The sequence below is a fragment of the Beta vulgaris genome, chromosome 5 (assembly GCF_026745355.1).
Source record: "Beta vulgaris subsp. vulgaris cultivar EL10 chromosome 5, EL10.2, whole genome shotgun sequence".
NCBI lineage: Eukaryota > Viridiplantae > Streptophyta > Magnoliopsida > Caryophyllales > Amaranthaceae > Beta > Beta vulgaris.
The window spans coordinates 53,060,322-53,131,858 of NC_079206.1; the positions used below are offsets into that span (position 1 = coordinate 53,060,322).

Genomic DNA, 71,537 nt, shown 5'->3' on the forward strand with positions numbered 1-71,537 from the left:
CGAAATTCTACTTAAGTTTAAAGTGAAAATTTCGGGAACTCAGTCCATAAGAGTGTCCACGGGAAATATGTTGAATGTGCGTGCCTTGAATAACTTAAATGTTTGTGTTGTGAATGGAGAAGTTATTAAGGGGCGTGCTAATCTTGATGATGATGAGGATGATGATGTGGATGATGAAGTGGAAGAAGAAGAAGAAGAAGAAAAAGAAGTTGAAGAGAAGAAAAATGAAAAGGCCGAAAAGAAAAGAAAAATCAAAAAGAAAAGAAAATTGAAAAAGAAAAAGAAGAAACTAAGAAGAAAGGGAAGAAGGTGGTTGATGAGGTGGTGAAACCGGTTATGAAAGCACTAGAGCTAGTCAAAGGGTTCAAAATATGAAAGTGCTTAATTTTCCTATCTTGATGCCGAAGAAAGTTGTGAGGAAGATGAAGTAAAGGTGATTGATAGGGAAGATTATGAATCTAACCTACCTCCTTCTAGGGAACCGACTCCTGTTCCCATGGAAACCAATCCTCCTTTTCCTCCATCTCCACAAAAATCTGCCTCACCTCTACCCTAGCACCACAAGATGATTCTATCCCTCCCTCTACCTCAAAACCCTCCTGTTCTGTTCCTAAAGCTAAGGAAACAGTTGGTGTTCCCATTCTAGAGGAACAACCTGCTGTTCCCAAACCTAAGGAACAAACCGCAAACCCAAGCCTTCTCAATCCTCTCTTCTCAAAATCCTACCATTGGTTCTACATATACTCTAGCTCATGCTAGAAGGTTGGATTCTTTGTTTTCCTTGGTTATGGGTCATTCGGAAGCAATGATGGAGTTTGCTACGGAAGCTAAGGATTTAAATGGGTTGGTAAAAGGGGTTATGAGCAAAGTTGACAAAGCCTTGGATGGACAACAAGATAATGGCTCGGCTTGGTGAACTTTCTTCCTCATTCAAGCTATGAACTCAGATTGTTGAAGTTGGAAGACATTGTGCTCAAGGGAAATGATACAATGGCCGAAAATCATCAAGAAGTGATGGCAAAGCTTCATGATGTGGTGGAAGAAGTAGAACAACCTCCCTCTCCTAAACATAAACTTTTCTCATTTAGCTTGTTTTATTTTGTGTGGGAACATGAACTTTGTTTAATATTTGTCTTTTCTATCCTTCTCCTTTAATCATGCTACAATGGAACTCTTGTTTGCTTAATTCTAAGTTTGATCTTTTTGCATGTGTGCGTCTAAATGAATGGCTAATATTCTTGGATTGCGGTTTTTGAGAGTTGAATGCTTTATTTGCTTATACTAACCAACTTATTTCTTACAAGTTTGGTGGTGTGATGTGTTTAGTGAATAATATTCATCTTTTTGAAATCGTGGACTATGTTTTTGAAGATGCCAAAGGGGGAAAGATAAGGCAAATCAGAGTAAGAGTAATTTTTTTTTAAATTTTTATTCATGAATTATGTTCTCATATTCCGACTTTACAAAATATTATTTTTAGTATATGCCTTTTGTTGCCATCTTCAAAAAGGGGGAAATTGTTGACCCTTGAGTTTTGAAGATGACCTAACCACAAAAGACATAGTATATTTTATTTATGTTGTTGCAAGGTAATTCATGCTCGAGCTAAGAGAATACTTGATTGAAGATTAAAGCGGAGAATTAATCAAGATCGAAGTAAAGATGTTCGAGAATGAAGAATCAAGCATGGAATGAAGATTAGAATACATTAGGGTATTTATTAATCTTCTTGTTAAGGTTGAGTAAAGCTTTATTAAGTTCGTGGTGAATTCTCAAAGGAACTTGGTTCTGTTCCATGAAAGGAACAGACCTGGCACTATAGGAACAAGGCTTAGGAACAAGACTTAATAATTAGGGAACAAGACTTAAAACTAATTTAGGAACTTCTAAGTGACTAATATTGTGCGCCTAAGTTAATTGTGTGCCCAATATAGTTGTTAGAGTTTTTAGGGATAATTTGACTAAGATCCATTATTTTAGGAAGTTAGTTTAAGTTTGTTAGGAAAAGATTTTGAAAAGATTTTCGATTTTAAAATAACTGATTTTCAAATTTATCTTTTTAAAATATATATTTATCTTTTATATTTTATTTAAAAGATTTAGTTTTCGAAAATATATTATTTCCGGTTTTAAAATGTTTCGGATTTTTAAATAAAAAATTTTTCCGGTTTTATAAAAGATTTTGAAAAAGATTTTTTCCTAAAAACTAGCTAAAGTTTTTATTTATTTAAAATTATAGTTACACGCCTAATATTTACTGCTTCAGTTTATGTAGTTAGTGGATTTAGTGGCTTAAGTTAATTATCCTCCAAGTATTTAATTAAATTAAATAAGATTATTTCTCCAAGTTTTGCAAAACCACGTATTGTTACTGCTTCTATGAATGAAGTATGGATTAGTGGATGATGTACATGACTTAGAATAAATATATTTAATTTAATTAATTAATTAGAAATCATGGAGAACATGTGATAATGGTCTAAGTTAGTGGAAATCATGTCTTGTCTTAAGTCTATAAATAGCGCCTAATTCACTTGAGAAAATTGTGTCTGACTTAGTTAATTTGTCTTAAGTTATCTAAAGTGTCAGTGCCTTTCCTTAAGAGAATTCATACTTACATTAATCGAGTTTTAATACTTTTCCATTGTTTTACAAAGTGTATTTTTGAGAAAAAGGGTTTGAGTGAACTCTTGTAAGTGTGAGAAAGCTTTGAGTGAAGCAAGAGAAAGAGAAAGAGAAAGAGAAAGGAACTTCGAGTGAAGTTTGAGAGAAAACGTCAGTTGTTGGGAAATGTCGTTGGGAACTTGAGTTGAGTGACTTAAGTTGAGAATCGAGAGAAAAGTAATAGGTTGTAATCAAAGTTGTTTTGGCCTATTATAGTGGAAAGTTGTTTAAAATCCCTTGTGGTCGAGGTTGTTTCTTCCTACTAGGCCTAGGAAGTTTTTCCTCGTAAAATCTCTCGTGTTCCCATTGTTTGTTCCAAGTTACTTTTAATTCCGCAAAAAGTAGTGCTTATTCTCTCACTATAATTCACCCCCCCTCTTATAGTGCTCATATTATACAACATACACAACTGAAACAGAAATACGAGTGAATGAACAAATAGAAATAAAACATAGTCATACATGAATTAGCTAAACATTGTAGTTTTCTCCTAGGATAAAATCATTTCCCGTCTTAGCCTCATCCATGAAAAAATCAGATATGTCAAGGATGGGCATGTAGGTATTTTATTAATTGACGAAATTTGTTTATGTATCCTTTCCTTTTATTTTGGAAGCTTAGTAGAGTTCTACCAAATGTTTGATTGTGCGGCAAGTGCGACCCCAATGCTCGATCATACCACATCTATACACATGCATCATTCCTTTTTTAGGGGGTAGCGAGGTTTGGTTGTTGTCTCCTTGTTGTCCCATTCCTGAATATTTGAAATCATTATTTAATTTATCGAAAAAAAATAAACATCTACCACGTCCACGCCCTCACCCTTGACCACGATAATTACACGTCCTCCACATCCACTCATATGTACAACATTTGCTTTTGGTGGATCAGAATTTTCTATTGCGTTTATTTCATGGGAGGCTGAAGACCCTATAGGTCAAAGATTATGATTTTTCAATAAAAGATCATTATTATGTTTAACCACAAGTAATACTGGGATTGACTGAGAGTAGTTTTGTAATCCTCTTAATTTTTATTGTTGTGCCAATACTATATCATTGGCGTGGAAAGCGGGGAGCATTTTTCTAACATCTGCTCTTCCATAATGGGATGATAACAATATTTCATAATGACACAGTTCTAAACAATGAACCTCATATTGGTCCAGTCAAATTGTGCCTTTGGGAGGAGCACACTTTTGTGATCCCCTAGCTCTTTGAGATCCTCCACACGTAGATATTCAGTTCTTAAACTATCATGTAAGTGATGCTTGAGAAGGACTAAGACTTTTGCCTTTATCCTGTTCAGTTGCTATTTTAACTGATGTGGTTGATGTGGTTGCATCATTTTGTTTGTTGTAATACTTTTATTTGTATGTTTCAATCCTTGGGCCTTCAAATTCATTTGGGTGTCCACCGTACATTCTAAAAATTTATGCCCTTTTAGATTTAGTATTTTAAATTATCATTTCACTAGATCCCCCATTTTTTACTACAAACATGTAAATATTAAAATTAGTAAATAATAATAAATCATATATATTGTATCTCCTTGATTTATATCCGTACAAATATTACAAACACATTTTATGTATAAGAAGTAGTATATAACAACTACTAATCTTTTTAAACAAAACTAAAACAAAATAAGTGATAACAACAAAAATTATATGATACATACTATTTTTCTTTTATAAAATGCATAATTAATAAAAAATTGTGTGCATCTTAGACTATTCCGGCGGGGGAATTTGTGTTTGGATTTTATTTTTGTTTTAAGAAGAAATAATTATCCCATTATCAGGCTATTAAAGCCATAATAATGGATAAAGAAAACCGAAACATCATAAAATCTTCTTCAAAAGAAGAAGATGAAGGTTGGTTGTTGTTGTTGGGATTCATCATGGTCGAAAAAAAATGGAGGTTGAAGGATGTAAGAAGAAAGTGGGATATGCATAAATTTTGGATAAAAAGTAAACATAAGATAAGAGGTGTACAGTGATAAGAGACGGGTGATCCAGTTTTAATAGAGGTAAGTGGCAAACCGTATTTTACAATATGTAAATGTATACATGTTGGTAATAGTCTAATAGATATATAATTTTTTAATAGTATTGAGAAACTAGGGCACGTGACTAGGATTAATTTTATCAACAATAATAATTATATCAGAATTATCAACGGGAACAAAATAACAATAACAACAAAACCCTAATTATTATTATTATTATAATAATAATAATAATAATAATAATAATAATAATAATAATAATAATAATTTTGTCAATAGAAACAAGCAAAAAATACTAACTTAGTGGTAAGACAATAAGTCGGCAGTAGTGTTTAATTAGTATATGAGAGAATCTTATGAGAACAAAACTTTCAAGTTTGGAAAATGACACTGACTTAGACTATATTAGGTGTTCTATTCACCCATTTTTTCCTAGAAAGTTAAATAGAAAAAAAAAAAAGTAGTCATGATGGATTTTCTTTTTAGTTTCAATGATAAATGTTGCAATTTTCTTTTTTTTATTTGCATGAGAGACGTCTATAGAACAAAACACGAGTCTTTGATTTTTTCACGACTACAAGAGTTAATCTATCTAAATGTTCTTTCACTCCGACTTATTTTTCACATTCAAAAGTAAATTATAAATATCCTGAGGTACCCTTGAGGTTTAGCTTAATTATCAAAATGACCTTATTGAATTTTGAAGTTTAAAGTTTAAGTTTCAAGGGTACATTAGGAAATTAATGCACTTGAATTTCGGTATATGATAAAGGTATTTTATGAACCCAAACACAAAGTTCGGGGGGATCTGAAGAATTTTTTCCAAATGTGAGGGGTAATTTGAGAATTATATCAAACCTCGAGGGTACCTGAGAAAATTTTCCTTTTTATAATTCTAAAACTCCCAAGTATTCTGATATCTAGTTTCCAACAATTGAGAAAAAAACATGATTCTATCACATCATATTATGTGGAGGTACCAAAATGAATGAAAGTGAAGATTTATGCAGTGGATATGATGAGTATATCTTCACTCTGTAAAAAAATATACAGGAAGTCTAGTGGAGTTAAATATGAAAAGTTTCCACAAGATTTTTGTTTTTGAGTTTATGATATAGAAGATCTGAGTTTTTGGCAACTATAGAGCATGCTTCTCACAAAAAAAAAAAAAAAAAAAAAAAAACTTAACTAGTTTGTAGTAACTTTTGTAAAGTAGACATATTTATACATTAGAGTTGTTCGTGATGATAACGTACTATAGGGTGAGGGAGAATAAGTAAGAGAATCGGATAAGTAGATGCAAATGCAAGTATATTTTGATTGCTCCTCTTGCTTATACAAGTACGGCGATTTATACACCAAGTTTGTGTACAAATATATGTGTTACTAAATGTACGATACAATCGCACAGTAAAGATTGGTTACTCACTTATCTATATTCTATTCTAAATGATTTAAATTATACTTCTATTCCTAAATTCGCAGAAGTTTTTTTAACTAGGATAATACAAATGTTTGGTCGTTCGCTCGCAACAATACAAACTTTAGATTATTATTTAATATAGTAAACTTTACATCAGAATTCCTAAGTAGGATAATATGGCTTGTAACATGTAAAACATGTAACTGTTTTTTAAAAAGAACCAAAATGTTTTTTTCTCTCCTCCCCCTCCTCCAACCAACTGAAACCCCCAACCGCACCCCCATCCCCTCCCTCACCACGAAATCACCCTCCCGACAACGAGATGTCTCCTACCCAGGCTAACTCCTCCTCCTCTGACGACGACGACCACATCCTTCCATCCGTACTCATCCTCTTTTTAATTTGCCACCAGAAAATTCCCCGCATACGCACTTGTAACCACCAAACAAGGAGGAGCGACCGACAAATTGACAAGGACAGAGAATAAACAAGGAGGAAGAGCGGATGAGCGATGTGGATGAAAGGACAAGAGTCGGCGGCGGGAGAAAATAATCGATTTTAGGAGAGAGAGAGGGAAATACATGATAGAGTGAGTGAGGGAACAGAGTGTGGGTGAAGGAAGAAATAAGAGTTTTTTTCTGATGGGGAAGTGGTTTAAGGGTTTCGTAGGTTAGGAAGGGGTTGGGCTGGGCAGGGGTATGGGTGGTTTCGGGATGGGGGAGGAGGAAGAGAGAGAAACACTTGAAGGAAATTGTAACAGCCGGTAAATAATGAGGGTTTAGTATGTGATTAAGTAACCTAAGTCACGGAATTTAAATGCGATCGTACGTAGATAATACGTATGATAAGTATATGTGAAAATAAATTGTGCTTATATGTAATTGTTGCTTAGAAGAAAATATAATAATAATAGTATCATTAGTTAAATGAGAGTATGAATAATGTTATCTGGATTCTAGGGTCGGCATATTATTTTAAGAAGTTGAAATTGTGAGAGTTGAGAGTTATTGAAAGATAGGAATTATGTTTCAATTATTAAGCAAATTATCAGGTTTGCTTAATAGAATAGACTTTGGAGTTCCTTTTAATAAATGGGGTTTAGGTAAATCAAGGAAATCTATGTTAAGGGTATTTGGGGTGGAATAATTATTTGTGGGAAGTTAGGCCACTAGCATGTAATATAATATAAAATTAAGGATTAGGTTAGGACAAAAAAAGAGCAGAAAATTTCTGTGTAGGATCAAGTGTGAATGAAAACCCCATTTAACTTACTGAAGGGAAAATCACGTGAAATAAAAACCTCCAAACGTAGTTCCCATGTACCCAAAGACATCACAAAATTCCAAGGAAACGTTGCTGCCCAGATTCGAGTCTCTCACTCCTCCTTCCTCACCAGACCTGTGGTAATTGCAGGGGCTGGATTCCTCTTCATCTTCTTCAATTTTTCTCTCTAAAATATTGCATGCAAAGCCCAATTCTTATTCTATATATATAGGTGCATACTGGGAAGGGAAAAATTCAAGCTTTAAGTGCCAAAAGTTCAAGAAGCAAGGTCATTCTCTTCAATCAAGGAAACAGTAAGTGTATTGAATGTTTTGGGTGAATTAAAGTACTTCCTTTAGGTAATTTCTTATGAAACTTTGTGTGAATGTTACCTTGTGTTTTAGGAACAGAAAGAAGTCAGAATCACACCTTGAGAAGAAGGAGAAATCGAGTTACTACCTTTAGAGGTGAAGGTATACAAAAATCACTCTCTTTTGGAACACTAGTTATGTGTAAATTTTGGAAAATTATTAAGAACGATTTTAAGGATGAATTTCTTTGTTTTAGGTTATCATAAGCTACTGTATAATAATATCAAATAGTAATATTCATTGCATGTTTATAAACTAAGTAGAATTTGTGTTCTTTTTCTATGCTAGAAACTAGTCACATGTTTACCGATTTTATTTATGAGATTTTTGTGTGTGTTGGTATTTGAAGTATTTTCGAATGATGTTTGGTTGATGGAGAAGTAGCTTAAGTGATGATTGAGAGGTTGCATGTATAGGTATTCATGGTTAAAAAGACATTCTGATTTTCGTAATTGATTTTTACATTAAAAGGTGAGTAAACCACCTTATTTTTCATGTTTCTGATAAGAATATGTTTAGCAAATGATAAGTGAAAGTTTTTGAGAATTTATTTCAAAAACTCAAATCATTAAGTTACTGTATTTGAGTGGTCAACCTTGTTTGAAGTGCTTCCTTATTCAATAACACACCAAATGAGGAAATACACTAAGAAATCGCATTTTCAGAGATAAACTATGTTTAAGTTTTTTTTTTGAAAGTTTTGAAGAATGGATTTCCTTACATTAGTTGGAAATTTCAGTAAGTTAAAGGTTTAAGAACTCATATTATCAAGGTTAGTTTCAAAGTTATGATTTATGCTAACTAAATCTTCGTTTAGGAAATATAAAAATCTCCTTTTTACTTGTGATAATTTAAGTTCTTTACTAGTTGAACTATATGGTGAAATATTGATTTTGATAAGTCATTATACACCTCAATTGTCATTGAACTATTGTCATAAACTCCTTCAATCATTCCTATCAAAGTAAGAAAGAGTTTTCTTTTAATAACGGAACATTTGTGGATTGTTTTAGAAATTGTGATAGACGATTTTTATTTCTTTTTGCGTATAGAAGAGGAATGTGTGTATAAAGTGTGAAGACATGTCCTATAAAAGATTGCAAGCGAGTAAATAGTAGGAGTTTAAAGTCCGAATTATGTGGAGGTTTGCAACTTGATGCACCTCAATGTGTGATCTCTTCTCCCTACCCATCAATATAAAACCGTTTTAACCTTGTGTTTGTATTGAGATGTTTACAATGAACTTGTGAACCTTCGAAGTGTGTAATCTTATGATAGTGTTGTTTTCCCCCAAAATATTGATTTGCATAAGAAACCTTGGAGTGTGATACTCCTTATTTTCAGCCACCATAATTAGTTTTAGACTAGTTTGTGTACCAGCATAAGCTGATTTTTGTTCTATGAACCTGTCCTAATGGGGGCAGACTCTTGTGCAGAAAGTAGCAAGTTAAGGTAGGCAGACGGAAAGCTCTAGAGAAGTTATGTCTCAACAATCATAGCGGACCAAAGCTTGAACATGATCATCTTTTGCAACTTAAACTTTGTCTTATGAAGAATGTTTGGATGTATATTATGATATTATTATGGGCCTGTAATAGCTGACCTACATTTTGTGTGATGTACGATCCCTATAACGTACGCTAGGCTAGTATGAAAGAACAAGTGGAGAGGTTAAGGAAGAAGCTGATCAATGTTATTTTTTTTTTAAGAATTATTGTGCTAAGTTTATGAATCCAAGTTGTATGGTTAGATGGTTTTATATGATATGTTTAAGGTTGCAAGTATTCAAAATAAAAGCAAGAGTTGTATGAAGAATGTGTAGGAGGAAATTTTTCCTTCCAAGTAGTTAATGATTAATGAAATATGTGGGTTAAATTGCTTATGAACCATTTATTTTCAATTAAGTCAGTATTATTTGATAGGAACTACTAAGAATCTACAAATATTATTTTATAGGTTATGGCGAACATCAAAGTGAACAATGAAATCCGGCAAAATGTGGAAACTATTGAACAACCGGGACAGTCGGATAATTCGCAAAATGAGTAGATACGCCAGTTAAGGGAGATGAACACCCGACTACTGGCAATTCTGAAAAAACAAGAGCTGATTAAGGACAATGAGGAGGGAAAATTTTATAAGAGACTCGCGGCTCATAAGCCACGAGGATATGATGGTGAAGCAGACCCACTGAAGCTCGAAGACTGGGCAGCCTATATAGAAAAACTACTAGAAGTAGCGAGTTGTCCTGAAAATCTGATAGTAAAGTTGGCATCTTTCTACTTAGAGGGACCCGCTGATATGTGGTGGGGTACAATCAAGAAAACCTCTCCTCAAGCTATTTCCACTTGGGAAATGTTTGTAGAAAAACTAAGAAATAAGTTTTTCCCTCCAGCTTTGAGAAGGAAGAAAGAGAATGAGTTCCTATTCTTGAGACAAGGACAAATGTCAGTGGTAGAGTACGCTGCCAAGTTCCTAGAGCTCTCGTGATTTGCTACAGATTTCACCAGTAATGAAAGGGTGAAGTCCATGCGTTTCTTTATTTGAAGGATTAAACCTGAAGTATCAAAAGAGAATCGGGGTTTATAGTAATTTTGAGGACTTGTATGACCGAGCTTTGGAGCACGAACGCATTGAACAGAAGGATGAAAGTTCGAAAAGGAAGAAGAAGGGAAACGAAAGGTGTAGAGAAAAGGTAACAAGAAATTCAAGTCAGATACAACTGGGACGTTTATGGCTTTAGTCCTTACAAAAGCTGGAGAAGGAGGGAAAAAGGAATGGAAGTGTCGTCACTATGGAAACAAACATTATGGGAAAAATTGTGAAGGCCATAGCATTTGCTTTAAATGTATGAAGACGGGGCACAGGATCAGGGAATGTCCCATTTTGAACCAATCTGGGAATGCTCGAGGTAACCAAAGACCTGGTGAAGTGTTAATTCTGAAAGCAGCAGGTGAGTCAAGCTCGGGTCGTAACATTAAGGAGATCGAGACACCGGAGGCATTGCCTAAAATCTGAACCATTCGAAGTACCGGAGATTATGGAGCAGAGAGGTAATATTGGGACTTTTGATGTGTGTGATTTACCTGCATTTGTATTATTTGATTCAGGAGCATCCCACCCTTTTATCTCAAACATATTTGCATTCCGCATAGAGCATGAACCCAAAGTACTTTATGTAATTTAAATGTAACTCTACCTATAAAACACTTTCGATGTAAGTATATGCTGAAGAATGTGACATTAAAATTGCAGAGGTGGATTTGAAGGCAGATTTGATAATGTTTGACTTGGGTGTGTATGATGTTATTCTGGGTATGGATTGACTAAGTAAAAATCGAGCTATAATAGAGTGTTATACACGAGTGGTGAAACTTCGGCCGTTCCTGGAGGAGGCTGTTAACCATCAAGTTAGATGCGGAGAAAGTGCCATAAAAGGACATATTTGTCAGGTAACGGAGCTAAGTGAGGTTGGATCTAAATTGATGAATATAACAGTAATTCGGGAATTTCTGAGGTGTTCCAGAGACTTACCGGGGTTCCTCAATCGAATAGTGGATTTTATATAGATAATCCCGGGTGCTACCCCGATCTTGAGAGATCCGTATAGGATGGCGCCAGTCGAAATGGTGGAATTAAAGAAGCAACTAGATGAATTATTGCAGAAGGAGTATATTAGACTCAGTGTATCTCCATGGGGAGCACCAGCGCTGTTTATCAAGAAAAATGATGGTTCTATGAGATTATGTATAGACTATCGAGAAATTAATAAAATCACTATACGGAATAGGTATCCTTTGCCAACGATTGATGATTCATTTGATCAGCTAAAGGGCGCGAATGTATTCTCAAAAATTAATCTGAGGTCAGGATATTACCAAATGCGGATTGTAGAGGAAGATATTCCAAAAACAGCTTTCCGCACTCGATATGGGCACTATGAGTTTCTGGTCATGCCGTTCGGGTTGACTAATGCGCCTGCGGCTTTCATGGATTTGATGCAACGTTATTTTAAACCGTTCTTGGATCAATTCGTGGTTATTTTTTATATTTGATATCTTGATATACTCAAGGAATCGTGAGGAGCATGAAGGTCATCTAAGAACAGTGTTGGCGACACTGCAGAGAGAGAAATTGTAAGCTTAGTAAATGTGATTTCTCGTTAGAGGAGGTAAAATTTCTAGGTCATGTGGTGTCAAAAGAGGGTGTTTCAATGGATCTAGACAAGATAAAGGCAGTAGAAGAGTGGCCAGCACCGAAGAATATGTCGGAGGTTAGAAGTTTCCTAGGCTTAGTAGGTTATTATTGACGATTTGTGAAGAATTTCTCCAAAATAGCATTACCCATCACAAATCTAATCAGGAAAAGCACTTGTTTCCAATGAAATGAAAAATGTGAAGCCGCCTTCCTAGAGTTAAAGCGGAGTTTGACTAGTGCTCCTATCCTGACTCTTCCTTCAGGTACGGAGGGGCTCGAAATCTATAGTGATGCTTCTCAGGATGGTCTGCGATGTGTATTGATGCAGTACGGGAAGGTGATCACTTACGCATCTCGACAGTTGCGTCCGCATGAGAAAAAATATCAAGTGCATGATCTAGAGTTAGCTACAGTTGTCTTTGCTCTGAAACTGTGGCGACATTACTTGTGTAGGGTTTCTTGTAAGGTGTTCACGGATCATAAAAGTTTGAAATATATTTTCACTCAAAAAGATATGAATATGAGGCAAAGAAGGTGATTAGAACTGCTCAAAGATTACGACATCGACATTCAGTATCATCCCGAAAAAGCGAACAAGGTGGCAGATGCACTCAGTAGAAGCCCAAGGAATGAATTAAGCCTCGCTCCTATCAGTAATGCCAGACGAGCTGGGCAAAGAGATAGAGCTATTTGAACTCGTTTTAATCCATTCAGGGGAAGTTAAGGAAACAGTCAATGCCATAACTGTTCAGCCTGATTTATACTCGGAAATTCGAGAAAAGCAAGGTAAGGATGTATTCCTGCAGGGTATTAAAGGAAAGATGAAGAATGGTAAGACCCAGGACTTTTCTCAACACGAAGATGGAACTATTAGGATTAAAGGACGATGGTGTATTTCCGAGCACCAGGACTTAAGACAGAAGATTTTGGGGGAAGCTCATAGTAGTCCGTACTCAGTGCATCCTGGTAGGGACAAAATGGTTCGAGACCTTAAGAAATAATTCTGGTGGAGAGGTTTTAAGAATGATGTAGCCAGATATGTGGCGAAATGTTTAACATGTCAGAAGGTGAAGTTTGATCGCCAGAAGACACCAGGGCTACTACAACCATTACCTGTTCCGGAATGGAAATGGGATTTCGTCTCAATGGATTTCGTGTCTGGTTTACCAATGTCTAGGAAGGGAAATGACTCGATTTGGGTGATAGTGGATCGTCTCACCAAAACGGCACGATTTCTTGCAATAAAAGGAACCTGGAGTCAGTCGCACATGGCTGACGCCTACATTCGAAATGTCGTTCGTCTGCATGGGGTACCGGTAACCATCATCTCTAATAGGGACCCCCGGTTTCTGGCTCACTTCAGGGAAAAACTTCAGGAAGCTTTTGGAACAACATTGAAATTTAGCACCGCATTCCACCCTGCCACTGATGGTCAAACCGAACGCACAATTCAAGTATTGGAGGATATGTTGCGGGCTTGCATTTTGGAATTCCAAGGATCTTGGGAGGATTATCTAGCTTTGATAGAATTCTCTTACAATAACAATCATCAAGCCATAATTGGGATGGCTCCATATGAGGCCTTATATGGTCGGAAATGCCGAACACCGATTTGTTGGGAAGATTTGAGAGATAGGGTACCCGTAGGGCCAGAGTTGGTTCAAGAGACTATGGATCAAATCCGAATAATTCGAGAAAAGATGAAAATCGCCCAAGATCGTCAAAAGAAATACGCAGACACAGGGAGGAGTAAACTGGAATTTGAAGTAGGTGATAAAGTTTTTCTTAAAGTTTCCCCTACTAAGGGAGTAAAAAGATTCGGTATTTGAGGCAAACTTAGTCCGAAGTTCATTGGACCTTATTAAATCTTGAAAAGAGTCGGAGAGGTGGCTTACGAAATTGCACTGCCAACCAAACTGTCCCGCATCCACAATCTTTTCCATGTATCACAACTTCAGAATTATGTACATGACCCCTCTCATGTGTTATCTCATGAATCGCTGCAACTTGACGAGACTCTTAGTTATGAGGAGAGATCGATTAAGATACTGGACCGACGAGAAAAGGTTCTACGAAATCAGATCATCCCATTGCTCAAAGTATTATGGTCAAGTCACGATTCGGACGAGGCTACATGGGAAAAACAGGATGATATGAAGCACCGCTATCTGCAACTTTTCTAAGGTACGACTTAAGTTTCAGGACGCAACTTCTTGAGGGGGGGAACATGTAACAGCCGGTAAATAATGAGGGTTTAGTATGTGATTAAGTAACCTAAGTCACAGAATTTAAATGTGATTGTACGTAGATAATACGTATGATAAGTGTATATGAAAATAAATTGTGCTTATATGTAATTGTTGCTTAGAAGAAAATATAATAATACTAGTATCATTAGTTAAATGAGAGTATGAATAATTTTATCTGGATTCTAGGGTTGGCATATTATTTTAAGAAGTTGAAATTGTGAGAGTTGAGAATTATTGAAAGATAGGAATTATGTTTCAACTATTAAGCAAATTATCAGGTTTTTATTTCACATAATTTTCCCTTCAGTAAGTTAAATGGGGTCTTTTGGAACACTAGTTATACAAAAATCAATCTCTTTTGGAACACTAGTTATGTGTAAATTTTGGAAAATTATTAAGAACGATTTTAAGGATGAATTTCTTTGTTTTAGGTTATCATTAGCTACTGTATATTAGTATCAAATAGGAATATTCATCGCAGGTTCATAAACCAGGTAGAATTTGTGTTCTTTTTCTATGCTAGAAACTAGTCACATGTTTACCGGTTTTATTTATGAGATTTTTGCGTGTGTTGGTATTTGAAATATTTTGGAATGATGTTTGGTTGATGAAGAAGTAGCTTAAGTTATTATTAAGAGGTTGCATGTATAGGTATTCATGGTTAAAAAGACATTCTGATTTTGGTAATTGATTTTTACATTAAAAGGGTGACTAAACCACCTTGTTTTTCATGTTTCTTATAAGAATATGTTTAGCTAATGATAAGTAAAAGTTTTCGAGAATTTATTTCAAAAAATCATATCATTAAGTTACTATATTTGAGTGGTCAACCTTGTTTGAAGTGCTTCCTTATTCAATAACACACCAAAGAAGGAGGAAATACACTTAGAAATTGCATTTTTAGAGACAAACTATGTTTAAGTTTTTTTTTGAAAGTTTTGAAGAATGAATTTCTTTATAATAGTTGGAAATTTCAGTAGGTTAAAGGCTTAAGAACTCATATTATGAAGGTTAGTTTCAAAGTTATGATTTATGCTAACTAAATCATCGTTTAAGAAATCTAAAAATCTCCTTTTTACTCACTAGTAGAAAAAACCTCAAATGCTCCGGTTGTTTAGGCCCCAAATGCTCCGTATTTAACGCGTAGCAAACGTCATACGAGCATTTGTGCATTTTACAAATGCTCCGGTTCTTAAGGAAAAACCGGAGCATTTGTTATAACAAATGCTCCGGTTTTTCCTTAACAACCGGAGCATTTGAGCTTTTCTTATTAAAAAAAAATTCAGACCTGCTACCCCTGCTGGCCAACAGCATGAGTAACAGGTTTGCAAAACACGAGAAAACAAAACAAAAATTCCATCTTGTAATAGGAGCAAAAAAATCACAACTGAATACATGAGCAGCCAAGAAATGTATCAACTGTAACAAAATCTATGATTTATTGGTTTACATCAACAAAACAATAAAGCATAGCTCCAATTTTTACGCATGTCTCAAATTCTTCCCCTCTTCTTCCCTATGCTCCATTCAGCACATGGGATAAAGAAACATGAGAAGCATTCCAGAACTTAATAAATACAATAAAATATATGTGTCATTGGTTTACAATGTTTACATTAACAAAACAATTAAGTATAGCTAGCTTAGGTCTGTCATCGTTCCAATCATTTTCTGTCATTCACTTGCGTAACAGGTTCACCAGAGTTCAAGTACCCTGTAGCATATTTATAATTATAAATCCAAGAGAAGCACATGTGAGAATCAGCTCATAAGATATGGAAGAAGTCTGCTGCTAACCAGACAGATAGCTACACAGAAAGGTCCAACACGAAAGCAAAGACATGAAGGAAGGAAGCAGAATTTACACGAAGGCAAAACCAAAAGCCAACAGACTGAAAGTACAAGCAAATAGATGTAGAAACAGAGAATATTTACAACAATATGAAGAAAAAAATGAGTGATTTCTTTTCTGATACACTAACCCAGACTTCAAAAAGAATCAGATGACAAATAAATCACCAGCTTGTGCGGAATCCCTGTGTTCACAAACATTTTCATAATCAGTTGACAGTAAGGAAGTATGCAGACCGTAGACTTGCAGAATAACAACTAGACCAGATGAGGTTAGATATTTGAAGCATAATTTACGCATTACTGCAACTACCTTTTCTTTTCTTCTTCCTTTTTCTGTTTCTTTTTGGCTTCCTTGCGCTCAGCTGATGCAACACTTGGACTGCGGGACTTACTTGGAGGAGAGCGAGACGAACTTCTACTTTTCTTTGTCCTGTAATGCCGTGTTGTTGGAGAAAGCTCTTACGACGCCTTATAGGTGAATGACTTTTACGACGATGGGGGAGCTTGACCGACTTCTGCGTCTGCGAAAGATTATAGCCATCTCAATCCTGTAACAATCCAACAAACATATTACTCAAAAAGAGGTCCTGCACACCTCAAACTCTTAGAAATAATCAAAAGGTTGGAACCATCATGTTGAACATCTAGTTCGAGTTGATTTTCCAGTTTTGCTTTATTTAGAAATAGAACTACATCTTAATACTGATCATGAAGCATGAACACTGAATAACTTTGAGATAGGGGATATAGTACTTAATAGGGTAGAAACTAGATACATCGACATATACGGAATACAATATCTCTCACAAACTTTTTAGTTTTCAAAAAAAGCACTCCCACTTTCAGAGAACATACATGTGCAAGATGTTATGCAATACAGGTTCCAGACAATTAGCACTCATGGGACTAGAAACCATTAGTTTGAACACATGCAGCTATACTCAATAGTCCAAGAAAAAACAAATCACCATATGATACTTGATAAGAATGCTAACAAGAAAAAACTGATGAACCTGCAATATACAAGAAATAACAAATCACCATATGGTACTTGATAAGAATGCTAACAAGCTTATATAATACTTTGTCTGAATTGATAGTATTGACAAGCCACTGACTGATAAATCGACCATACACAAACAACATTGCAGTAAAGAAGAAGTGCCTGAAAAAAAGAATATATCGAATGATAATGTGCTTTCAACTGCTACAAAAGCAGTTATAAAAAATTTGCTATAAATTTTCTTAATTTCAAACTCTCACCAATTTAATAGCCGAAAACCAGGAAGATCTCAATCTTCTCGAACCTTCCGTAATAGATCGATTGAACAGTTCCTTTGCCATCAGAATTTGAATCACAACCACCATGGCACAAATATAAAGATGACCCATGTAGATGATGAAGACAAAACCCCAATCATCCAAAGCTAGAATGCGTGCGGATCCACACAGATTTGTACTTGTTATGATCATTAACAAGTAAACTGCCCCCATTTTGTTTAGTGATCTCAGCAGGTATCTAATTAAAGACATTTTCGATTTGGGAATAAAAGACGAGTTAGAGACTTAGAGTGTTTTTTAGATGCCCATACAAGCTAATAAACACAGATTTAGAGGCAAACCAATAGAAATTTTCATTAATTACGAGTTTAACTATCAAAAAGGGAGGAAAATAACAAAAAATACAAAGAAATAACCCATAAAAGAGCAGATGAGAAAGGAAGGCAAGTTCCTCTAAAAGAAGTACAGGGAAACACATTTCAATAAATAAACCAACCTCATTAGACTGCTTACGGGGTCTGAGCCTAGGAGTTCCAGAACCACCACCACTGCCAGAATCCTTAGTCATTAATCCAAACTTAATATCTTCTCACGCCACTGCCTGAAATTAGTACCAAGTAACTATTTCATATTGTGTGCATATGGCAACTGACAATTTTGCCCCCCATTTCTTTGATGACAAGCCAAAGGCCCAAAAATCAAAGATCCTGAGCAGACTAAGACATGACAAAAGAAATAGAGAAGGCGAATAAAACAAACTAATGTCCAGTTGGCATTTAATCAACCACATGACCCGTAAGTTTAATTTTGGTGCTCAAAGCCTCAAATGGTTGACCTATCAGGTTAGCAGACTAGAAGGTGCTAACACAATCAAAAATTAAAGCAAGGTTCCAGATTTTGTAAGTTGTGATAAACAAGACATTCATCCTCACTTAGAGGATTATTGCATTTCTCTCACTCTACAACTCTAATCGAACATCAACTGGAAAAGTTACACCAATCTATATTTAGTCATATTCATCACTCCACAATATACAGTGTACACATGTTCAGGTGTCCATGAATACATCAATAACACTAGGATGCTCCAAATAACACCTTAAACACAACAACAATCCTGCACATGCCGGACGTGGAATTCCCTTATTCCAAATGCAAGTTACCATTGCTATGAAAATATTCTAGCAAGCACATAAAGTAAATGACAAAAATTTATATTCCTTTTGTGTATGGGTCATCACAGAAACACCAAAAAGTAAAATTCATATATATTCATAAAATAATAAATAAATCCCAGTGTGTTTGACATCAAAAGCTCCAATACACTGCATCAAGACTATTTGACTCAACAATTACCATATGCGCAAAAATACAAGAAATACACTCCTATAGAGAGCATTGTCAGTTGCTGATTCGTTAATTCATCTTTTTAGTTTTGTTGTTCATTCATTCGATTATTCGAGTGTTGTGATCTGGCTTACTTTTTTTCCTTTAATTTGCTTAGAGTGTGTGGCTTTCGTTTTCATTTTCGCCTATCGTTTCGAGTATGACTCTCATCCTGTCATGACACAGATCACAGGACACAGATGCTACATAGATAGTGAAAGCTCTTGTCAAATTGACTTTGATCATTCTGGCAACTAATGACGTGAACTGATTTTTGTTTGCTTTACTTTATATAGAAAATTGGACCAAGAATCACTAGTTTGGACCATTTTTGCTAGCTCAGACAACGAATGCTAACACATTAAGGCCAAATCCATGCAGCCGCGACTTCAGCAAAGAAGCTCATCCGATAACATGTTAACCTTATCACAAACGCGTAAAAGCAAAGTTGAACAAAGTGATATAGGGATCTGATACTTCATAGCATGTGCAAGTTCTTAAATTGTGACAGTAGTTCACGTACAGACAATGCACAACACCTCTCAGTTCATAAGTGTGATGAGTATTGCCCTTCTCTAACAGTTTTATCAGAGTGGTAATTGTAACTATAACACTAGCATACTTTTCAATAAATACTTCATGTTAAGCTAATATAATTTGCAGCAGATGGTATATAACTTCGGTAATATTCACTTAGTCAAACCATGCCTCACTAGCTTCTAGTTCTATTTCCCTACAACATAATTCAAAAGGCTAAACCGGTAAACCTATCACTATTATTGCTAGTTTCCCTTGTTAGGCAATTGTCCTCTTGTTTCATTGTGACCCTCTTTCTATCACATTCTTTCAATTGACTAAAAGACATCAATGAAACTTGCAAAAAATTAGTTTGAAATCTTTTTACCTAAATTAACCAACAATCAAACAAGTAACAACCCATTAAACAACATAGCAAACATTAACACTCACCATAAAACTCTTAAAATCAGACTTGACTTCCCTCTCCATAGCCAAACTAACAGTATTCTGCCAAGAGTCACTCCTCACCATTTCTATCCTTATTTTTCCTTTACATTACATAGTTTTACCTCTGTGAGCTAACTAGATGTAAGCTTGTTTTTGTTTCAGAAATTTATGCTTCCGGGACATTTCAGCTCTTTTTTACTTGTGGAATCCTTTGACAATTCTTACATGTGTGGGATCATCGACAGTACATAAATTAGGGCGAAACTCAATAAAACTCTCTCATTAACTATTAACTATCCAAAACCTAATAAAAAAAACACACATCCACAACAAATTTAATCAGAACATATATTAATAACACAAACAATGAGAATTAACGAAACAATTAACGAGAATTAACGAAACACTCTAATTCAAATCCGCCATAATCAACAAAATTGGCAACAGTTATAAAGACTAAAAATTGACTCTTGCCATGAATACTTGCATTTATAGAAAAAAAAAATTCAGAGGAACATGTAGCAAATAAATTGAATGAGTTCTGCAAACTAGGCGCAATTTGAATAATTAGAAGCACATTGAAAATTGCTAAATTAGGGTGTTTCACATAAATTTTTGGAGAGAGAAAAAAAAGAAACCTAAGGGATCAACTGTACGATTGACTTCGGTTAACTGTGGTGGAAGCAGCAACGGCGGTGAAATGTGGTGGAAGCAGCAACGGCGGAAGACTTCGAACTCGATTGAACCTGAGCAAACAATTTTTCACCGGAATTGTCTAAAATCGATTGAACTGCGGCCAGGGATTTCGAACTGTGGCAGACTTCGAACAGCGGCCAGTGACTTGTGCGAAGGGAGTTCCAATTGAAATCCGGCAGAGGGAGGGAGGAGGGAGGGAGGGAGGGAGGGACGACACTTGGGACTTTGGGAGGGGGAGGCGACTTGGTAATTAGGAATTTAGGATTGATAACTGATAGAAGACTTGGGACTTTAATTTGGGACGGCTGATATGAGTAATACTTGGTAATATAAGAAAATAACTCGCGCCTAATTATCCAAATGCTCCGTTGAAGAACCCGAGCATTTGTATCACAAATGCTCGTGTTGATTAGTCAACTGGAGCATTTGGTATAAAATCTTATGATAATTCATTATGCACCTAGTGACTTATGATAATTTAAGTTGTTTACTAGTTGAACTATATGGGCAAATCTTGATTTTGATAAGTCATTATGCACCTCAATTGTCATTGAACTACTGTCATAAGCTCCTTCAATCATTCCTATCAAAGTAAGAAAGAGTTTTCTTTTTAATAACGGAACATTTGTGGATTGTTTTAGAAATTATGATAGACGATTTTGAGTTCTTTTTGCGTATAGAAGAGGAATGTGTATATAAAGTGTGAGGATTGTCCTATAAAAGCTAGAAAGCGAGTAAATAGTAGGAGTTTAAACTTTAAATTGTGTGGAGGTCTGCATCTTGATGCACCTCAATGTGTGATCTCTTCTCCCTGTGCATCAATATAAAACCATTTTAACCTTGTGTTTGTATTGAGATGTTTACAATGAACTTGTGAACCTTTGAAGTGTGTAATCTTATGATAGTGTTGTTTTTCCCCAAAATATTGATTTGCATAAGAAACCTCGGAGTGTGATTACTCCTTATTTTCAGCCACCATAATTAGTTTTGGATTGATTTGCGTACCAGCATAAGCTGATTTTTGTTCTATGAACCTGTCCTGATGGGGCAGACTCTTGTGCAGGAAGTAGCAAGCTAAAGTAGGCAGACAAAAAGCTCTAGAGAAGTTATGTCTCAACAATCATAGCGGACCAAAGCTTGAACATGATTATCTTTTGCAACTTAAACTTTGTCATATGAAGAATGTTTGGGTGTATATTATGATATTACTATGGGCCTGTAATAACTAAACTATATTTGTGTGATGTATGTTTTTTTAAAATCAGCTCGTAGAGTCAACTCAGCCATATTAATGGGTTGACTCAAGCAGGTGACAACCTCCATACCATTTTACTATGATTTTCTTCCGCTATTCTATTAAGTATAATTTTTAATTGATTTAAAGAAAGCTATAACGGGGGCTGTTACAGAAATTATGAGGGTTTTAAGCAATACTGAGGAGTACCTAGATGATGAAAATTCGGATCCTAAAATGGATCGTTGTTGGTTTCGCCCGTGCTACAGAGCTCCTTCAGTGATGCATAGATGCATGAAAATTATGGCGGCAACACCTATGAAGATGAAGAAGAGAGAGATTACAAAGGCTATGAAAAAGACATGTAAGAGGAGAAAGAGAAATTTTGGGTTTGATTTTGAGGGTGTTTCCAACATAGGGAGTTGTCGAAATTCGCCAGAATATGGACGGCTATGATTGTTTTCGGGTAGAGGTGATCATGGGCGGGGCCGGACTTTAGTAAAAAAAGTAGCCCGTTTTGAGCCAAAAAAATGCACCAAATCCCATTGTTTTGGGCTTTTTCGGGTTAGGCTGAAATTTAGCATATTTTTCCAAATCTAGGTTTTGTCCAAAAAATTGGGTCGGGCCACGCTGAGTCCGACCGCGGGGCAAAAAAGCATGCCCGCCCATTTTCGGATCGGATCGGGCTCACCTTGATCACCTCTATTGTTGGGTGGGGGAGGAGCGAGGAAAAGAGAAAAACGATTGAGGACGGATTGGTAGGCCGACATGGGCTAGGGGAGGGGAAGGTGGGGTGGGGGAGGAAGAAAGAGAGTGGAGAGGGAGCAAGCGAAGAAGGATTTTTTTTTCAAAATTTAAATAAAATTTAATAAATCAACCAATAAAATAACTACACGTGTTCTAGTGAGTGTCACGTCAGCTTATTTACCTGCTACAACAAGTTAACAGCTAGGATCGACTTACTTGGAATTTTTTTTAAAAAAGTTTGATATATTAGTTAATAATCAATAATCTCTATTATATAAAGGAAGGGGGGAGCAATGGTGTCCTTTTTTGAAATGCCTATTTTGCCCCCCTTTCCATTCTAAATTACAAATTCACTTACAAATCAAAGGGGGCTTCAAACAAAAATACCAAAAATATAACGGTTTTTTCACCAAGTACCCCCGAGTTTTCAAAAAATTCACCTGGTACCCTCCAAGTTTTCAAAATTCACAGGGTACCCCTAAGTTTCAAACTAATACACGGGGTACCCTTAAATGCCCTTAATGACTAACGGCGTTAACCGCCGTTAGTCATTAACCCCATTAAACCCTAATTAGGCCTAATTAACCTAACTAAACCCTAATTAGGCCTAATTAACCTAACCCTAACCCCTAATTTCAAACCCTAATCCCACTACCACCCAACCACCACCCCCTCCCCTCCACCCACCCCACCCCCTGCAGCCACAACCACCACCGCAACCCCCCGCCCCCACCGCAGCCCCTCACCCTGCCTCCCCCACTCCCCGCAACCACCGCAACCCCCCACCCCAGCAGGCCCCTTCCAAGAATTCTGCAGCCCTCCTTCCCCTTTCCCGTCGCCACCCCTCCCCCAAACCCCGAAGAATTCCGCACCCCTCCCCCCACCGCGACGCACCCTTCCCCACCCTCGCTTCATCTCATATTTTGCGTGGCGCCTCGCAGCCTCATTCCCCACCCACTCGATTTTAGGGTTGAAACACAAGTGACGCTGACGCCGAGCAGTTTGAGGGGGCGCTGAAGAGGTGGTCGACGACTTGTTGGTGGGCGACTTGTGCCGAGAAGAGAGCAAAGGAAAGGGAGTGCATTTTTCGACGGGGAAGGGGGAGGGGTGGGTAATTTGACGGGGTGGGGACGGGGCGGGGGTGGGTAATTCGAGGGAGTGGCGACGGCTGTAGGGGAGGGGGCTGCCACGGGGTGGTGGGGGGCTGTAAGGGGTGGGGGCTGTCGGGGTGGGGGGCTGCCAGGGTGGTGGGGTGGGGTTAGGGTTAGGGTTAGGGTTTGAAATTAGGGGTTAGGGTTAGGTTAATTAGGCCTAATTAGGGTTTAGTTAGGTTAATTAGGCCTAATTAGGGTTTAATGGGGTTAATGACTAACGGCGGTTAACACCGTTAGTCATTAAGGGCATTTAAGGGTACCCCGTGTATTAGTTTGAAACTTAGGGGTACCCTGTGAATTTTGAAAACTTGGAGGGTACCAGGTGAATTTTTTGAAAACTCGGGGGTACTTGGTGAAAAAACCGAAAATATAATTATAACAATCACTCACAAGTCAACTAAAATCATAAAATTGCAAAATTTACGTTATGCAAATCACTAAAATGAGAAAACTTTATAAAAACTTAAAAATCCACTTACAAACTACAACCTATGAAAAAATTGACTTGAAATCAAAGTGTCCACTTTCTTTACAATTTATGAAGTACTGTACTTAATTCAAAAATCAACTAAAAAAATTATAATATTAGAAATCATAAATAAATTCAATAAAATTTCTATTTTGTTCATAAAATTTAACTTTGAAAGTAAAAAAAAAAAAAAAGAATGGTGAGAGACTTAAGTGACAGAAACTAAACCAATCAAATTTTACAACTAATAACAATTATACTTTGTATGTCTAATGTTCAAATTTTGACTCTTATGCCGAAGAAAATCGAGTTTCTGCTTCAAAAAAAATTCTAGCACGCATCACGTGCAAAAAATTCTAGTTTGTATTATTGTAAGAGAATGATCAAAAATTTATAATATTATAATTAAAAAAATCCAAAAAGAAATAAATAGTCACACTTTTAAATTCAAAGAGAGGGAGATTAGAAACACAAAACACAAGTAGAAGAGGGGTATTTCAGTAAAGTTTGCAACTCTCTCTCTCCTCCTCCTTCCTCCATCGTCGGGCAAGAAGATTCTTCTCCATCAATTCTCCTTCCTTCCCACACACTCCCAAAAAACACAATCCCACCATCTCAGTGACTCACTCAAACTCACTCTCACTCTCACTCTCACACTGCTCCAACATTTCTGGATAACAATTTCGAAGAGAGAGAAAATTGAGCAATGTACTCACAAGGAAGAACATCAAAAAAAGACTACGTGGAAATACAAGATAGATCTTCGGACAATTTCAATGCCGATAACCCAAATAATAAATCCTTATCCAACGATTTGGATCGGGTTCTCTACAATGACCTCGTCGAAATTGTCCCTCTCGTTCAGTCACTCATTGTATGTAATTCTCTCTCCTCTTTTTTTTTCTTCTTCTTCTTTGATTTTTTGCATCCGCGAAATGTGGACGAACAACATCATTTCAATTTCATGGGGAAATATTCCAGATTTTGTCTCGCTTTTTGTGGAACTTCTTCTTTGGTCTCTTTACATTCTATAATTATTATATATCATGAATTTTACCTAAATTATATCATGAATTTGTGATATTTAGGTTTGATTTGAATTTTGAATTATTCAATTGTAGGACCGAAATGCTAGCAGCTCGTTTACTAGAAGAGCTTCCATGGTTTATACGAAAACTCCTTCTAGAGATTCCAGGAAGGTAAGTTTTTTCTTGTTTTTTTTTTTAATCTATTTTTGCGATATGTTAAGATTATTATGAGGAAATTACAGTGTAGTTTTACCTAGCATTGTGTATTGGATCAAATGAAACTGTCGAACGTGTATCATTGATGGAAATTTTCGTCGAAAATTAAATGACATGGTTGAATTTGAAAATTCTGCAATGTATGAAGAATTTTTGTATTAGCTTGTTCAATTTTATAAGAGGAAATAAGATTTATTAAGAAGTAGCAGTGATTACACCTTAAGTAATCTTATCTACTTGGTTTCGGTAGTATAAGTGGTTGCACGTTGGAGAGATGGAGGTGTGTAATCTTTAGTAAGGAATATGAAGTATGAAGATTATATAATCCAATTTAGCCAAAGAAGGTTGTTGTTGAAAATGATTGTGAAAGCTGTGTGATTGAGTTGTTAGAGGGTTTCTATTTTGCTTTTAGCAGAATACTAGGAATGGAGTTAAGTCTAAGCATGCAGACAAAGTACAAGGCAAGCATACTAAGAATGATACAGAGGGGTCTCCAGATGAACACTCGATATCCCCAGCAAGTATGGCTGCAGAGAAAGAAGAGTTGAATTCTCTGAGGGAACAGATGGAGGTTTTACGACAGCAATTGTCGGAAAAAGATGAACTCTTAAAAGCAGCAGAGATGTCTAAGAAACAGATTGATTCAATACAGATACAAGTTAATGAGCTAAAGCAATTTGCCGCTGAGAAGGATTCTCTGGTTAAGTCAAGTCAATCACAACTGAACGAAGCAAAGGTATTCTTCTTCTAGGTTTTATATACAATGTAATCATTCTCTTGCTGTTGCATTATACTTGGATGTTCTCGTATTTCTGCATGCTGCACATATATTATCTAGTTCTTGCAGGACATTCTCGTTTTTCTGCATGCTGCTAATAAATTATCTAGTTCTTGCAAATTGTTTTGTAATAATTGTGGACATTTAGGTTTTAACACTGCTGCTCTCTTGTTCTATGTCTTGCTTTTTCATAAACAACTGAATTGCATGAACTTTAATGAATCGTGGAGTCAACTGATCCTGCTTGAGTTGATGAGTTGTTATGGATTAAGATGCCTTAGAGCCAAATGGGGGAATTTTGGGCAGGAGAGCCGCGAAAGCCCGGAACCTCTTGCAGGTAGACGTGGGTTAGCGGGCTAGACACTTTGGGAATGGGGGGAAAGGTAAGGGGAATCCCATCCCCCAAAGTGCCCCCTAGTGGGGATGGAACCCCCAACCCTAAGGTTGGAAGGTACAATCCTTACTAGTAGGCTAAGCGTAGTTTGGTATGTCCATCAAACTCTTGCATACTCCATGTTTAAATATTCTTTGTATTAAGTCTTGCTATTGTACTTTTGTGTGTATTAGGATTGTTAATTTCCACCTACTACTCCTATCAAAACCATGGTAAATCTACTTGTACAATAACAACAACAAAGCTTTAGTCCCAAAATCATGGTAAATCTACTTTTATCTTAAATTTATAATCCAGATACCATCACGCAAGCAAGAGCTTTGTGGTAGTACTTCCTTCCGTTGCCTTTTCTATTAATTTATTTTTTGAGGTATGCTTCCTTTCATTACCTTACCTAGATACCTAATATACTGAAGATCATCTGAAGGAATATGTTTGCCACCAGTTTGCTGGAGTAGGAAGTTTGAGGAATGGGGGTTGCTCTGGGAGAAGACGTAAAAGTAACTAAACAAATTTTATGCAGAAAACCCATTATAGAAAATTGCAAACATCAGAACAAGAGATAGCAAACTGGTGAGGGTTTGACAACTACACAAGTGAAAGACTAATGCAGGTTGGAAGCTTAAATAATATGTATCTGAAACCCTAAATAAAAAATTGCAAATATTGTGTTACAGGGGGAGGCTAGTGATTGTTACAAGTGAAAAGGGAATGCAGGTCGGAATGTTTGTATCTGGATCTTCAGCATTTTCAATTTGGAAAGTGTCATTTGCGCTGAAAGCCTGATATACAATTTTCTAGTGAGAGTGTTGGGGGAGAATCTAGTAAGAAATTTTAATTGTGTAAGGGGAGTGATGTTAATGAACAAATTTATTATAGGCTTATTGGGATATGCACTTATGTTGGATGTAGAAATATCACCTGTTTAATCTCCTTGCTCTTTCTTTTTTGAGAGTGTTGGAGAGAATCTGGTAAGAAGTTCTACTTGTGTAGGGGGAGCTATGTTAATGGGAACAAATTCATTATAGGATTATTGAGTTATGTACTTATATTGAATGTAGAAACATCCCTTGTTTAATCTCCTTGCTCTTTTTTTTTTGAAGGAGTGGTGATCAATTTCAAGGGTTTTAGTCTGCGAGTTCACTTGAACAAGGAACCCATAGCTAAATCTGTTTGATCGAGTGTTGCCCTGAATTTATATAGTTAATTTTTGGGGTTACTTTCATAAAGTAGTCATTTAGCTATGCTAGTTCTGATAGTTTGTTATTGAAGCCCTTGATAGATTAGTGTTTGATATATCTGTCGCTTCAGTTATGTTTTGCTTTCTGTTAGCAGTTGATTTAATAGGTAGGCTCATTATTGGTTAGGTATTCACTTAAGTGAGCAGATTACTCTATTGTGTTGCAGAAGATGATTAAATATGAGTTGGTAAAACTTATATGGACCTGGTCCATTAGTGTGGACCTAATGCTAGTTCATGTGATTTATGTAAAAAAAAAAAGGTCACTACATAAAAAATATAAATATAAAAGATGAGTAGATATAGATTGTAAAGTTTGACTATGTGGAAAAAAAAAAGTTACTATGTCATAAAGTGAAAATTTTATTATGATAAACTAATTTAAGAAAGAGTGACTATATTAAAAAAATCAGTCATTATGGTAGATAGTAACTGTATAGTGTAACTTAAGATTTTAAAAGGTTACTATATGGAAAAAAAGGGTCACTATGTTATATAAATGGCTTTGGTCTACAATAATAATATTATTGTGGACCAGGTCCACGCAAGACTAACTCGTCTTCAATAGCATAATATGTCATCTACAAACACAACTATATGTTTCTGGAAAATGCATCTTTTGCATGGTTTACTATCAATTTTTTTCACGAATATCATGCTATTATATTTTCTCTCAGATAAAGCTCGCAGACAAACAAGCGGCTGTAGAGAAGTTACAGTGGGAAGCAAAGACATCCAATCAAAAGGCAGAAAGGCTCCAAGAAGAATTAGATTCCATGCAATTCCAGATTTCATCATTAACGCATATATTTGAGGGCTTGTCAAAGGATGATGCTGTCACATCTACTGAGGATTATGACGTTACACCATACTATGTGGATCATCTTTCTGACATTGTAAGTCAGCAATCTATCTATGTATTTGCTGGATTCTGGTGGTTATCTTGTTTTACATATGTCAAGGGCCATATCAATCATCTATAACTAGATTTAGCAAAACTAACTCGTAACCAATAGCTCGGTTTGAATTACACAATCCAATCCTGGGGTGTATCTGGTTTTGACCCAAACATAATTGATTGCACATCAAACAGTCCTAGATTAATAGGCAATTTAGAGAAAGCAGATGTATTAATTTGGAAAAGGTAACATCTCATTCATGTATATACATCTCTTAATTTCAGCCCATCTTTTGATTTAAATAGGATGATATGAATGACAACGAGGTGGAAAGTATGGAAGAGGCAAGAGAAGCTTATGTTGCAGCAGTTGCTATGGCAAAAGAGAAGCAAGATGAAGAATCACTTTTTGCTGCTGCTAGAGCAAGACTACTTCTCCAGTCGTTTGTTTTTAGGACCAAGGCTGAGTCTTAAAGTCCAAAGCTATCAGAGATGGTGGTTGCCACTACTGTCTTAGTATAAAATTATGCAGGCAAGCTTGTGGTGATCACATCTTTCATCATGCAAGTCAGTTCACACGTGGGCCAAAGTCATGGAATAGTAATTTTTCCATTGTCTTCAGGATTGTCACCATCAGCTTGCACACCATTAGATCAGGGGGGCTTTTGAATTACATTGTTTATAATTAGTTGTATGCTACAAAGAAGAATGAAAAAAAAGAGCGCGCTTCTTAGGAATGAGCAAATCTCATGTTCTTAGTGAACGAAATTTCTTTTTAGTGTGTGATCGGTGTGCATTGTAATGGTAAATTGATCCAAAGTAAATGCTTAAGTTCCAATTTCAGGATGTTATTTCTACAAAATGTTCAAAAAAATGTACTTTGGACTACTTGCATAGAAGTATCAACACTATGAGTCTACGAGTGAAGCACACCAGCATAATTTTTGCAGCCAAATTCTTTTCATAAATTTTCAGGGGAGGGGCTGAGGGTATTTCAATTCGGGGGAAAAACAAATATGGGGATTCTTTCAGAATTTACAACATCGAAGACATGCAGGACGAGATTTATGCTTTCTGAACTGAAAGCTGCCTGATCTTGGCCATGTAATTGGACTCCCAGTCCATTCCCAATCTAACCTGCAAAATAAGCACCACAATCATTTTGTCAACATCTCATCAGTAACCACACCTATAATTTTTTCTTTGGAGAGCCATGTAAAGGTTCTTACACGGGGAATTTAAATGAGGTTGAGCTGCTAATTGATTGATTTGAGACGCTTGATTTAGCCGATTCTGGAGCCACTTCTTCGTTCCCCTCGATTTGATCGTCTTGATCATCTCTACTGTCTGATCCACTGAAACCACTTGATTGATCAGATTCTATGCTTGATATGTCATTATCGCTCTTCAAGAGCTCTTCGATCCTAATCATCATTCCCAGCTGAGATTTCGGACTCAAAAACACATCTTCCTCCCCAACCTAAAAACCAACCCAAAATGAAAGTTGAACATTTATAATAAAAGCTGAATTTTCTCAAAAGAAAAATAATAGTTCTTACCTCTATGTTGGGTAACAACCAATGTCTCTTAAAAGCAGGAAGATCATTGTCATTGTTTTCATCTTCGCCTATCGAGTTCCAGCGTGATAATGAAAGTTCAACTTCAGGGTTATGTTCATTATGGAACTGCTCTTCATCATCCAATCGACCACAGTCAGTTGATTCAATTGATCCATTTCTGCATTCCAATGATTCAGTCGATTCATTTTCAAGCATGAATTTGTTGTTCGAAAACAAATGATCACCAACATTAGTTCCATCTTGTTGCATCTTTGGACTCAATTCACTGTTACTCAAATTTTCATCAGCCTGCAACTAAACCATTGTCATCATCAGCAATTAACCTCAATGGTCACTCATTTCAAAAGGGCTTCTTTATCTGACCTCTTGATGTGGTAACAAACAGTCTCTTCTGTTTATAAGCGTTAGATGGTTAACATCCCTGTTCTCCTCATTACATGCGCAGGTGATATTCCCATGTTTTTCACACTGAAGCTGCTTTTACATAAAAATTTCCATCAGACAATCAGACATGAGAATATTAAAGATCATTTATCCTATTGTAATAATGTTATTGTACTACTTAGCTTACTACTATGTTCTTCCAGGTACAAAAGTTCTGCGAAAAAAGTTTCGCGTAATCTAACCTTTCGAGTGATAATCTTGGGGCTCTCTTCCATAACAACATGAAATGCACCATCTTCTTCAAAGCAGAACACAATGTAGTCTTCATCAGCAAAGGGTGGCCAATCAGCTTCCTCTATATCACCTGAACCACTACTAGTAGATAGTGTTGATCCAATAGTAACGCGCCTTTTGAGCTTCCCTTGCTTAAGTCGAGGTAGCAATATCCTAGGAGTGCTCCCACCATTCCTAGCCTCATTTTTTGCTACCCAAGCTGCTGATCGGCCTTCCAGTGCTTCTGTTCGTCGTGGTGATAACAAAGTTTTTGGTGTGTTAGCTCCTGACCCTGGTGAACTTGGGGAAGAGACTAATGTAGTACAAATCTCCCTTTGGGACGTCGATGATGAAGGGGATGAAGTTTTCTTTGGTGTTGTTACTTGAGAAGACGAAGTTGAGGAAGGAAAAACAGCTCGGTTTTTCCTGTTATTTAGTTCTTCCTCATTGAGATATGAACATTTGCACATCACTGAGAAAAGAAAAGAATGGTAATGCATTCAGAGAAATGGATCCCTTTTGGTTCTTTTATTGTCTTTTGATGGGTTTTTTGTGATTGACTTAACCCAGAATCTACAGAATTTATCATCAATATTTTCTCTAGCTTTTTTCTTTCTTCTTTTTTGGTCTTGGATCTTCATAGATGAAGAATGTTCTTTCTGCTGTCTACAACTCTATATTGCCTAAGTTTTGAGTTGTGGGTGGCATGTTTTAGATAATGATAGTTCATATTATATGTTGTTTTAAAATGAAAAATTGTTTAAAAGAATAATAACACAGTCATCAGAGTAAAAGTATAAGTCCTATTAATTTAGTAGTGCAGTACCAAATAGTTGAGGACCACAATAGATTATTATAACAATGGAGCTTCTATTAAAAAATCCTAAACTAAGACTATCAATATCATAGAATGTTCTGACTAGAAAACTACCTTATCATGTGAACAGCAAAATTTTTGATTGTCAATCTCTTTTTCATCATCCGAAAGAATGTTTTAGGTTGATTACTTTTTCGGGTCGAAATACAAACAAGATATGGAAAATAAAGTTGAAAGTGCCTACCTTGAAATGGCAACAGTGCTAACTTCTTGACAACCCAAGGTGTGCACATTAGTTTTCTGCACTAATTCTGGAAAAGAATAGAGAAAAGCTCTTTTTTTTTTGTTGGTGCAAAAGAATAGAGAAAAGTAATTGGCAAAGTAGGAGATTTTAATTTTCAAACGGAAAGATAAAACTATGCAATAAATAGGGAATGAAATTTTTTTAAATTTGAAAAGATGCAGAAGTTATGAAGTTTTAACAGGTAATAATAAAGTCTGCTATAGATTGCCTCCATTATGGGTCAGTTCAGAATTTCAGAGATATAAATGGTAAGAAAAGATATGTGCACAACAGTTTGAGATTCTATTTTTGTTATTTTGTTCTTCTGTTAAAAAATCTGGACAGTGAAAATGGCAAGACTAGAACATTTAAAGGAGCAAGTTTAAAGAATGGTGATGGCTGTTCTTAAGAACTAAGAAGATGAAGAAATTTCTGATTCTTACAACAACAAAAAGTTTTCAAATTTATATCTCAATTCTAGCTCTTCAAAATTTGTATCCACGTATAATAAATATACAAACTCAACTGTCAGATATGGAGTGTGGTTGGCGAAGAGGCTGGGTTTTGAAAGGGTGATTTTGGAGAGTGATGCGATAAATGTGGTTCGCGCTATTCATTCTCGTGACTTTGGTGCTGACTGCTGCCCCTATTTTCCTTTTGTTCGACGATAATGCGGAAATTAGTTCCTCTTTTGTTTTATTTCGTTGTGTTCATGTGAAACGAGCAGGAAATATTGTGGCTCATGTTGTAGCTAGATGGGATATAAATATTAATGTGGAGTATGTATGTACGAATGTGTTCGCGCAAAGTCTTCAGACTTTGGCGGACATTGATCTGATATAATACAGTTTGCTCGTTTTTCCTCAAAAAATATACAAACTCAATTTTATAAACTTTTTTTTAATATGAAATACATTAATACTTTACTTTGACGACAAACTATTTATAACTTAATTCATCTCACTTCTATTGTCATTAACTCTTGTCAAAATTCAACTTTATCAAGTTTTTATATAAAACAAGAAGAACAAAAAAAAAAAAAAAAAACACAACCAACTCTCTAAATTTAGTTACGTAATTACATTGTTGCAGTATTTAGATATATGCTAAATCACTATTATATAAGGGAAGGGGGAGCAATGGTGTCCTCTTTTGAAATGCCTATTTTGCCCTCCTTCCCTTTCTAAATTACAAAAGAATGTCAAAATCAAAATCGGCACTAAAAAAACTACCAAAAATTAATTTACAACACTCACTCACAAGAAGAAACTTTACAAATCACTCATACAATTGAGAAAAGTACGTTATAAAAATCACGCAAATCACTAGTCAGGAAACTTTATTAAAACTTAAAATTAACATACAAACTAAAACTAATAACCTAGAACGTCAATACATACAAAAACATTTACAAAAATTTACTTACAAATCACTATTCTCAAGAACCATTCACAATTAATGGTGGGTCATGATAAAAAAAATAGAGGTGTATTTGTAGTGAAATCAGAATTTAGAAGTTAGACAAGGAAAAAAATTATTTACTTTTTTATAGTGTTTCCTATATATAATGAAATTTTACATATATTTGGACCTATTTTTTCTATTATATAATAGCGATTAATTATCAAGGTAAAAAGGTTTATGTAAAATATCATTCAAGAATTAAAGTACAACATATTCTCTATTATATAAGGGAAGGGGGGAGCTATTGTCCCCGAATGAAGAGACTATGTTACCCCTTCCCATTCTAAATTACAAATTCACTTACAAATCAAAGGGGCTTCAAACAAAAATACAAAAATATAATTATAACAATCACTCACAAGTCAACTAAAATCATAAAATTGCATAATTTACGTTATGCAAATCACTAAAATGAGAAAACTTTACAAAAACTTAAAAATTCACTTACAAACTTACAACCTATGAAAAAATTGACTTGAAATCAAAGTGTCCACTTTCTTTACAATTTATAAGTATTGTACTTAATTCAAAAATCAACTAAAAAATTATAATCATAAATAAATTCAATAAAATTTCTATTTTGTTCATAGAATTTAACTTTGAAAAGTAAAAAAAAAAAATGGTGAGAACTTAAGTGACACTAAACCAATCAAATTTTGCAACTAAAAACAATTATACTTCGTATGTCTAATGTTCGAATTTCGACTCTTATGCCAAAGAAAATCGAGTTTCTGTTTTGAAAAAAATTCAAGCACACATCGCGTGCAAAAAATTCTAGTATAGATATATGTCAAGATTTTGTTTTAGGGAACTTTTTGAACAGTTTTCCTTAAATGTTATTTGAGGTTATTAAATGCATTACAATTTAGCTTTATTTTTTTTGCTTTCGAAGGCATTCTGTGCATACAAGACTAGTAAAGCTAAATAACATCTATATTCAACATTTCTAGAACAAGAAGAGACTTTAAATATCAAAATAAACTTTATTTTCAAAAACTAAATATATGTATACACGATTATGCTCCTTGATCATGGAATATATATTACTACGAATATATTATCAAGTCATATAATCATTCAATTATAAGAAGATTTACACGTCTTGTGATATAATTGTCCAATAAATCACTAATTTCTCATTTATTCCGTGCTAAACCTATTCTTGGAGGTTATGCACCTACATACAATTTAGGCAACTTCTACTAAGGTAAATAATCAATATTTATTATTTACTTTTAACTTGTGCATAGCACGATTTTGAAAGCTAGTAATCAACTATTTATATAAAAGGGAACCTTCAAAAAATATAGAAATTACCACATAAGCATGATATTGTTTCATGGAATAATTTTGAATTTTTAAATGTATAGAATTTTGAAATGTATAGAATTTTGAAATGATTGAAGCAAGGACTCTTTTTTTACAGTGCTTCGTGTATTATCACATATACTATTTTCTTTGAATTTTACCACCTTATGTAAACTGAGTTACTATAATCACCATGTTAACTTGTCCTCAAATGAGATTTTCAGCCAATCAAGCGTATCCAATGTGATTCTTTCTTTTTGTTTTCCTCCTATAACTTCTCTCTCCCCGATTTAATCCTATAAATATTTCTTATATCATTTTATAAAAATTTCTTATATTAGTTTATATATATTTTTCATCTATTTATACATACTTTTAATTAGTTTATACATTTTTTAATCAATTTATAAAAAAGGATCCATGATTCACTTTTATTTTAAATTTTTTTCCTTTATATACATATTTTACAGTTAAAAACCTAAAATTTCCATAAGAGTAACAATTTTTTTTTTATTTTCACTAGATTCCATAAGAAATTAGTAATAACAAAAATGAAATAGTATACCTTTTACAATAACATTAAAAAGATTACTTCCTCCTTTTTTAACTATATTTTTTCTATGTATAAATAATACAAGATGTCGGAAGTGAAATATGTTTTTTTTTTTCCTTTGGGCGGTAGAGTTCCCTAAAACAAAATCTTGACATATATCTATACTAGAATTTAGTTCAATTCAGTTCAGTTTAGTACAACTCCCAAACTTATTTTCAGTTCAGTACAGTTCAAACTTATTTCATTTTTTAGGTACCAACTAAAAAAATCTGTTCCCCTAAACTTATTAAAATAACTTCAGCACAAATAAGTTAAGCAAAATTAAATCAAGAGTAACAAAATTAAATTCATTTCAACAAAAACGAGTTCAAAAGATTAAGTGTAGTAGAAGTTTAGTTAAGCAAAATTAAGAAAAATAAAGTTAAGGGACTGTTCTCCCAAACTTATTTTCAGTTCAGTACAGTTCAAATTCAATTAGTTGCAATCAGTTCAATTCAGTTCAGTTCAGTTGCAATCAGTTCAATTTAATTTAGCTCAATTCAGTTCAGTTTAGTACAACTCCCATTATCATTTTTATTTGTTATAATTTAATTCATTTCATTTCAATTGCAATCAGTTCAATTCAGTTAAATTCAGTTTAGATGCAATCAGTTTAATTCAATTTAGTTGCAATCAGTTCAATTCAGGTTAATTGCAATCAATTCAGTTCAATTCAGTTGTTTTATGTCAAAAAAAAAACATGCCTAAATTGGCAATTATAAGTTAGATTCAACAAAAAATAAATTAATAGGAGTAATCAAGTTAAATGACATCTACATTGTACATTTGAGTAAAAATTGTAAATTGTCGAAACGTCAAATTGGTTGGGAGGAAAGCGTCTTCCAGACTCCCACCACTTCCCCGCCAAAAACCTAAACTCCCAACGAAGCAGAAGACAACAGTGAAAATGGAGGAGGAGCAAGAATTGGAGGTGCGAAGCTTAAGCGGAGAATCAATCACCATTTCTGTTTCCACAACCGAAACAATTGCAGCCCTCAAACTCGTCTTGAAGCACCGCTTTTCTCCCGCCTCTTCTTCTTCCGACTTTCACCTTTTCCTCCGAGTTAGTTGTTTTTTTTTTTTTGTTTTTAATTCTACTAGGTTTCTTACGTTCATATCTAACTGATTTTAAGTTTGTTTTACTTGAATTTTGGATGATCCAGGCAAATACATTATCAAAAACTCTGTCAAAATTACTCTTACTTATTGCGGATAGTTGTTCTCTAAAGAATTTTAATTTGATTACCTTTTGAGGTTCTGAATATGTTAGGTTTCGAACCCCCGAAAAGCGGAAAGGGTGATTGTCTTGGAGTTGCACGTTGTTCATGTTTAACTGTTTAAGGATTGGGGTGCCCACATTGATGTCATGAAATTGATATGGCTAATAACTTCTTTTGTAATTGCATATTTTGTGATTAATATTCATGAATGGGTTTGTTAAGAAAGCAGATTTTGCGATTAAAGAATAGGAAATTAATTATAGAGTATTGGACTAAACCTTGTACTACGTGGTATTTGTTTTTTTTTATCCATATGAGCCACACGAAAGCGGTACAGAGTACAAAGAAGGGTAGGGGGGGATTCGAACTTATGACTTATCGTTCACAGCACCTCAATCTTAACCACTAGGCCAAGACATCCTTGGTTACTATGTGGTATTTGTTATAACTTAGAATTAGCTTTTTTGGAGCGATATTGATTTAGTCATTTAGTGTTAACATTGTTGATGGCTTGATGCTCATTTTTGTTGGGTTACTTTGTGCATGCCAGGGTATGAAACTAGGTGTTCAGAGTCAAATAGGAAGTCACTCCATTAATCCCGGGGAGTTTATTGCTCTTATGCCGTTTACAAAGAAAGAAAAATCCCGAAATGTACAATGTGAGGGATCTGGAGTAGCCTTGCAGACTACTCAACAAGGTGCACCATCAAGTCTAGCAGAATCAGCATGGCGTGATATGATGGAAGATTTGTCATATCTAAGCAACACAGTGAGTTCTGAAGAACAATCTGGTTGTTTGCCAAATTCTTCTTCTGATAAGAGTAAAGATGAGGCGAGCGATAAGAAGCACACAAAGAACTATTCAAGGAAGCGTAGAAGGAAAGTTGAAAGTAAAGCAGGGCTTGCTGAAGATCTTATATCTAGTTTACTGCTTTCCTCTAAAAATAGTGTCCTTGATGAAGATGTTTGTGGAAAATTTCTACAGGTTCTAGAATCTGTGCATTGTTTATCGGATGCAGAAACTGGGAATTGTATGTTGTTGAGCAAGGTTGACATGCAGGAGAATGGTCAGCCGTACCAGCCTTCTTGTTCATGCCTTTGCCCACCATGGCTAACGATAATGATGAAGACATTTACGTTCTTGAACATTTTTGCTGGATTTTTGCAAGTGCATCATGAATCAGTGATGATGACTTTTGACCTCGTCAACGATTCACTTGATAAACTTCGCGAACTTGGTTTTTGTGCTAGTGTGGAGGATTTAAAGCGTCTGCCAGATCTCTGCCCTAAGGTTTGTACCAAATTATTTGCATACGATGCCAATTTATCTGATGGAATATTTGATACATCACGAACGAATTTATTGTGCAAGTTCACCAATGTGTTGTCTCGGTTGATTTTTCTTGTGTTTGCATATATCTCACGGCCCTTTAAAGGATTCATGTTCTTTCATATTATTGACAAAGGGTGGACAGCTAAAGTATGATTTCCCAACTATGGAAATGTTTGCACATATTTTATGGCCCTTTAATGGATTATTGTTTTTTTTTTTATTATTGACAAAGAAAGGAGAAGCTAAAGTATGATAAGGAAAATTTCTAAGTCCTTTATTTATGTGCTATATTGAAAGTGTTCTTATCTGATTCATTGCAGTAAAACTAGAATTTCTGCTGTGATGTATGCAGACAAATCGTAGTTGTGGATTGTCGGAATTATCTGCATCCTTTTGTAAGACATTTGACCTGAGGTCTTGGTTTTTGTCACTTCCATATTTTGTGGCAGATTCATTGGTTTTCTGACATAAGTGACATAAGGCCAGACTTCTGAGATGTTCTGTTAAGGCCTAACAAATGCAGTTTATTATCCCTTTTATTCCCCAAAGATCAAGAACACGCAAACTTTTTCTTCAGAAAAATATATCTGAGATTTGTAATGTCAGTGTGGTTGTTACCATGGTCTTTACAATAGCATATCAGTGAATAAAGGAAGATTTCCTAGCACAGCTTTTCCCATTGGTGCCTTCTTTGTGGCACTTTGAGTTTTTCATTATTTTGAGTTCTTTGGATCCTGTCTGATAAGTGAAAGATCTCCTTGTACCTTGGAAAGGACTAAGGAGGTTGACGGACAAGAGGATTGCAGATTTGTGGAAGCTTGTTCCCTTGACTATTCTGTGGCATACTTGAAGGATAGAAAATGATGGACTATTAAGGGAGAAGTCCTACCCTTTCAAGTCTGCATTATATATTTCCACCAATCTAAAATTAGTGCAACATTTTTTTGGGGGGGGGGGGGAGACAATTCCCTTGTGATGAGGAGAGAGATAGAGAGGGATAAAAGAGGGAGTGAGGGATTATGTCATGAGGAGAGAGAGTGAACCTATTAATCAAATAAGGAAATCTTACAACTATTTTGAAACTTCGTGGAATGGGAAGTGTTGCACTTATCTTATAACAGATGAAGTGTATATATTTGAGGAACTTGTGGAGTTGGAGTGCAGCACTTTACATGAGCATCAGCTGATGCCTAACCCGAGGTTTATCTTGCTATGATAATATCTATAGTGTTTCAAATTCGTTAATGTATAAGGCACATTGGTTCTAGATGCTGCAGATGGGTTGCAAACCACACCTTACTAACCCTTGCGGAATTTATCCTTCATGCTGGCTAACATCTACCAATTTGTTTGTTTTTCATGGTCCGTTAATGTGATGATTGTTTAATTCCAGGTTGTTTATTTTATCGATCAAGAAGCGGAGAGTAAGCTGTCACTTGATGCTATTGTGATCAATTTCTCACGAGAAAAGACGGACCAAGTTAAAAGCAATGTGAAAGGTGAGGTTTTAGAACATTGATGGTCCTTGTCATTTTTTTTTCTCAATGAAGTATGCTTCTACACGTCCCTAAGCTCTTCTTTCTTCATTGGCCTTTGGAATGTTCGTCACTATATGATTGAATAAGATCCGGATTGCCTTATTTCTTCATGCTTACAGCTCAGAAACGGGCTCCTGCATCAAAGATAATCAGTTCAATAAAGAGAAGGCAAATACTTTTCCAAACAACTTTAGAGGGAGGTCTAAGATTACTTTTGGTATGTAAGTATAAGATCCAGTCTGTTGTCTGTTTTCAGATTTGGATAGTTTATCTCAGTGTTACCTAATTCACTATCTAATTCGCCTTTTGAATTCGCCAATTTGCCCAAAATGAGCCAAAAATGAACCAAAACGACCGTAATTCGCTTTTCTTAATTCGCGATTCGCGGGGGAATTAGGGAATTAGGTAACACTGGTTTATCTGGTGAAGCTGTGGAATCATTGTGTGTGGTATTTCTGACCAGAGAAATACGATCAGTTTAACTACTGATCTGCCTTTTATGATATTTTTTCTTTTATGCAAATATAACTATTATATGGTACATTGAATGTGTTATTGTTTATTCTTTCCACCTTCAGCACTATATATGATTGTTGTAGCAGCTTCTGGCTCCTGCTATTGCTTTATTGTCCCTTTATTGCTACCTTTGTTCTTATCCTTGTTCTGCACCCTTTTGTACTATTGGGTAGATATAGTGGTAAGGAACAAAGACCAACATAAGACCCACAATAAGTTTCTATTCTACAAACCATTGGCAATAGGAGGAGTTTCCCCACTAAAGTTGATTTCAAAGAGATTGAACATAATATGGACATCAACAAATATGTAAATAGTTTTGAATGTGTTTAAATCGATTGAAATTGGATAGAGAGAAGAAGTAGGGGAAGGTGGTTTGATAGAAGAGATAAATTATTAATGCAACGCGGAGAGAAAAGGAGAATTATATATAATTAAATAAAGCAATGTGGAACATCATGGTTTTCCTTGGAAATGAGGTGAGAAAATAATCTTTAGAAGATTCTTCTCTGAGGGTTTAAAAAAGATATTCATAAAGACGAAGGGTAGGAATTTTCAGGATTATTATTGAAATAATGGTCCAAACTAGTAGTTGTCGTTGTATTCGGTATGTGTAATATAATTATTCTTCCACTCAACGTCAAACATAAGTCAGTTAATTCCTTGTATAAGAATTAAGATACTAATACATGCAGGAAGCAGTGCAAGCCTTAGGCAAAATGAGACTAAGTTGCCTTAGGGAATGATTGTGAGTTATTAACTAAATTAGTTATAATAGACTACCCTGACCTTCTCTGCCTTTGCTTGCATCTTTATAAATTCTTTACACCATGATTCTAATAGATTACTCTATGTTTATGGTTAAGATTAGTTAGTCTTTTGTTGTTAGTTCTTTGTTTTTTTACCTCCTCTTCGTAAAGAAAGTCCAGAGCTGAGAGTTGGGATACAAAGATGGATTTCCACTTCTGGTTCTCTGTACTGGATACAAGGATCTTTAGTGGTAAAAATGTTTTATTACAAATAATCTTTCATGGCTAGAATAGTCAACGGCAGAGTCTTGATTGCAAGAAGAATTCGGCATTCATTTTAAGATCATTTTTCTAACAAGGTTGTATGATAGGTATTATGTGGTGCTCTATCAATGATAAAATTTTAATTTCTCATTCAAAAATGCTTTGATGGTTACTTCAATTGAGTTAGGTATGGAGATATATATCTCTTTAATTCACTTTTATGAAGCTTTTTATTGGTGAGTTGGTTAGTCTTATTGTCCTAGTCCGCTAAAGAGAGTTTTGGCCAATTAGTTCTCATTTGGTCACAGGAATTGTATGTGTCACATAGTGGAGGAAGTTACCCAGTCCTCCAAGGTAAGAGGAGCTTCTCATGAGAAGTATCACTTCATAGTCAACCTTACACTTGTATGCACTTTTTATGAAGTGAGCCTTCATGGGAAATGGGATTATAGGTTTCACAATTCCCTTGTCGTAAATTGAGTAGAATGACAATTTAGATCATGTGGGTTGTTTTGAACTTGTGTTTGGTGATTAAATTGTTGGAGGGGAGGTTTGGAATCAATCCTCAAATCTTTAGGTTGAGAATAGGAGGTTTTGATTTAAAGTGGAGGATTGTTATTTTGGAATTTGGGAGACAATTTATAGCTTGGGAAAAATTACATTGACCATAACATTAATATACGGATTTGCCAATTCACTGTTGTATAAAGTCTTTAACAAAATGTATTAAAGCAATGGGTCAAGGTGGGAGATTTTTCGTTGCTTTTTCGATGTTTAATGGGAGAGGGAGAAGAGGACGGGCCTCGTGGACAATTGGACTTGCATTAGAACGTTAGACATAATGAGGATCTTTTTGTTGTGGATTAAGTAGTAATTTTATGCTGGATCTTCTAAGCATCAGAATGAAGTCGTCCTAAAAATGAGGACAGTGAAGAGAGGCTGGACATGCTATATTGATGTAAGGATACATAAAGGAGTTCCTAGTGCAACATTCTTCTTAGAGGCTTTATTATGTTGTTAAGGATAATTTTCTCTAAGAAAACTAGGAGGTTTTTGCTTCTGCCAGATTGAGATAGCTGTCAAGGATGACTTCCTAATAGGGCTGGTGCCAAGAGTTCATTATGGAAGATACTCGTTAAGATGAGATCAGTAGCTAATGTTGACCACAGAGACTGTATTTAGCTAATAGGTTGAGACCCTTCATAGTTAAAAATTAAAAGGAAACAAAGGTGAGGGTATTAAGGTTCTTGCCAAGGATGACTTCCTAATATGGTTGGTGCCAAGAGTTCATTATGGAAGAGACTCACTAAGATGAATATTGACCACAGAGATAACATTTAGCTAATAAGGGTGAGCCCCCTCATTTAAAAAAAAAATAATTAAAAGGTTCCTCATTTAAAAAAAAATAATTCTAACAAAGGTTCCTCATTATGGTATCACTAGCTTTGATTAGATACTATACGTGAAGCACTTTTTTGAATTCCTCAATATATGCATTTAAAACAAGTTCTTGCTAAGGAAGACTATGACCAATTCCCCGGTTCGGGTTATACTTCTCGTTAGTACAGGTTCATGATCAATTACCTTATACCTTGATGATTCTGGTTTGTTAATTTATAGAGTTCAGTAAGCATATCTTGAGTTGGTACATAGTGAAATCCCAAGGCTAGTGCTGTATCTAAAGCGTTAAGTATCCCGCTCGGGGTTTCCATTGATTTACACCATGTCATCAATGCTGATGCTGCTAATCAGGTAATGTGTAAGAGGATATTGACCAAAGTTCCTTTGCCAAGACCAATTGTTGTGATTTCATAATACATATATAATCTCTATGTATCTTAATTTTCTTCAAATATTCCTTTTTGGTCTTAATTTTTCTTCACACTTCTATTTGTGTTGATGACGACGATTCCAATAATGTTTTAACTCGTCTTTCTCTCTATTACATGTCCTTTTTTCTCTCTTTTCCCCAACACATTCTCTTGTCTTCATAACCCAATTTCAATTATTTTATTACTCCTGATCTCTGTGCCAAACCCATGTGTTAAGAACATTAAAGGATGGAGTGTTCTCTTTGTTATCACGGTGGGAGTTTCCACTCTTTTGATTTATTACAATATAATGAAATTTGTAGGTAGTTGGTAACCTCTTTGTCTGTTGTAATGGCTGGCTTTTATGAGTTTAATACTAGCCCTTGGCTTGTCTTTCATCTGGAATTCTTATATTTACGGGGAGACTAAGAAGTTTGCTTTTGCACCTTAACATGTCAATTATCACATTTTTTGTACTTGGTAGTTGGTAATTCCTTAAAGCCCTCCGCAAGTGAACTTTTTCATATATAAGGTGCCAGTATAATTTGTCATTCATAACATCCTATGCAGGCCACCTCTTATCTTTTTTGGCTTCTAGGTGAGTTTAAATTATTCTTCATGTTTTTATCCAGCATTTGCATGCTATCGTATGATACCAATTGTCGTATCATTATGAGCTACAACCTAATTTACTATTCTTTTTTGGCAGTGTGATAAAATTGATAAGAAAGTTGTTTCGCTAGCAGAACTTATCACATCTATAAAGAAAACTGATTTATCATCACATGGAGTCGCACAGGGAAAATATGGGAGCACTACTGAAGCTCAATGTTGTGTATGTTTATCCTCTTTCATCCTTGTGTTTAAAATACTTTTTTTTGCCATGATATCTCTTATTTATTTGCTTTGGTGGGCAAGGATTGTATTAGGAGGGGTGCGAATGGGATTGTCCTCCAAGTCTTGGAGTGTCTTTAATCAAGTATGCATATAATTCAAAGGTTAATTATAGAGATAAGTATTTTGGTTGCTTTAGGTGATCATAATGTTTAGCTAGAAACCACATACGATTTGTTGCTCCACTTGTTATTGAACCTACTAGTTACTACTAAACTCAATTTGAGCTTATAGTGTCACACACCAGGCATTATTTCGAATTGACCGTTGGAGTGACGGCTTAAATACATGAGTTACACGTGCAACGTGAGTGAGATTAATTTGTTTGGAACCACGAATCACACGTGGGGATTAACTGTGGCCATGTGATTTATGCTAGGTTTGGGGCTTCTATGAATTATATCATTCAGTATAATGCTAAATGTAGCAAGTAGCAACCGCCAAAGGGCACATTTCCTAATTCACCAAAATAAAGAAAAACCTAAACCTAAACACTAGTCATTTTCTTTGAAAGAGAGAGAGAGGGTAAAACATTTCCAAAGTAAATCGATCATGCTGTGTGAATTATGTAAAGGGGATTACAATGGAGTCCTGTCTTTGTTCTTGATCGAATGGGCTTGTGAAGTACACATAGAAGATATATTAATTAAATTTATCAAAATCTAACACATAGAATGCTTGAGTAGCACATGAAGACTTGAACCTAAGTCCCTTGGGAATTGCACTGCACTACCTTCGTGAACCCTTGCCCTTTCTTCATTGTCTTATGATACATCTACTCTTTTTTGACGACTTTAAGTTGATATACAAGGTTTTTATGTATGTTACTTTATGCCCCCCCACTTTTGTCTGTTTTAGTGTTTTGTAAAAATGTAGTTTTAGCAATCTTCATTTTGTCTTTATTTTTGTTTCTCATGCTCCTTTTCACCGTCCCCGACAAATACTTACCTTGATCAGAGGTTTGGTGTTCCATTGTTAGGTCATTTAAGGGTTTATTCTCCCATCTCTCATGGTGCATGTTTAATAAAAGCATTGTTTTCTTTCATTAGCCATAACAAGGTGACATCTGTTTGCTTAATTTAGTCTTTTCATGACATGTGGCTTTCGTGATCAAAATGTCAAGGATAGATGATTGTGCGACTCTGTTGCTCTGGTGTACCTGAGCAGGAGGGGTTTATATGACTGTTTAATGCTAATTTATACTTCTGTTACAGCGAGGATCGAGACCGCAGTCACTTGCCGGCATTTCTTATACATGCACTTGAGAAAAGAGATTAGGGTGGTTCAATATGATAGATTTTATTTAAATTGATATATGGTACTAGAACAAATCGACTATTGATCTTTTCAGCATATAATTGATGCACATAGAACCCTAACCCCCAAATCAATGTCTTGATGCTTGTCAACAGTCCCATCTGGACCTTTTTCATCTTTAGCCTTCATGGTTATGATATATGGATCTTTTCTTTGTCTTTTATTTCAAAAGAAATTCAATGGCTTTCCTTCAACAAAGTTATCGTTATTTGTCTTTTTCTTTTTTTAGCAATGAGAGTCTTAGATCATGTTTAGTTTGATGGAAGTCAACACCTATCTTTTCACTCTGTATAATATGGTCTACTCTATTTTATTCTAATTATTTGCTTAACCGTGCAGGAGAACCATCCACTTTCACCCACATCGATGCTTGAACATCTAAGGAAGGGCATCGGGTCTAAAGGACAGGTAATTTTCTTATTTGTGAAGGTAAAGTGTGTAAGAAGCTTATACAGCTTGTAAAGATCTGTGGATTAGCTAAGCAGGCACCTCATAGAAACTTCTTAAAGTTTGTTGCTTTCCACCTTCTCTATTTCTCCCCCCACCCCCTTAAAAACACCTTCCTTAACTGTGTGAGCTTGACCAAAAAGTAAAAGGTGTCACTATCCATTAAACGATGAAGTTTTCATATGCAAATAAAAGATTATTGGGGTTCTTGTTAATTGTTTTGGGCCTTTGTTGATTGCAGATAGTTCATGTAGAAGAAATAAATGCAAGAGTAGCAGATTTTACAGAGATCCCTGATGAATTATCAGAGAATGCAAAGTCTTCCCTAAAGGCTATGGGAATAACTAAGCTGTATAGTCACCAGGTCCGTATCTGCTCTTTTGTTGTTTTTGCTCAAAGTTGTAAATCTTGATATCAGGTTTCACCTTACCTTTTGCAGGCTGAGTCCATAAGGGCTTCTTTGTGTGGCAGAAATGTTGTAGTAGCCACCATGACATCTAGTGGAAAATCTCTTTGCTACAATCTACCAGTACTAGAAGCATTATCCCAAAATGACCTAGCATGTGCTCTATACTTGTTTCCAACTAAGGTAATAATGTCATTGTACATTTCTACGTAGTGTTTTTTCTCGTATATGCAAGCATTTATCATTCATAGTTTCATACACCCATACATGCACACAGACAGTCATGTAAGTATATATATCCAGTTCACTGGCCTTTTCGGGTTTCTTTTCTTGTATGACATGCAAATGTATTTGATGTAACTTGTAAGGGTCTCCATAAAAGTTATTTTTGCATTGAAGAGGATGTAGCATGTTTTCTTTCTTCTTTTATATCCTATCATTGGTCCCTCAGATCTTTTGTTGGATGTGTTTCTTTCATATGTTGGGTTGTCTTTTTGCTGTTCTCTTATAAAAGTTCGTCAGGTTTTAGTTGTTTTAAAGGCTTTCTGGTTGAAAAAAGTGTACTGCATGGTGGATTTTGGGGGGGGGGGGGAGCTGGTGCCACAAACGAGTCAAGTTTTAGCCTGTTTGAGCAAAGCTTGATAGAAATAATTAGTGTTCGAGCTAGCTCGATGTCAGACAAGCTTTCAAAATTCTTGTTCGATCTTGGCTTGTTAAGTGTTTGGCTTGTTCGAGTTCTGCTTGCGTACGTGGTCGTTTGGCGTGTTCGAGTTCTGCTTGCGGACATGCTCATTTGTATTTTGAGTTTGAACTCGGGACTAAACGATCTAAAATTGAGCACAAGTGCTGAGTTACCTTGTGTAATGGGGATTTCATTGAGGATCTTATCCATTCATTTTGGAAATTTGTGACATTTAAATATACTTGTGCAATTATTTGACATTTTTTTCTTCTTAAATGTAGTTGCAAATATATGTCAACTTGTGTCTGAATTGTGTGAAAATGGCATGCATGATATGCATAAGGCCTTGAGAGGCTACAACAATGGTATCTTGTGAAACCTGTTCCAACCTAAAGTGGCACAAGAGTGTCATATGCGGATTTGTATGCACACATACATACATACACATTTTCACCTATGAGCCCTAAAAAATCACGATGGATTGAAAAGCTAGAACTTCTTGGTTCTTTTGGATTTCATTTTCTTGTGGATTTAGTTCATTATAGATGCATTCTTAATTCGGTGCCATGCATCTGTCTCCAGTAACATTTATTTATCCCATTTAGTTTCGACTCGTTTACTGACTAATGCGTTTACCTGCATTTTGTCTGATACTCCAACTGAAGTTAATCTTCTTCTATAATGCTTGCAGGCCTTAGCTCAGGATCAGTTACGAGCATTGTTGTCTATGACTGAGAATTTTGAACATTTTGACATTGGTGTGTATGATGGTGACACATCTCAAGAAGAGAGGATTTGGCTTCGTGACAATGCTAGACTGGTTCTCCAACATTTTTCTTTTGTTTTTTTAAAACTTTGTAGGATTTTGATGTTGTTCTCACTGGGCAGTGCCAAATTAATGTTGATAGTTTTCTCACCTTTGTTACAGCTGATCACAAATCCAGATATGCTGCATTTGTCAATTTTGCCATTTCATGGACAATTCCAGAGAATTTTATCAAATCTAAAGTAAGTAATCAATGTTGGTGACTGATCTTTATCCTCTGACTATATTGTCATTTTCATCCTGGGTTACATTTCTAGTCCTCTTTTGCATATGCTTGGTAAAAGTATCTGTTACAAAAATCTTCTAAATCTGTGATTTCTTGTAACTAACCAGGTTTGTAGTCTTTGATGAAGCACATGCTTATAAGGGAGCATTTGGATGCCATACTTCTCTTATATTGAGGAGACTACGCCGATTATGTTCTCATGGTATATTTTGTTTAGGGTACTTATTATGGATAAGGAATTCTATCCAATAATAGCGATTTATGTCCTCGGTTAGAGGGTCCTTCATAGCATTATTAACCTATGCGTTCAGTTGATATAGGAGTATCAATTCTGATCCAAAATTTCCTTCCTTATGCAGTGTATGGGTCTGATCCTTCTTTTGTCTTTTCTACTGCAACTTCTGCGAACCCTCGCCAGCATGCAATGGTAATTTTTATTATTTCCCTTGGTGGGTTATATCAATCTGGTGTTTAAAAGTATGAAAATGGAGTAGTTAGCTCTTATTTATATATTTATTAGGAACTGGCAAATTTACCGACAATGGAGCTGATTGACAAAGATGGAAGCCCGGCAGCTCCTAAGCTCTTCGCTCTTTGGAATCCGCCTTTATGTACTAAAACTGTAAGTGCTCTATGGTGTTTTCAGATTCATTTATTTATTTTATATATTTTTTGTAAGTGGGCAGTGTTACATTACTTTGCTGGTCATCTGTCTGATAAATTCTAGGTGATACAGGCTGGCCGAAAAAATAATACTATCGTCACAAAGCGTTCAAGGTAAAATTTATTAATTTTATGGGAAGCTAATGAAATGCTCATATTACTATGAAATGGTGGATACTGGTTACGACAAAGCATCTTTCTGTTTGAGACCTGTTATAGCGTTAGGCTGTACACTGGTTTTCATGCAGATTTTGCTTGTTTCCCGAGACCTTTGTTCTTTCTAGACAATATTCAAGTTTCTCTCTTCTATCATAATAATTTTGCATTCCCGTGTAGTCGTGTACTTCCCTGTATAGCAAACCACATGAACCTTGATTCAATAAAATAGAAAATTCACTGAGCAATCAACTTATTGGTTTTCTACTGATCTATGCTGAATTGGTTGCTTTTCTAATAGGTAAGGCTGATTCAAAATGCCTCTTAAGTTCTATCTTGCCTCTGATTTTGTGATGGCCGATAGTAGGAGATTCAATGTCATCATCTCTGTTAGTTATTGTATATCACTGTTATGTTCTAGACTAGCTCCAAAGTTTTGTCACCAGTGTACAAGTGGATCTTAGTTTTGTATTTAGTGTCTTCTGCCCTTTTTATTATTAAAACCCTGATAATCTTGTTGGTTGACTTTGAATCTGATTACAAAACATGCATATAGGCTACTCCATTCACTGTCTGAAAGATCATGTCTACTGCTGGAATCATCTTTCTGCTAATCATATTTTTCTCAGATCCAATGCAATTTAGGCGGAATGTCCTTGGATTTGAATATTACAAGAACAAAAAATTTAAATTGCAGTAAAAGCAGATTTTTCATGAGAATGTTGAAAACTTGAAATAAACAAGAGAAAAAAAGTTGCCCCTAGAAGTTAGATGTCAGTTTAAGCTTCCCTTGCCTTCTGATATCTAGTTTTATCTTTACTTTCTATACTAATTACTCTTTTAGGCTTGCCTAATTTACTGACTCGCTCTTTCTGCTAATGCTGTTGCTGCCTTGGTATGCATACTAGTTTGTAAAAGGCTTGAAAATTGCTAACATCATTTGCTCTTTGTATTTGCAGCCCTATCCTGGAGGTTTCACGTCTCCTTGCTGAAATGGTGCAGCATGGACTGCGCAGTATTGCTTTCTGCAAAACGCGCAAACTTTGTGAACTTGTCTTATCTTATACGTATGTCAATCTCATTCAATTTCTTTTTTTGATGTGCGTGATATGTTATGGAATATCCTTTTGTGAAACATTTGAGAAGTCTGAAGTTTTGTGGATTTAGGTCCATGATGATTTTCTTTTCATTTGGTTTTTTTGGTAGTCTTGCAACCATGCAAGCATGAAGTTAGATATGTGTGGTTCTTCTTTCTGAAAGAAAATGGTCATGCATTTTATTTCAATATGGCGGTTGTGAGTCTTGTGACTTTTTGTAATACCATCAAGATTGAACTTTGATGCATTCGCAGTTAAACATGATACAAACACTTCCTTTTTTTGTTTTTTACTTTATTTCTGTGACAGGCATGAGGTTCTTCAGGATACAGCACCCCATCTTGTCAATTCCATTTGTGCTTATCGTGCTGGCTATATCGCTGAGGTTAGTGTATGTCCATTTTGTTCTCCTGTTCCCTTTTCCCCCCATTGTCATTATATGTTTATTCTGTAGAGAAGGTTGTTTTATTCTGAGACGTATCACACTATTTTCCTTGCATTGATGTCTTGATCTCGCCAGCTCTGTCCTCAGGATCAGAGGGTGCTAGGCTAGAAGTGAAATTTTGATTAAACTTGGGTAGTAAAAAAGTGAAGATGATGGACACTTTTTCTAAGGCAAATGCGGTTGTTAGGATGTGTCTCCTGAAATCTGAAGGGAGCTAGATATTAGATAGATGTGATCCTAATAAAGTTGGTCTTCTCATGATCTAGGTAAATTGAATAGGGAGATAAGTGTCTCCTCTCAAGTAACACCTTCCAGAAACCATGAATATGACATCATCTTGAAGGATGGAAATGACCCCATCAATGCGAGGCATTATAGGTATCGATAGGCTTAAAAGGATGAAATTGAGCAATTGATTCATGACAATGCTCAAAGCTGGAATCATAAGCTCTCAACCAGTCCATTCTCATTGGAAATTCTGCATGGACTACGGAGCTCTCAACAAGGCCACTTTGCCTGTCAGGTACCCCATTCTCTTTATAGAAGAACTGCTTGATGAAATTCTATGGAGCTTGTGTGTTCTTTAATCTGGACCGTAAGTCAGGCTATCCAGTTTCATCAAATTACAGTGAGGAAGGAGGAAATTCTCAAACAACGTTTGGAACCCTGAAAGGCACTATGTATTTTTGGTCATGCCTCTGCCACTTTATAAGCCTTGATGATTTAGGTATTCACGCTCTACCTAAGTAAGTTTGTGTTGGTGTGTTGATGACATATTGATATACAATGATAGCAATGAGGAGTATCTGAAGCATTTAAAACTGGTTTTGGGATTATCACACAAACATAAGATATATGCCAATGGTAAGAAATGTGCATTTGGGCAGACAGAGGTGGCTTATTTTGGGCATATCATCTCCAAAGCTGGGGTAGCTGGGGACATGACCAATGTCCAGGCCATGATGGACTGGATTGGTCCAATCCCATGAATCTCAAAGAGTTGAGAGGGTTCTTGGAATTAACAAAATACTACAGGAAATTTATAGCTGCAAATAGTCAGACCTTTCACTGAGCAACTTAAGAAGGTCAACCATTTTGGTGGTCTTCTGAAGCTACACAATCCTTTTAGCAAGTCAAGCAGGCAAAGTTGGTAGCTCCAGTCCTTACTCTGCCTGATTTTTCTCAAAGGAGCAGAGTTTTGAACACCTGGGAAGGTCAAAGGAGCAAACTTCTGGACGAAATTAATGTGCTGACAGCATGAGCATGCATTGAGCATTTAATGTTTGATTGTGGAAGTATCTAGATCTTATTTTGGAAGTATCTTGGGGGTTGGATCATTTAAAATCAAGTGAAGTATTTTTGTGTGGTAATATATCTCTTTCAGTTCGTGTGTGGGTGTATTCAGCACCTCACCGGTGACACTTTGAAAAAAAAAAATGCGTCTTTTACTACGAGAGCTGATTGCAGATGATACGTAAATAGTGAATATGATAGATTGAATCTGCGGATATAGGCTAAGGCCAAACTACGAAATTTATTCTTTGCCTTTTATCCTAGAATTTATATTTGTTGTATTTGTGCTTATCGGGAGTTGTTATACGCTGTCATGATTGAGGCATTGCCGTAATTCTCTTCAGTTTTCCATGATTAACCTCTTCCTTTCTCTCTTAACATCTCTCTATAAATTAATTATATTTAATTTAGTAAATATTTCATACAATAAATACAAATACAATTTTTTTTGAAGACCAGTGGATAAAAAAACGGATGCAAATGAAAATTCTGCTTCCACTATGGTAGGAATTCCCATCTGGCTCTTCCATGGTAGAGGAATTTACATTCACTTTTACTGTGGTTGTGGAGGAATTTCCAACCGCCTGTGTTATACTCCCTCTCTATTCTTTTAATTTACCTGTTTTGACTGAGTGCTTTTGCCAACGCTCTTCTTTGATGTTAAATATCTTTCATTACATATTAGTAAAAATTATAATGATTGAGTATCAATATAATACTCGTTAAGAGGAATCGAACAAGACCCCACATGACTATATTTTTTTATTTATTAGGTTCTCTATAATTGTGAATTGAGTTAAGATTGTAAGTGAGCAAACTAATAAAACACAGGGTACATTTTTGTAATTATATTTGTTCTTTACTTTATACGTTAGTAATTCAAAAAAATTTAAAAATTTGGAAGAACACAGGCAAATTGAAGTTTCGCCTCTACCATGGTGGAGGCGGATTCTTCATTTGCTTACATGTTTATCCTTCTTTTTCTTAATAGTGGTCAACTTTAATCAGTAGCCCTGGTGGGTCTTTACCGATGAGGTGTTGTGTGAAGCGGCGATGGAGAATTTAAAGAGAAGTGAGATAGTAGTGAGAGAGGGGAGGGTCTCGATTTTTCTCAACATTGTCTTTTCTTATGGTCTTGTGATGAAACAGGATAGAAGGAGAATAGAAAGTGAATTTTTTAGTGGGAAGCTCCGTGGAATTGCTGCTACTAGTGCTCTTGAGTTGGGTATCGATGTTGGGCATGTTGATGTGACATTGCATCTAGGTTTTCCTGGTAGCATTGCTAGGTAAAGTAAGTCTTTGTTACTATCTGATCTTAGTAATTCGCTGTTATTTGTTAATGTTCTGAACTTCTTTTGATCAAATGTGATGCCATATATTCAGTCTGTGGCAGCAGGCTGGTAGATCTGGAAGAAGGGGAAAACCCTCACTTGCTGTGTACGTTGCATTTGAAGGACCTCTGGATCAGTATTTCATGAAATTTCCACTGAAATTATTCCGAAGCCGTATGGAGTGCTGCCATGTAGATGCTCAGAACCCAAAGGTATATGTAATTCCAAATTTGTCCTGAAGGCTGGAACTTGCAATAGTTACCTTATGTTCCCCCATCCCCACGTTCAGCTTCATAAGCTTGATGTTGATTCTATACCTCTTTGCTCATGTCATTCAAGCAGATTCTTGAGCAGCACCTTATTTGTGCTGCCACAGAGCATCCTCTAAGTTTGGTCTATGATGGTAAGTATTTTGGTTCTGGTTTGAGTGCTGCTGTTACAGCACTTAAAAACAGGGGATATTTATCGACGGATCCCTCTCGTGAATCAGCAGCAAGAATATGGAGCTACATTGGACAAGAGGTATGGTTCTCAGGTCTTAGTGCAATGTTCCCTGTTGCGTGAAATCCCATATTTGGGATTATTGTGCATTTAATTGAGATATGAAAGCAATGTTGGCCAGGCAAATTTAACATCTTAACTGAGTCTTGAATATTGGGGAAGAAATTAGGAGATGTCAAGATCATAAAAAATGAAGACAACTTTTCTGTAGGAGGGAAATTCATAAATAAAGACAACTTCATTTCTGTATTTGAACACGATTTCTAACTTATATGATGGTAAGTGTCATGAATCTAAATAATTTTTTTTTTATTTGTCTCGCTAGAAATCACCTTCACGATCAATTAGTATCCGTGCAATGGAGTCTGAGAAATACAAAGTAGCTGATGGGAAAACAAATGAAGTTCTTGAAGAGATCGAAGAGAGCAGGGCTTTTTTCCAGGTTAGCTGTAGCTTAATTTATTATAATATTTCTACTCATTGCTCGGTGGGAATTTGAGGAAAGAAGTTATGACAGGCAAACAAATGAACAATAATTTATCATATAAAATAATGTGTTTGACATAGACCTGTTGTTGATGTTATGATGGTTTTTCTTTGGCTACACTGCCTCCTGGCATTGTGTGTTTATTGTGTTTGAGCAATCACTTTTTTCCAATTTTCAACGCCCAGGTATATGAAGGGGCAATCTACATGAATCAGGGGAAGACTTATATAGTGAAGGAGTTGAATCTGTCAAGTAAAATTGCAGTTTGCCAAAGAGCAGATGTAAAATATTATACCCAAACTCGTGACTACACCGACATTGATGTCATCGGAGGTGATCTTGTATGTTTAACTTCAGCTCCCTACTCTGATGTTCTCAGTCTACATTACTGACTGTTCATACATTCTTGTGCAATCAGTTGGACGTGTCAACAATCCACTCTTAGTTTAGTTTATATTTTCTTTTGAGTAGCGTCTCTCTATTCTTGTGTATCAATGTCGTGCTGGCGTTGTACACCCTCTCTGACAATTGTCCTTCTTATAAACTATTGGGATGTCCTATACTTATCTCTGATTACCTGCTTTAGCAAAATATTTTCATCACCCATGTGATGTGGGCCCCACATTTTCACTTCTATTTTTCATGCATGTACAGATTGGTTCAGCTTTTTAATGAAATTTCAAAGTTTTATACTCTAGGATGGAATATGTTAATAGTATAAAGTCTCATAAATTCAATAGTTAGAACCTATACCCTATGTTTGAAGTCTTAATCTAAAACCTACTTTCTATATTTGGCTCAAAATGTGAAACAATTTGAATACTATGCATTTTAATGTATGACTAGGAACTTTAGGAAGTAGGAACTTTGTACTCTCTGTCTCACTTCAGTCCCTGTTCAGGTCTTTAAGGTGTGAGAATTGAGATGTAATTATAATCCAGACGTTATAAGCATTTAAATCAGTCACCAACCAGCTGGCTCAAGATTCTTCTGCCTCTAGTAAAGCTGTATAGGTTTGCTCAATTGTATGAATGTTTTGATCTGATGAGCTCATCTAGTCAATTCAAATTTTGCCTTGTAACTTATTTATCTAATCCTGAAGTTCTTCATACATGCATCCTTCAAATTGCTTGTGATTCACATCTTTGCAATCTTTGATACTAAATTGTGTGCATGATAGTCTTGTTTAACTTTGTAAAGTGTTGTTCTCTTGGATACCCTTCGAAAAGATGATGACCAGATTAATTTTTTTAACTATGGTGATCATACTGTCATTTGTGAGCTTGCTGAAAATGTTTGCTCCAACTTCTTCGAAAGAATTTCAAGATTTGGTGCAGACCTTGGAGCAATACTTCGGAAGAGTCATACGGGAGAGAACAACGTTTTTCACTAATACACGCTATCGTTTGTCATGTTTAGAGCAATACTACTAATTACTTGTGATCCATAATATCAAACGCCATACCTGTTTTGACACAGCTTGACATGGACATGGATGGGTACAGAATCTTTTTCTGAACCTTGATGTGCTGACATGGCAGTTTGCTGATTTCCTTAATGTCAATTAGCATGAGCAGAGGAGGTGAAATCATAGAAGATATAATATTTGGGAATTTCAAATCATGTATATTTCCAACAACAATGATAAGAACAATTTGGACACGCTATCAGCTCTTCCGAAGTTTCAGCCACCATCCTCTTCACCATTACAATCATTCCATCACTTCTGAACCAAAAGTCTTTGTGATTGAATCTTCTGCTCTAAGTTTGCTAATTTTGTTGGCCTTCAGGGTCTGTAAGAACTTAAGAACTGTGCTCATTATCCACCTCTAAATAACATTCACCATACATCATTGGCCTAATTTGTATGTGATATATTTAATTCTGGCCTTAACTTGAATGATGCTGACTAAATGAGTCCATGATCTCATAGGCTTATCCACCAAGGGTTTTAAAGATGCAGTTTCGTGGAACAACGGCCCTAACAAATTCCTGCAGAGTAACCACGACTTGGTTTGGTTTTCGTCGCATTTGTAAGCGAACCAATAGAGTACTTGACACAGTCGATCTTGTACTTCCGAGATATTCGTATGAATCACAGGTCCATGACAAACTCAAATCTTTCTGTGTCTTCACATATTCTTGATTACTTTGAATCTCCAATGCTTCCTCAATTGTTTTCAGGCTGTCTGGATTCGAGTTCCCACATCAGTAAAATCAGCGGTGGAGAATAAGGGATTTTCATTTCGTGCTGGTCTACATGCTGCATCTCATGCTGTCCTCAATGTAGTTCCATTGTAAGTTGTCAATGTCAAGTCTAGACATAAATTTTGCTCTGTAGTTTACCTATCTTCACTGCATTTGTAGCCATGTAAAATTACAAAAGAGACCAGCAAAAGGGCTTCAACGTTACGGTGCTATGTCCTGATGTAAAACATCTTTGAGCTGTAAGGCCACAAGATACGCGATAGAAGCACCACATGTGGTGCTGTTATGACAGAAACATGGATTCTTTATCGTGGAAAAATATTCCATTTCTCTTGCCTTCCTCACTTGCCGTCGAGAAGTTTTTAGGACACTTAGCTGCTACTGTGTTGAAGTAGTGAGATGGGGGATTAAGATGGTTCCAAGATGTACCTGGAAGCCACTGCAATATCATAGTGGTTTGCTTACTAGGTGATCTATGTTTGCCTGTATGCACTAGGAAGGTCCATGTCCTCAAAAAGGATAGTCCACCAAAGGAGCCACATAAGCTTTAGCTGCAGATGAGCCGCAAGTAGCACTTAGAAGACCTGGATTAGTGTAGGGGTATGTAGGGGTGTTCATAAGTATCCGATCCAATTGATCCGATCCGTGATCCGGCCGATTCGATCCGATTTTTCGGATATCCGATCCGCTTTTTTAATTTTCGGGTATTTCGGATCGGATATCCGAAAATTTACGGATCGGCATTTTTCATTTTCGGATATCCGAAAATATCCGAAACATGGAAAATTTTCGGATTTTCTCGGATATTTTCAGATATCCTATCCTAAATATTGTTTTTCAAGACCAGATATCCGAAATATCCAATGATCCCATCCGCTCCGAAACTTTTTTTTATGAACTTTTCCTTCGAAAATTCCAATTTTTTTAGTTTTCGGATATCCGATGATTCGATCCGAAAATTTCGGATAACCGATCCGATACGATCCGAATTTTTTCGGATCGGTTTCGGATCGCTTTTTTCCTAATCCGAAATTTCGGATCTGATCGGATATCCGAAATGAGCACCCCTAGGGGTATGGGCCTGCAGTGCGATGTGGACATTGTAGGAGTGCCCAGGATTAGGTTGGGTTCCCATGAGAACAATTTTTATATAAGAACATGAAAACACTTTATTGTAATCCTTTTTAACCAATATATAATCCACTTTGGCTAAATTATAATCTTTGTTTTCCTTGTGGGGCTAATCTTCCGAAAGGATTACATTTTCAGGAAAAAGGATTACCATGTAATATCTTAAAAATAGATTACATGTTCTCTTAAGTGGATTATAATTCTACTATTCTTATGTTCTCATTTAAGGATTGTTCTCATGAGAACACTTCTTATATGAGAAGAAGATGAGAACACCTTGTTGTAATCCTTTTTAACCAATAAGTAATCCATTTTGGCTAAATAATAACCTTTTTTTACTTGTGGGGCTAATCTTCCAAAAGGAGTATATTTTTAGGAAAAAGGACTATCATGATTAGACTTCCACTAAAATGGATTATAATTTCATTGTTCTCAAATAAGTAGTGTTCTCATGTGAACTTTTTTCTATGATTACAGAAAGAATATCAGAGAACCAGACTAACTTGTTTACAGAAAAAGTATAAGCGAATATCCCTAGGACAATACTGCACATTAGTAAAAATATTCACTTATTTTCAATAGTCCTATAACAAGTTGTATTAATTTCGACAAGTGGGACAATGCTTGCTAATAGAGGATTGTGCTTACTGGATATTGCTAGCTAAAGTTTCTCCCGAGTTGCTAATCACTGTGAGAATCAGCTGCATTCCCACTGTTTGAGCTTTGGAATGAGTGAACAGTCAAAGTTGCCTAGCCAGATCTTTGTTTCCATTGCTTTCTTGCTTTATTGAGTCTCTTTACAGTTAATGCTTGAAACTCTTGTGCCCTCTTATTCTATATTGTTGGTGCCTCTGCTAATATTTCAATTGAGCAGCATAAGTTAGTGCTGTGATCCTAATAGTATTTGCTGTGAAGAGTGTTCAAGTTTTACACCAAGAGACTGCTTCCTCTTTTTATCTTCATTTTTCTTTTGTTTGTTTTAATTTTCTACCAAAAGAAAAATAAGATTGTCTTACTTTTTCAAATAATTTTTTTTCTGTTTCCTTGATTGGGTGATCTTGATAAATGTGTAGATACATAATCTGTGACTCCTCGGATTTAGCTCCAGAGTGTGCAAATCCTCATGAAACCCGCTATGCACCAGAAAGGATCTTATTATATGACCAACGTCCTGGGGGAACAGGGATTTCAATGCGGGTAATTGCGCATGAACTTTTCTCATTACTGTATATACTTCTGAAGAATCAATGCAAACATGTCCTTACTAGAACATGAATAGTGAATATAAGATGTCTCCTTTTGTGAGTAGATGGTTTTAGTTTTGCTATCCTCATCTCTCTTTCATTGAATGTATAGATATTTTCAATAGGGGAGATGAACTCTAATGCTAAGGGAAAGGAGAAACTTCTACTGCTACTTTCTCCCACTTCATTTGCAGTTTTAGTTTACCCCCTCGACTTAAGCAAATAGAAGTCGCTTGTTGGACTCCATCTAATGTGTGGCGTTTCTTTGGAATAGATTCAACCAGTTTTTGATGATATGCTGACTTCTGCTTTGGATATGCTTACATCGTGCTATTGTTCAGCAGATGCTGGTTGCCCCAATTGTGTCCAAGTATGTTAATTTTGCAAAATGATCTTCAACTTCACACTTTTAAAGAATTTTTTGTAGTCATGACCTTTATTCACCATGGTGGCTTCATATCTGCATGAAAACAGACACTAGCCTGTCAGGAGTATAATGAGCTGTTGCACAAGGATGCTGCTATCATGATTATCAAGGTTGGCCTGAAATCTGCAAGCAATGAAGATTTAGTTTGTCTTTTAATTGCCATTATTAACACAGAATATTTCTTTTCTGAACCTCGCCCCCCCCCCCCCCCCCCCCACCCAAAAAAAAAACTTATGCAGGGTGTTTTAGAGGCGGAAGACTTGTACTCCCAACAACATCCTGGCCGTTCGGGAACTGCATGAGTTTGGATGTTGCAGACTAAGCATATCGCACCTTATTTGCTACTTTTGGATTTGCAAACAGCAAGACCCCAAAATTGGTGCCTTTACTCATTTAGAAGCAGAGTTTTTCTCTCTTTATTCTGTTAAAGATTGGTGATACAGAATTCTGATGTCTCCAGGGTTCTCTTTTCTGGAGAAAGTATACTCCCATACCCGGTATTGGGCGTTAGTTGCCCCTACTAGGGGTAAATATGTAATTTCCCCTATTAATGATAGGCAAAAGCGTAATTTCGCGCATAATTGAGGTGTAGGACAGAAGACAAGAGCAGAGAACAGAAGAACAGAAGACAAAGAAGAGAAGTTATCATTTTTTACCCGTTGGAAGAAAACAGAGAGCTAGGGCAGAAAAAATAGGAGACGAGATTTAGGAAAAATATTGGGGATGAGTTCTTCAATTCAGCATGGGGATGGATTTGAAAAAAACGATTTACCTGTTGATGAAGATGAAGTACAGGAGGTGCCAAATGTCGATTTGGATGAAGAGAATGTAAGTTTGTTGTTATATATAGTATTAGTAGTGTATTGAATGTAGTAGTATGAAGTTTGTTATTAGTGAATGTGGGTTATATTGTCCGTAAATTGTATATGTGAATGTGGGAATTTTGTTGTCATGTCATGTAATGTAATGTAATAAATGAGATGATTGGCAATAAATGTGTTGTAAAATCTGTTATAATATTATGTGTGGAGAATTTAAAGTTTGTAGAAATAAATGTGTGGAATTGAATGTGTGGAAGTGTGTGGAATTGAATGTGTGGAAAAATCTGTACTATGTAATTTAAGTTATGACAATGATTAAGGTTTGGATTGAATAATTTATATTGATTCATATAAAATCTGTAAATGTTCCTTATATTGATTCATATATTGACATGGGATATGATTATAAATAGCATGATGGTATAGGTTGTTTTTGATGATAAAAATGATGGTCTTCAACATGAAAATGTAGTTAAAATCTTGGTGATTTAAATGTAAATATGATGTTCAAATTATACATGATAATATAGGTCGAGTATTATAAGTTGGTTTAGGTAATAAAATTTACGCATTGTAACGAAATGATATGCTAATATTAATGTAGGTTCTACGGTTATATGAGTTGAATGGAGAAATGTATGTGGGGGAAGGTGATATTGTTGAAGGAATACATGTAGAGGGAGATGCAATAGTGGTTGTGACTCCGGTTGGCAAGGTTATTGGTTGTAGGATTGGAGAGGAAGGTATGATACCCCCTTCCCCCAATTCGTTAGTATGGTGTTCCCTGGTTGGGATGATGTTGAAAGTTACTATAGAAAATTTGCAAAGCAAGAAGGTTTTGGCATTGCCCGGGCTGCTTCAGCGTATAATTCGAAATCGGGTCTAGAAAGGAAGTGAAGTAGTGGGATGTGGACATGTGAGAGCTATGGTAAGCCGGAGAGGCGTAAAAGATTGTATGGTGGGGGTAAAATAGTAGTGACCGATTGTATGGAGTGTGAAAATGCTTTTGTGAAGAAAACAAAAAAAGTGTGAATGCCCGACTAATATTTATATAAGCATGAAAGAATGTGGGGAGTGGGTATTGAAGAGAGTAATACTTGAACATAAGAACCATGATCCAACGCCATCAAAATCCCGGCACATTAACATGTATCGAAAGGAGAAATTGTATAATCATGTAAGGAGAAAATTGTTTAATGATTACAACTTTGAAGTGAAGATATCTCATATACATGGATGTCTAGCTAGAGAAAGGAATGGTGTTGAGAATGAGGCTGTTACCAGTGGCAGATCTTAATCTACTTTTTAGAGGGGGCCGAGTAAATAAACTAAAAATTGAGATATTAATTTGTTTTAGAAGTTGAAATAAAATACTTGATATAAAAATTTATGGTTATAAAGAATTTTAGCCAGCTAAACCTCAACACTTAAATTTTGTTGTCCATTTATTTTTTCGACCAATTAAAAGTAGTTCAAGTAATTGAAAGAGTAGTTCACTAATGAATGATTGGTTTTTTCATAAATTCAAGGAGTAGCTTATTAGTAACTCGTTTTTTTAAGAAATCAAGTATAAAATTTCTTTCGAGTATGTCTTCTCTAAGTATTTTACTATAAAGTTGTTGAATGATCAACTTTTATTCTTTTGCTCTAAAGGGGTAACCATTTAAGTTAAATGAATCAGTACTAATCAAGTTAATTGAATCGATTTTAGTCAAGGGGTAATTCTAACATAAAAGTGTCACTTCTATTATATAGGTAGCCATTTAATTGAAAAAAAAAAAAACACCTCATGTCTTCCTATATATTATTGTAAGAACTAATACAATACTATATGAGATTTTCTAATTGCTTTTTTAGCTCATAACCAACAAAAGAAAAAAAAGAAGTAATATTGATATTACACCAATATTTATTATAATAAAAATTTACTTCATAATTAAGAATGTATTTTTAGAAAAAAAAAGAGAGTATTGATTAGAGTTGGACACATATAAGAAATATGGAGCAAAAGGAAATAGAAATAATTAATTTAACTTTTCAAAATAAGATAAAACAAGAGATATTAGAAAATAAAGAAGAAAAAACATTCATTAAAGGATGGAAGCAGAGTATGTTTTGGAAAAAAAAAAAATTTGCCAACTTAACTATCGTTGGGATTTGAACCTTGCACCTCATGGAAGGAGGTGGAAGGACTTCTCTATATCGCTTACCACTATGCCACCAATGATTTCAATTATTATACTGCAGTTTATACTTTTAAATTTCATCATTGTATGGGGGGCCAGGCCCTCCCCCGCCCTAGTTATAATCCGCCGATGGCTGTTACGGAGCGGGATTTGAGGAATGAAGTTAGTAAGGTGAAGAGGTTGAAATTAAAAGATGGTGATTATAATGCGATGCTTGAGTATTTTAATAAGATGATTGTGGGGAACCAAAACTTTTTTCATATGTATCGTGTGGACGAGACGAATACTTTGAAGGACATAATGTGGGTTGATGCTCAGAGTAGAGCAGCGTATGAAGAGTTTGGGGATGTTGTGTGCTTTGACGCCACGTATTTGACAAATGAGTACGAGCTTTCCTTTTGTAATTTTGTTGGTGTAAATCATCACGGGAAAAACATTCTTCTTGGACGTGCGTTATTGTCTGATAAGAATACGGAGACGTACGAGTGGTTTTTTCCTACTTGGCTTTCTTGTATTGGTGGAAAGGCACCTTTGGATATACTTACGAACCAGTGTGCTGTAATGAGAAAGGCACTACTAACATCGATGCCGACTGCTCGACACCGTTGGTGCTTATGGCACATAACAAAGAAGTTTTGTTCTAAGTTGGGGATGTATAAGGGGTACGATGAATTTAGATATGAGCTTTTGAATTTCATTTTTGATAGCTTGGATGCGGAAGCATTTGAGGAGAGTTGGATTATTGTTCTTGTCAAATACAAGCTTACTGGAATGAATGGTTGGCAGGTTAGGGTTTTATAACGAGGCTAGGGTTCATCTATAATTTGTTTGCGGTTATTCGCGATCATCGACCTTGATTCAATACTACTAAAGATTTCGGCAATAGCTAATAAATTTCACTCTTTATGGTGCTTTGCGGGAGGAGCTAACATGCGGTGGCTCCATGCACCGGGATTCCGTGAAGTGGCGACACTATTGTTATGTGGGACCCAACGAAGCTTGATTTTGGCACCATTTCCGTGAATGACATGGGGGACATACAGATGAAGATTTTGTTAAAGGTAATTCAACTTTATAACATATAATATCAAATACTTCACTTTTATAATATCAAACTCATTTTATTTTCCTCCACTTTACAGGGACGATAAGAGGGAGATTCAAAATATTTATGCTATGTGAAGCCTATTTTGCTATTAAATTGGGTTGAAATTTTGAACACATTTTGCCGATAGAAAACGGCTATTTTATGTACTAATTTGGTTGTTTTTGTTTACGTATTCTGGTGTTTATGCGGTCTTCATTTTTATTTTATTATCGGCTATTATATGTGTAATGTTGTCAAATGTTACGAATTAAATATATATTATATATATTGTTCGTAACTAATTATATATTTTTTTATGTAATGTTCGTAAGTAATTACATATATTATGTGAAATGCTTCATTTTGTTTTTTTACAAAATAATTTCGTGACAAATTATATATATTATGTCAACTGATATTAAATTAATTTTTTCGTAACTTATATATATATATATATATATATATATATATATATATATATATATATATATTCGTAACTAATATTGCAAGGAAAGTTTTTTTCGCATGTCGTTGGGGAATAAAAGGAAGTTTGTATTGTTGGGGTGAAAAAAGTGTATTGTTGGGCTACAAAAAGCGTGAAACACAAAGCCCAAATTGTCATAAAAGGTTGCGTGTTGGGCATAAAAAGTACACAATGGGTTGCAGGCCTAGGGGGCGTAGGCCTGTGTTTGGACTGAAAAGTCATCAAACTTCGGTGCAGGCCTACGTGCGCAGTCCCCTAAATGGGCTAACAGGTCATTTCATGTGGTATGTGGCGTGTACGGGTGATAATGAGCCTGACAAGCTCGCGAGCAGCTCGGGCTCGACTCGAGACTTAAACGAGCCGAGCCGAGCTAGGCAAAGCTCGGCTCTTAAAGCTCGTGAACAGCTCGATTATTATTTTAAACTAAAAAATTATATTAAAAAATATTTTACATTAAAAAAATTTAATACAAATTTATATTTTAATTTAGATTACAAATTATATATTTTAAGTTGTGATCCAACTTCACCTCTACTCCACTAGGCACTAAAGTCCCACATTAGTTAAGAACACAATGATCAACCTTATTTTCTTTATAAATAGCTGCTACTCCTTACTTCAACTTAAAGTTTAATTTTGTATCTCCTTGGTTGGAAAACAAAAACTACTATATTTTATCTTCTTCATAGAAGAACGAAGTATATTTTTAAATATTTGATTATTTAATGCTTAAAATATTTAATAATTTTTTCTTTAGCAAAACATGGAGTCCCACATTGAAATTTTAACAATGCTAGGAGGGATTCCAAGTTATAAAAGCATATGTAAACAAAATAAGGGTATAATGAGTTTTTTTTTCTTTAACAAAACATGGGGTCCCACATTGAAATTTTAGCAATGGTAAGAGGGATTCCAAGTTATATAAGCATATGTAGAATGAGTTTGTTTATCTTAAACAAAACATGGAGTCCCACATTGAAATCTTAGCAATACTAAGAGGGAAACCAAGTTATAAAACATGGGGATAATGAGTTTGTTTTTCATTAACAAGCCATGGAGTCCCACATTGAAATTTTAGCAATGCTATGAGGGAAATTAAGTTAGGAAAGCATATGATGGGTGAGTGAATAATCTCACCTAATTCGAGCCGAGCCGAGCTCATTACTCGAGCCTAAACGAGCTCATGAGACAAGCCTAAACGAACTCACGAGCCGAGCCTAAACAAGCTCACAAACCGAGCTCGAGCCGTAGATTCTAATCACGAGCTCGAGCCGAGCTCGGCTCCCCCAAGCTTGGCGAGCTCACGAGCCGAGCCGAGCCCATGAAAAGTTAAACGAGCTTGAGCCGAGCCCAATACTATTCGGGCTCGGCTCACTCGATAAGCACCCTTAGTGGCGTGTGTGGCTCCATTACTTCATGTGCAGCGTGCGTTAAGACCAAAAGCTAAAATGTGCCATATGCTCATATATCTATGAGACCCAATATAAAGCAAGTGGACCAATGAATATGAACTTCATACGAAAATTTTCCATTTCTAAATGAAGTTTTTAAATTTATTTTTTTTAGTTATATATTTTTATAACTTATGTTTTAAATGTAAATGATCTTTATTCAGTTAATTTTTTTTTTTTCGACATCTTTATTAAGTTTTTCAATTTTGTTTTTCTAGTTACATATTTTTATACTTATGTCACAAATAAGTATAAATTGTCCATCTATCGACGAAATACTGAACGACGGAATTTGAACTATATTTTTATAACATATGTAAATGATCTTTATTCAGTTTTCAAAAATTTTTTTGCCATTCTTTATTCAATTTTTTAATTGTGTTTATTTTTGTTACATATTTTTATACTAATGTCACACATAAGTATAAATTGTCCATCTATCGACGAAATACTGAACGGCGGGATTCGAACTAGATGTTTAACCGAGATGTGTGGCGAGAACGCAACTGGGAAAACACAACTATGCCTACACGTTGCTATGTGTGCACAGCCTCCAACACTAGGGGGACTTTATTGCCGATCTATATATGTGAACACAAGTGGTCCATTCCCATCTACACAGGCGAACACATTAGCCACCTAATGTCGCCGAATTTATGATTCAGGTGAGAATCCCCTTGACAAATAATTGCAAAAAGAATTGAAACCCCAACTGAAATGATTATTGTGTTACATAATTGGAACACCCTTATGGAATCTTCGTTACAAACATGTCGCCCTATCCGCCTAGTTGTAGTCGATTCACTAACTGCCCCTGCCGAACTTATTTTAATTACGACGCAATAACATCGAGGAACATATTTCTCCGCGAAGTTAGTGACCCTCTTAAATCAATTGTCGTTGCATACAACTCCACCGTCATAATTATAAATGAGGTATTCGGTCACCAAGTGCAAACTAGTGGCAGATTGGTACAACACAGTCTTGGAATGTATTGGACCACATTAATTGACACCCGGATCTTCCTGACAAAAGAAGAGATGGAAGGAAGAAGACGTAGACATGCACGTGTCGTTTTGGCAACACATCTACCTCAAAGAAGGGTCGAATTCTGCATAGGCCATTAGGGTTATTTAGCAATGTCCAAACCGTGCCCATCTACTAGCTAAAAATGCAATATATTGTAATTTTAAATTAAAAGGTTGAAGACAAAATTAAAGAGTCTTTGATATGAGTCAGTTCAGCTTTGATATGACTAAGTTCAACTTTGATATGACTAAGTTCAGCATTGATATGACTAAGTTCAGCATTGAGTTACTTCTAACTTTGATATGAGTTACTTCAATTTTGACTAGTCTTACATGCACGCAATGCGTGCGATAACGTGTGATAACAAATGCAATAGAAAATAAAATTAATCGGGAAGAAAAATCGTCTTTACATTTTATTTTCTCAAAAAATTGATGTTTAGTTTAAATGTCCTACTTTCCCCCTTTTTCATTCAAAAAAAAAAAAAAACAGTTAGTTGTCCTATATTTATTTTTTTCCTTTTTCTATTTTTTGGTGTCCCCCATGTGTTGCCTTATATAATAAAGATATGAATTACTTCAACCTTGATATGAGTTATTTCAACTTTGATATGAGTTGCTAAACATATCCTTAAATTTCTGTGAGAATGGGTTTTGGGATAATGGCCCGACATCTCTATTCCATACTCTCAATTTCTATTACATACACCCGTTTTATTTTTTGCAAACAACCTGTATCCCGTTTGTTTTCGCTGGCCCATTATAACCCCATCCCCATTTTGTGTTTTGCCGGGGCCACATGCTTTTTTCTTTATTTTATTGGCCCCATTTTGTTTATTTGGGCCTGTTTTTATTAATTTTTTTTCATGACCCCATTCTCATCGTGTTTTCGCTGCACCTCCTGTTTTTCTTTTAATTTGTTTGGGCATGTTTTATTTTTATTTTTTTATGACATTCCACCATTCCCATTTTGTTTTGTTTGGGCCTTTTTTTTTTTTTTTTACCATTTCCATTTTGTTCTCATGCTAATACCCCTACCCCCATCGTTTTCAAGCTCGATTTTTGGGCATGTACCATGCTAATACCATTTTGTTTTCAAGCTTGATTTTTGGGCATGTACCATGCTAATACCCCTACCCACATTTTCCCAAGCTCGATTTTGGTTGGGACTTTTAATTAATACCGGCAACTTTAAACATTGTCATCAGTTTGCCAAGTCTTTTAGCACATCCACTTTAGTTCACATTTATTCAAAAGTTTAAATTTATAAACATTACATTAAGCATCTGTCATTAACATTTATTGGTGTCCAACAATAACATGACACATGTAACGGAATGCCTTACAACCTGCACAATTACAAAATTGAAGGCAATATCCCAAACTAATCATCAATCTCTTAATCTGTTAAGCATTTCTTTCACGGTGCCCTTCAATTCATTTTCATCACATAACATATCTTCAGTCAGTAACCAACTCATTTCTTCCGTCACGTTGCCAGGCTTATGCAATAATTTGAATAAATTTTATTCAATTGGAATAATTAACTACATGCAAATGTTATTCAGGAACATTCTACTAATATGAAATTATAACGTACCATGGTGCAGTTCGCCTTCAGTCGAGCTGCACACCCTTTTATAGCAATTAACATCTGAATCCTATAGCAGTGCCTTAATAAAAGCATAATCATTATTTTAGTTAGTTGAGTTACACTTCTATTAGACTTGTTGTATTAGTAAGCATAATCTCAACTTACCCGTCTTTTTTGTTTCCCACGAAAACATATTTCCTTGCCCACCGTAATGTCTCTCCACTGACCTAAGAAACATCCACATATGTGAGGAAGAAATCCACACCAATTACCTACAACCATATTAATGTAAAATATTCGGTTTTTCTACCAGGTACCCCTGTGGTTTTAAAAAATTCATGGGGTACCCCTAGTTTAAAAAAATGCACCAGGTACCCCTAAGGTTTTGATAAAATTCACGAAATGCCCTTCATGACTAACGGTGTTAAGTTTCCGTTAGTCATTAACCCTAATTAACCCTTTAATCCTAATTAATCATCTAACCCTAACTCTTGAACCCTAATCCTAACCTCCTAATACCTCACCCTTACCTTAACCATCCAACCACCCTCCCCCACCCAAGCAGCCCCCACCCTTCCCCCACCACCCCTGTCGAGTTCCCTCTCCCCACCCCCACCACCCCCGTCGAGTTCCCTCTCCCCACCCCTACCACCCCGTCGGATTCCCAATGGTGACCCACCACCGCCCCTGCTTGCCCCACTCCCGCCGCCAAATCGAAGCCCCCAAATCATCGCCGTCGAACTGGAAAACACCACCTCCTTCTTCTTCATTTCTTTTTCTCTCTCCTTCTTCATCGATTTTTTTTTATTTCAAAAACTTATTTCGAAAATGATTTCGAAAATGGTTTTCGAAATTGATTTCAAAATTGGTTTTTGAAAGTAGTTTCGAAAACCATTTTCGAAAATGTTTTCGAAAATCGTTTTCGAAAATGTTTTCGAAAATCAAGGGTTTTTTCGAAAATAGTTTCGAAAATGGTTTTTCTTTTCGAAAATGATTTCCAAAATCCTTTTCGAAAATGATTTTGAAAATGATTTTGAAATTGTTTTTTGAAATTGATTTTCGAAATCAGTTTTAGAGAGGGTGGGGTGTGGGGGTGGGGTGAGGGTGTTGCTGCTAGGGGAGCAGTGATGCTGCTGGGTGGGGTGGGGTGGTTGCTGCTAGGTAGCAGGGATGCTGCCAAGTGGGGGTGGGGGTGGGTTGGGTGGTGGTTTTAGGGTTAGGTTAGGGTTTAGTTAGTCAATTAGGATTTAATTAGGGTTTAAATTAGGGTTAGAGATGTTAATTAATCCTAATGACTAACGGAAACTTGACACCGTTAGTCATTAAGGGCATTTCGTGCATTTTACTTAAATAATAAGGGTACCTGGTGCATTTTTTTAAAACTAGGGGTACCCCATGAATTTTGAAAAACCACAGGGGTACCTGGTGAAAAAACCCTAAAAAAAATCAATAACCATTCACATTCACAACATCATAACATGTATATATAGAATAAAGTGAATTTACAAGTTTCTTAATGGACTCCAAATGGTCTCGTATATCTGAGTTTCCGTCAATGACCCAAACCTTCCTCTGTGTTTAAACAAAATGTAGTACACCACCAACTACTCCAGTCAAATACAGGTTCAAACACCTAATATGCAAACATCAAACCTAGTAATTCAACAAAATACATAACAATTATATATCACAATATAAGACAATGATCCATTTATAAGCATAAATATTTACCACATAAATTCTTGCTGACTTAACGCCGTTTAAGTTGTCTGGCATATCTTTGTGCAGCAACCTTTGTTGCTGACCAAGCATTAGGTTCCCCTACCTCTTGAAGAACAACAATCTAATAATATAACACCAATTTATGTTCGCTAAGAAAAATTACTATATACAGAGTACTAAAGAAAAATTGAGGGGGACAGTACCGCATATCTAGGGTCCATCACATATCGACCACTAGCATATACAAATTTCTTCTGCCACAATAGTGTGTACATAGCACCAACTACACTAACATATTATACATTCCAACACTTAATTAGTAAAACATATCATATCTCATTCATTAAATTGTTGAATTGTGTAAAATAAAAATTGTGGGAACTCACTTTTATAGCCACCTCCACAATTGGATTGACAACTGAATAACAATCGCTCAGCGATATGTGCAATCACTACACTTCAACAACACCAGAGCTTCCGGATGGTGATCCTGACTATATTAAAAAAATCATATATAAATATATATATATTAAGAAAATTAAATTACAACTAATCATAATTACTTATGCCTCGAACGTGTCATAATCAGCAACAAGTCTCAAAATCCTAGCCCTGTAGTTCGGATACGACCTGGGTACAATCTCAACTACAAACTCCTTCTCCCTCAACTTCACACTTGGCCTAGTACACGTACGCTTCCTACTTCTACTCTTATTAAACATCCGGAAACCAACTCATTAACATGGCTACTCTTATCACACTTATGTTGTCACCAAGTTTCTCATCAGCTTCACTTGGCCTCGACTTAAACGTACACAACCCCCCCTCATATCTTGACATGTTAACCTCATGGACCGTGTCTTCATCACCTAACCCAACGGTAAGCCTCCTCACAAGACTACTAAATGATGGGATACTTTCACTATTCTCGCCCGCACTCTTACATTTTTCTCCCTTACTCCTGTCTTCATTAACACTTCCCTGACCCTCCCTAACATCCTCCTCCTCATTCCCCTTATCACCTTCTTCCCCACCTCCCTGCTGCCCACCACCTTCTTCCCCACCACCCTGCTACCCACCACCTTCTTCCCCACCAACTTGTTGTCCACCATCTTCTTAACCAACAGCCTGCTGCCCACCACCTTCTTCCCCACCAGTCTGCTCTTGCCTAGCTAACTCACCACCTTCCTCTTCCTCCCCATCTGCATGTTGTCCAGCTAACCCCCATCATCACCATGCTCATCATCAGCTAACTCCCCACCTTCTTCCTCACCTCCCCGCTGCCCACCTGCATGCTGCCCTACTACTTCCCCACCTCTCTGCTCCCCACCTATCTCCCTACCCTCTCCTTGATGCCCACCTACACCACCTATTTCCTCACTTTCTTCCCCTACTCCCTACTGCGCACCTATCCCACCTATCTCCTCACCTATCTCCTCACCTATCTCCCCACCTATCTCCTCACTTATCTCCCCACCTATCTCATCACTTATCCCACCTATCTCCTCACCTTCTTCCCCTCCTCCTTGCTGCGCATCTACACAACCACCAACCTCCTGCTCCTCCGACCTCTCCCTCATCATCATGCTCATCATCAAAAACATGATCCTCCACATCAAATCCCTGCCCATGTTCACCTTCAACCCCCTCATTTTCACCACCTTCAACCCCCTCATTTTCACCACCGTCGAACCCCTGCCTTTCTACATTAAGACCGGCTTGTTGTCCCCTCCTCAACATCCTCCGCTGATACGGGTTTAGGTTATCCCTAGGGCCTCTTCGCCTTTTTGCAACATTTGCTTCCCCATCCGACTCCGACTCCGCAACCACATTTTTCTAATTCATGTTACGCACTCCACCAACTCCTTGAAGTTTAACACCCAATCCACTTAGTACTATCCAAGCTATCTGTGAAATATACCAATACACAAATACATAATTTAATTGAAATGATTTCATATATTTACATGACATTTTTAGGATATCACATGTTTATCTAGGTTTATGTGAACATATTTAACATATAAAACATATTTAAGGTTGTACATATTACCTCATACGCCATATATTATGGACCCAAACTATCCCTAGCCATAAGAGAATGCCTCTCCCCATAAGCCACATCAATGCACTATAATAATTTTATTATTCACAATTAATCACTAATATATAAAATTCATAATATACATATTATTAATTCAATCACGAATAGCTAAAATCATCATAACCCAATCTTCCCATAGTTCCCATTCACATTTTCATCATCATTTTTGCCATATTCACATCTGCAACCGACCAAGCCTTACACCTTGGAAACATACTCCATTTCATAGGTGGCCGGTTTCACCTATCTAGTACAAAATCTACAATACAAAACAAGCAATTTAAATTTAGTATATAATAACTTCACATTTATACACTTTCAACATTATATTCAACACATATTACAAATACTCACAGCTAGATAAAATGTGCAACCTCCACAAGCCTAAGCATAACCATCCTTATAAAATTTCTCCGCAAAATGACGACCAGGTAGTAAAAGCTTCTCAATTATAAAGGTCGACCAATCATAACTACTTGCATCCATAGCAAAGGTTGCAGCAACAACAAGATCCGATTCCAACCTTCGACAAGTGGTCGGACACAATACATCACACAAGGCTAAAATAAGGAAAGAAGTCTTCAAATCATATTCTTCATCCAAACCACATAATCCCTCAACTTTTTCCA

The 71,537-nt window shown here is 35.9% G+C and overlaps 4 protein-coding genes and 1 long non-coding RNA gene across 17 annotated transcripts; 3 read left to right on the forward strand and 2 right to left on the reverse strand.

Moving 5' to 3' along the window:
- Positions 1-9,798: 9,798 nt before the first annotated feature.
- LOC104893955 (uncharacterized) lies at positions 9,799-10,221 on the forward strand. The gene has a single exon (XM_010680098.1). It carries the CDS (start codon positions 9,799-9,801, stop codon positions 10,219-10,221), a length of 423 nt encoding a protein of 140 aa, XP_010678400.1.
- A 5,301-nt stretch (positions 10,222-15,522) lies between these two features.
- On the reverse strand, positions 15,523-20,638 carry LOC104893935 (uncharacterized). The gene is made up of 5 exons (XR_790167.4): positions 20,303-20,638; positions 17,809-17,913; positions 17,295-17,550; positions 16,342-16,579; positions 15,523-16,213 (listed from the first exon to the last, which is right to left on the reverse strand). It is a non-coding gene; the product is annotated as an uncharacterized LOC104893935 (long non-coding RNA).
- A 3,761-nt stretch (positions 20,639-24,399) lies between these two features.
- LOC104893934 (protein MICROTUBULE BINDING PROTEIN 2C) lies at positions 24,400-29,369 on the forward strand. Of its 4 annotated transcripts, none has more exons than XM_010680075.4 (5): positions 24,400-24,838; positions 25,086-25,163; positions 25,621-25,944; positions 28,298-28,516; positions 28,825-29,369. In XM_010680075.4, exons 1-5 carry the CDS (start codon positions 24,671-24,673, stop codon positions 28,990-28,992), a joined length of 957 nt encoding a protein of 318 aa, XP_010678377.1. In that variant the 5' UTR covers positions 24,400-24,670; the 3' UTR covers positions 28,993-29,369. The 4 variants fall into 4 exon arrangements, with proteins under 4 accessions (XP_010678377.1, XP_010678378.1, XP_057251156.1 ...); XM_010680076.4 differs by having other exon boundaries at positions 24,401-24,838; positions 25,624-25,944; XM_057395173.1 differs by having other exon boundaries at positions 24,713-24,842.
- Positions 29,370-29,459: 90 nt separating this feature from the next.
- LOC104893933 (uncharacterized) lies at positions 29,460-32,590 on the reverse strand. 5 transcript variants are annotated; one of them, XM_010680073.3, is made up of 6 exons: positions 32,382-32,590; positions 30,725-31,227; positions 30,462-30,572; positions 30,078-30,386; positions 29,748-29,998; positions 29,460-29,655 (listed from the first exon to the last, which is right to left on the reverse strand). In XM_010680073.3, the coding sequence occupies exons 1-6, from the start codon at positions 32,470-32,472 to the stop codon at positions 29,547-29,549; spliced, it is 1,374 nt and encodes a 457-aa protein (XP_010678375.1). In that variant the 5' UTR covers positions 32,473-32,590; the 3' UTR covers positions 29,460-29,546. The 5 variants fall into 5 exon arrangements, with proteins under 5 accessions (XP_010678375.1, XP_010678374.1, XP_048500344.1 ...); XM_010680072.3 differs by having other exon boundaries at positions 30,078-30,392; XM_048644387.1 differs by having other exon boundaries at positions 30,462-30,575.
- Positions 32,591-36,004: 3,414 nt separating this feature from the next.
- LOC104893932 (uncharacterized) lies at positions 36,005-59,503 on the forward strand. Of its 6 annotated transcripts, none has more exons than XM_010680068.3 (27): positions 36,005-36,282; positions 36,990-37,730; positions 39,166-39,271; positions 39,430-39,527; positions 43,360-43,485; positions 45,201-45,269; positions 45,550-45,672; positions 45,748-45,897; positions 47,088-47,216; positions 47,325-47,404; positions 47,556-47,650; positions 47,808-47,875; positions 47,969-48,070; positions 48,176-48,225; positions 49,227-49,334; positions 49,674-49,749; positions 52,252-52,388; positions 52,486-52,645; positions 52,776-52,955; positions 53,260-53,376; positions 53,607-53,762; positions 55,355-55,522; positions 55,606-55,718; positions 57,834-57,957; positions 58,279-58,374; positions 58,479-58,541; positions 58,671-59,503. In XM_010680068.3, the coding sequence occupies exons 1-27, from the start codon at positions 36,127-36,129 to the stop codon at positions 58,731-58,733; spliced, it is 3,654 nt and encodes a 1,217-aa protein (XP_010678370.1). In that variant the 5' UTR covers positions 36,005-36,126; the 3' UTR covers positions 58,734-59,503. The 6 variants fall into 6 exon arrangements, 4 of the variants coding, with proteins under 4 accessions (XP_010678370.1, XP_010678371.1, XP_048500341.1 ...); XM_010680069.3 differs by having other exon boundaries at positions 48,185-48,225; XM_010680070.4 differs by lacking the exon at positions 36,005-36,282 and having other exon boundaries at positions 37,121-37,329; positions 37,425-37,730.
- Positions 59,504-71,537: the final 12,034 nt, after the last annotated feature.

Coding starts and splice junctions, on each gene's coding strand:
- LOC104893932 (XM_010680068.3), top strand. CDS start 36,127: ATGGAGGAGGAGCAAGAATTGGAGGTGCGAAGCTTAAGCGGAGAATCA. Junction 58,375..58,478: donor GTTGCCCCAATTGTGTCCAA/GTATGTTAATTT, acceptor GCATGAAAACAG/ACACTAGCCTGTCAGGAGTA. Junction 58,542..58,670: donor CTGCTATCATGATTATCAAG/GTTGGCCTGAAA, acceptor AAACTTATGCAG/GGTGTTTTAGAGGCGGAAGA.
- LOC104893955 (XM_010680098.1), top strand. CDS start 9,799: ATGAACACCCGACTACTGGCAATTCTGAAAAAACAAGAGCTGATTAAG.
- LOC104893934 (XM_010680075.4), top strand. CDS start 24,671: ATGTACTCACAAGGAAGAACATCAAAAAAAGACTACGTGGAAATACAA. Junction 25,945..28,297: donor CACAACTGAACGAAGCAAAG/GTATTCTTCTTC, acceptor ATTTTCTCTCAG/ATAAAGCTCGCAGACAAACA. Junction 28,517..28,824: donor TGGATCATCTTTCTGACATT/GTAAGTCAGCAA, acceptor TGATTTAAATAG/GATGATATGAATGACAACGA.
- LOC104893933 (XM_048644385.2), bottom strand. CDS start 32,472: ATGAATAGCGCGAACCACATTTATCGCATCACTCTCCAAAATCACCCT. Junction 30,576..30,724: donor CCAAGATTATCACTCGAAAG/GTTAGATTACGC, acceptor TTTATGTAAAAG/CAGCTTCAGTGTGAAAAACA. Junction 29,656..29,747: donor ACCTCATTTAAATTCCCCGT/GTAAGAACCTTT, acceptor CTTATTTTGCAG/GTTAGATTGGGAATGGACTG.